Source organism: Hemitrygon akajei, chromosome 3 (genome assembly GCF_048418815.1).
Source record: "Hemitrygon akajei chromosome 3, sHemAka1.3, whole genome shotgun sequence".
NCBI classification, from domain to species: Eukaryota; Metazoa; Chordata; class Chondrichthyes; order Myliobatiformes; family Dasyatidae; genus Hemitrygon; species Hemitrygon akajei.
This window is the reverse complement of record NC_133126.1, coordinates 9,379,423-9,451,511: the sequence shown is the minus strand read 5'-3', so window position 1 is coordinate 9,451,511 and position 72,089 is coordinate 9,379,423. Positions and strand designations below refer to the sequence as shown.

Here is a 72,089-nt window from a genome sequence, read left to right as displayed (position 1 = left end):
ATGAAAGAGGGTAAATTCAAAGGAGATGTGAGGGGCAAGCTTTTTTTACACAGAGAGGTGGGTGTTGGAATGTGCTGCCTGGGCTGGTGGTAGAGGTAGATACACTGGAGTCTTTTAAGAGACGTTTAGATCGGTACACGACTGTGAGGATAATGGAGGGATACGGACATTCAGAAGAGATTAGTTCTGTTAGCCACTTGGTTACTAATTTATTTGGATCGGTGTCCTCTGCTGGGCTATTGTATATTCTACAGAACTGTGTAAAGGTCTGAGGCACATATATATAACTAGGGTGCCTAACTATTTTGTGCAGTGTTGTATTTGTCAATGTGGAGCAGACAGAAAGTTTACAAATATGATGGGAGCAAAGGATATTGGTCCATTTTTGTTGCATGTGGTTTTTTCATATATTTTTTGTGAATGCCTGCAAGAAAATGAATCTCATGGTGACGTGTATGCCCTTTGATAATAAATTTACTTGGAACTTTGACCTTTGAAGTCATTGCATTGTACTGAATGACTGAACATCTCCTACAGGCCTGACAGTTTGGGTTTATTTCCATTGGAACAGAAAAGAATGAGAAAGAACTTGAATGGAGGTGTACAAAGTTAGATAGAGCAGTGTGAGAAACTCTCTGATCTTTAAATAAAATCCATTGTTGGTTCGTTCTAAGGGCTTTCAAATGTATAAAAACAAAGAGATTCTGTAGAGGTGGGAAATCCAGAACAATATACACAAAAAGCTGAAGAAACTTAGCAGGTCAGATAGCATCCATGGAGAGCAATAAACAGTCAGTGCTTTGGGCTGAGACTCTTCATCAGAACTGGAAAGTGGGTGAGAAGGGATTTAGTTGGGAAGGGATTTGGTTGGGAAGGGGAGGAAGAAACTAGAATAAGAAGGTGTGGATGGAAGGAGTGCAAGTTTACAGATGATAAGTGCAACTAAGTCTTCCTTTGAAGAAATGTGTCACATTGCTTCAGAATAATGCTATAAAAGTAGGTTATCTTCCTGCTTTTTGGATAAAGCAATTATTTGCAGAACAGCAACTGCAATTCAAAGGTAATTAATTAGCTGTGAAATGCACTCAAACATCCTTTGACCATAAAAGGAGCAACGATCATTTTATTGCTAGCCTGTTGCCATGATTAAGGTTGCAACCAATTATAAATTAACAGCATATGTAGGAAATAAATATCTAAGTTATCTGTATTTCTTTTGTATGCATATTTCACAATAATTATCAATAATTTCAAGTGAGATGTCAGAATTCATTTCAAAGCTTCTGCATTTTACAAAGCAGCAAGAATTTAATCTCTATTAATTTTTACTTAAATTGTTACCTTATTTGTAAATGAACCATTTCAAATTGACATTCTGTTTAGAACTGCAGGAAGTGGTCATGACCATGTGTTCGGCAGACATAAATCCATCAGTAATGAATTACTTGGTTGAACTACTGTAAGTAATTATAGAGGCAAATGGAAAAGGGATGACAGATGGATGTCTTTCTTGGCGTGTGTTCTTTGATAATCAAAGAATAATGAGAGGAGAAAGCTCTAAGATGGATTTCTCTGACAGAGCTTCATATACCTAGTTAATCATCTAATATGACAAGGGAAAAACATGCATGAAACATCCAACGAAACCTCATAAATAATAGTGCCTCTCTCTGCATCAGTATTTACTGAAGTTAATAACTTACGCCACTTTGTTTAAGAATTCATAAGATTAGAATGCTGGAAACCATAAGCACAAGGAGGTCTGCAATACTGAAAATCAAGAGCAACATATACAAAATACTGGAGTAATTCAGCAGGTCGGACTGCATCAATTGAATTGCATGAACAGCGGATGTTTCCGTTTGAGACCCTTCCTCAGGATTGAAAGGAAAAGGGGAAGATGCCAGAACAGGTGGGGCAAGGGGAAGGAGGACTAGCTAGAAGGGGATAGGGGAAGTCAGGTAGGTTGGAAAGGTAAAGGGCTGGAGAGGAAGGAATCTGATAGGAAAGGAGATTGGACCATAGGAGAACAAGAAGGGAAGGGGCACCAGGAGGAAGTGATAGGCATGTATGAAGAGGTAAGAATGGGGATTAGAAGAAGAGAGGACTGGGGGGGGGGGTAAAGTTTTTACTAGAAAGATAAATCGATATTCATGTCATCTGGTTTGAGGCTATCCAGATGAATATAAGGCAATATAAGGCATTTCTCCTCAACCATAAGGGTGGCCTCATCATGGCACAAGAGCAGGCCATAGAGCAACAAATCCGAACAGGAAAAGGAATCAGAATGCAATTGTTTGGCCATTGAGAAGTTCCGCTTTTGGTGGTTGGAGCAGAGGTACTCAACAAAATGGTTCCCCAGTTTACAATATGTCTCACCAGTGTAAATCAGACCCCATCGAGAGCACCAGACATAACAGGTGACCCCAGCAGATTCACATTTCTACTCTGGGGTCTTTCCCCTTCCTTTCCAGTCCTGATGAAGGGTTGTGGCCTGAAATATCGACTCTTTATTCATTTCCATAGATGCTGCCTGACCTGTTGAGCTCCTCCAGCATTCCGTGTGTGTTGCTTAGAATGCTGGAGTATCTCACAAGCTTTCAACTTACATTTATCTCTCAAATCTCTCAAGCATCCTAAATACTTCAAAAGGGTATTCAAAACTGCAAGGTATCTGGCCACTACACCACCAACAGGATCACTAGAATCTCCCTGTTCTCATTTGTGACATTTACTGGGAGCATTGCATACGAAGGGCCCAAAGCATTGTTGTTGAGGATTCCTACCACTCATTCAACAAACTCTTTGACTCACTACCAGTTAGGACCAGGACTGCCAGACTGGGTAACAGTTTCTTCCCTCAGGCTGTGAGTCTAATGAAAACCCTGCCACCTCTGAGGTCTTGTCACTAGGACAGTGAAATGTTTAATGTGTGCCTGTACTGTGCTTTACTACATGCCCTGTGAATTATATTTTATAAACTTACTTGTGCAATATTTTGTTTTATGTACTGTGTGTGATATATGTTTTGTGGGTGCACCATGGTCTGGAGGAATATTGTTTTGGTTGAGTGTATATATGTACAGTCAGACGACAATAAACTTGAGGGACAACCATGGCTCTCTTTTGTCAAACTCAGAGGATCTACAAGCTTCATAACAGGACCATGAGTCCCCAAGCACATCAGCAAGGGTTTTCATTAGAGAGTCATGGTGTCATGTGCCCAGTGGGCCTGAGCACCTGTATTGGTTATCTGTTGTATCTAGAGTCGTTAAGCACTTGTGCCTTCTGTTTAATCTTGTCAAGTTTGTTTTGACTGGCATGGGTTTTCTGCATACTGCCATTATGTAAAAGAGTCTCCTGATTAGCGCTTATTGCAGGGTCCTTGTGTTTTGAGAATAATTCCTCTAGAGGTGTTTCTCAGTGAAGCCACTGATGTTCGGTTGGAATTGCTGTGAGTAAACTCTTGCTTCTGCCTCTACACCTGTGTTCAGTCATTTGTCAGTGCACACCGTTACACATGGACTCGTATAACGAGTCATATCTGTGGAAATAAGTCCACCCGGTACTTGCAATCAAGCTCCTATCTACACAGACACCATTTTTCAGTACTCAGCCTGTGACCTAATATTCCATACTTTTTAAAGTTCTTAATGAAATAATTCTTACATATTGAGAGAGCACCTGACCCCTCCCATCCCTTCCGGCAGGGTGCTCCACATCTCAACTACCCAATTCCTCCTCAAATCCCCCTGGAAATCTCCTACCTTTTATGTTAAATCTGTGTCCTCTGGTCGTAGATGAGGGATTAGCTGACTGATCAATGCAGACCAAGGGACAGCTGCACTGTATGAGGTGCCCGCTTTGGGTGTGACCTAAAAGGGGTTTTGAGTCCATTCTGGGGCATCTCACTCACCTTTTGGCCTCAGCAGACCCTCAACTCCTCCCTGTGGCTCCAAGTAGTAGATTGCATGTGATAGAAGATACACTCTGGTACATTGCTTTGACAGGAGGCTAAACCAGGTGCAGGTAGCCAGCAGGCCTCATACCCAGTGAAATAGGGACATGTCTGTCCTAGCATGCAAAGTCATGCTGTGTGATGTCATGTTGTGATGCACGTGAAGTCGACAACTGAGCAGATGAGATCAACTGTGAGATCTGACTGCCAGGAAGGTGGTTCTGCAACACTCCCTGGAGAGTGAAGTTCATGAAGATCAACCAAGGAAGACTCCAGTTGTGATGACTCCTCGTAATCACTGGAGCCAGGTTTCCAAAGTTGAGCGAGGGTAACTGCCCCAGTGCAATGGCTTTTCCACTTTCAAAGCTCTCCTGCGCAGGTATCCTACCATTGTCAGATATGATGGGCAACCAACATAGGTTTGTAAATTAATTGGCCACTGTGAAATGCTTTTGTGTGTGCCATCAGCTTTCTGAATGGACATCAAACTCATGAGCACTACCTCACTAATTATTTTTAATTTAATTTTTAAAATATATATATTTCTTACTGCAATTTACAGTTTTTATTATTATGTATTGTTATATACTGCTGCCGCAAAACAACAAGTTTTATAACGTATGCCAGTGATATTGAATGTCATTCTGATTCTGAATGATCAGATCTGGGAGGAGTTGATGTGATTGCCAGAGGAATAGTGTTTATCAGGACACTGGAGCAGGGATCCAATCGCAGACCCAGTACTGTGCACAGAGAGATGTTAATTGAGTCACAGATCCCGAGGTGCGAACAAAGTTCGACGTCGAAGTTCAGGCAGAGATCAAAAACATTCAGAGAACCAGGTGGATGGAGTTTAATGCGGGCAAGTGTGAGGTATTGCAATTCGGAAGGTCAAACCAAAGTAGAACATACAAGGTAAATGGTAGGACATTGAGGAGTGCAGTAGAGCAGAGGGATCTGGGAGTATAGATACATAATTCCCTAAAAGTGGCGTCACAGGTGCATAGGGTCATAAAGAGAGCTTTTGGTACATTGGCCTTTATCAATCAAAGTATTGAGTATAAGAGTTGGAATGTAATGGTGGGGTTGTATAACACATTGGTGAGACCGAATTTGGAGTATTGTGAGCAGTTTTGGCCACCTATTTACAGGAAGGATATTAATAAGGTTGAAAGAGTGCAGAGATGGTTTACAAGGATGTTGCTGGGACTTGAGAAACTGGGTTACAGAGAAAGGTTGAATTGGTTAGGACTTTATTCCCTGGAGCATAGGAGAATGAGGGGTGATTTGATAGAGGTGTATAAAATTATGAAGGGTATAGATAGAGTGAATGCAAGCAGGCTTCTTCCACTGAGGCTAGGGGAGAAAAAAAAACAGAGGTTATAGGTTAAGCGTGAAGGGGGAAAAGTTTAAAAGGGAACATTAGGGGGGGGGCTTCTTCACGTAGAGAGTGGTGGGAGTGTGGAATGAGCTGCCAGATGAAGTGGTGAATGCAGGCTCACTTTTGACATTTAAGAAAAGCTTGGACAGGTATATGGATGAGAGGGGTTTGGAGGGATATGGGCCAGGTGCAGATCAGTGTGACTAGGCAGAAAAATGGTTCGGCACAGCCAAGAAGGGCCAAAAGGCCTGTTTCTGTGCTGTAATGTTCCATGGTTCTATGGTTCATTACCAAATCAAATTACTAAACCCAAAAACCAGAATCGGGAAACAGGCAGAGTCGGTATTCAGATGGACAGAGTACAGAGACGGATGCTGGAAAGGCTCGGGAAAATTCACTGGCACAATCTGGCAACAAATAGGTGAAAACAGGACTGAAATACACTGAATTTAGGGAGAAACACACAAAAAGACAGAGTTCAATTGGAGGTACTGACAGCGTTACTATTGCAGACTAGTGTAAGTGAGTGCTGCCAGACAACAAGGCTAAGGGGTCTCTTTCCACACTCTGTACCTCTAAGATTAGATTTAAGTAGAAATTCATCCATAAATGGTTCAATGCTAAATGTACACTGAATTTTGCTGCTCAAATTTGAACTGAATGAGGATATTTTCATTCATGTACATTAGTTCATTAAGCAAGGCTGAACGTTCATCTCATTAGTAAGTTTCTAATAGAACCGTGAGAATTTTAGTTTGAATTCTGTCTACCTAGGATTAAAAAAAATAGCTATTTTTAACCAGAGGTAATCAAGAACTCCCACCATCCAGGCCATGCTCTCTTTTCACTGCTGTCTTCCGGAAGAAGGTACAGGAACCTAAGAACTCACCCCAGCAGGTTCAGTATAGTTATTAACTCTCAACCATTATGCTTTAAAACCAGAGTGGATAACTTCACTCCCCCAATTCCCACAAATTATTGACACGTTCAAGGACTCCTCATCTCCTGTTTTGATATTTATTGCTTATTTGTTATTATTTTATTTTGCTTGTTCTTTTTATGTGAATACCTGTAGGAAATGAATCTCAGGGTAGCATATGATGACATATATGAACTTTAATAATAAATTAAATTTGAACTTTGAACTTGATTTGTAGAATTGGATAGGATTGGAAGTAAAATTGGATAGGTATATGGATAGGAAAGGAATGGAGGGTTATGGGCTGAGTGTGGGCCAGTGGGACTAGGTGAGTGTAAGCATCAGCACAGACTAGAAGGGCTGAGATGGCCTGTTTCCGTGCTGTAATTGTTATATGGTTATATGATTGAAATTTCACTGACCCATTTCAAATTCATACAAATAAGACTCAGTTGCTAAGGCAATGATCTTGGGATTCATAAGACTATAAAACATTGGAGCAGAATTAGGTCATTCAGCCTATCACATCTGCTCTGACATTCCATCATGAGATCCCACTTGACCCCATACATCTGCCTTCTCACTATATCCTTTGATGCCCTGACCAATCCATCTGTCTCACCAATGAAAAAATATGCAGACATAGCAAGGAAAAGTTGCTTTGAAAATTAAACTTTGCCTTTTTAAATGCTAAAGTGCCATTATAACGATATAACAATTACAGCATGGAAACAGGCCATCTCAGCCCTTCTAGTCCATACCGAATGCTTACTCTCACCTAGTCCAACCGACCTGCACTCAGCCCATAACCCTCCATTCCTTTCCTGTCCATATAACTATCCAATTTTACTTTAAATGACAATATTGAAACTGCCTCTACCACTTCTACTGGAAGCTCGTTCCACACAGCTACCACTCTCTGAGTAAAGAAATTCCCTCTCGTGTTACCCCTAAACTTTTGCCCCTTAACTCTCAACTCATGTCCTCTTGTTTGAATCTCCCCTACTCTCAATGGAAAAAGCCTATCCATGTCAACTCTATCTATCCCCCTCATAATTTTAAATACCTCTATCAAGTCCCCCCTCAACTTTCTACGCTCCAAAGAATAAAGACCTAACTTGTTCAACCTTTCTCTGTAACTTAGGTGCTGAAAACCAGGTAACGTTCTAGTAAATCTCCTCTGTACTCTCTCTATTTTGTTGACATCTTTCCTATAATTCGGTGACCAGAACTGCACACAGTACTCCAAATTTGGCCTTACCAATACCTTATACAATTTTAACATTACTTCCCAACTCCTATACTCAATGCTCTGATTTATAAAAGCCAACATACCAAAAGCTTTCTTCACCACCCTATCCACATGAGATACCACCTTCAGGCTATGCACCATTAATAGTTTCATGAAATGTGACGAGAATTAAACTGAAATACCATCTCAAGTTAAATACATAATATAGTTAAATACAGCCAAAGAAACTCATTTTGGCAGTAAAATAGATTGGTGTAAGTTTTACACTTGTGCCTATTTTATTGAACGATAGATTCACAGGGGAAAAAAACTGAATGTTATCGAACAGAAATCCAAGTGATCCTCACAAGAAACTCATATGCACATGAGAATTATTCATTGTACTGATCTCACATGTTCTTAGTGCACATGAAACAAAAATCCATCCAACTTTTGATATGCAGATGTTGATATTTTCATCTGGTGTATTGAGCCTTTGATCTCTGAGGAGCTGGGAGAATAGGAGACACTTGTATTGTACATCTATCAATGTTTGATTTCCCAGAGTGTAAGGTGCCAGTGATTACAGAGCAAGCTACTGAAATAAGGAGGTGTTAACTCTTCTGACCCATTTTCTTGAGGATGGCTTTGCAGGAGCTAAACAGCTACAATAAGATTCAGAACGACATGATCCTTACTCTTGTTAAACTGTCTTATGTCATGCAAGGTTCAAGATTGTTTAATGTAATTTCCGGTACACAAGTGTAACAGAGAAAGAATTAATTGTTAAAATGGATTTAGTGCTTTTCCAGCATATATGACGAATAAATTCTTCTCGTGCTTCCACTTTTCCATTTTAACTGACATTTTGATGACAAACTCTGCCATTTTTCTCCGGGATGATGCCTAGGTATGTCTATTCAGGTGGTATATGTACCCCTGTTGTCCTTCCCTCCTGGTTGGTTAGTCATCATCTCCTCAGCCAATCGGGTTTTTCCACTGTCCCACCTTGATTTCAATCGAATTCCAGTTCTTACTTAGAGCAAGATCTTCATCTTTGTTAAAAGTCTTTTTCTCTAGTTTTATTTCAATGGCTTCCTTCACCAGCCAAAAGCCATTGCTGCGGCACAATATTTTAATGTCATCAAAGTCAATCCTATTGTCACTGCAAATGCAAAGTTCTGCTACTGCTGATTTTTCCATGTGCTCCTTGATGTGGGTTTCCACCGTGAAGGTGGCAGAGCTTGTCATTGAAACTTGAGTCTGCCCATGTGAGCAGAGTGTATAGCAGTGAGCTCAGCACACAGCCCTGAGTGCCTCCCACGTTTAGTAGAGCAAGACAAGAAATCTATTAAACTTGGAGACAAGGCTCTATAGAGAAGATGCTACTTGAGTTAAACATGAGTTAACGTGAGTTAAAATCAATACCTGTACCTAGCTGGAAGCCTAGGAAAAGTTTATTTAAAATAATTGTTACTCTCAAACCAATGCATCACCAAAAAACATAATAAGATAATAAGATAAAGAACACAATAATTTTTAAAAACACAATGAATATGAATAGCAACAACATATATATACATAGATTGATTGTGTGTCCACAAAGTGATCCTAGTAATAAAGTAGTGGTTAGAGTTAGTGGGTGGGGGTGTTGATCAGCCCTGCTGCTTGGAGAAAGAAGCTGTCTTTCAGTCTGGAGGTCCATATGTGGATGTTACGTAGCCTCCTCCTTGAGGGGAATGGGATACAGTCCATGAGTAGGGTGAGTGGGATTCTTCAAGATATTGCTAGCCTTTTTTTCCTGACACTTTTCTGTACTTATGTCCTTGATGGTGGGTAGGTTGTATTGGTCATGCATTGGGCTGTTTTGTCTACCCATTGTAGAATTTTCCTGTCCACTGCAGTGCAGTTTCCGTACCATGCAGTGATGCAGTTTGTTAGGTTGCTCGCTTCTGCACATCTGTTAAATGACATGGTGAATGTGCAAATTCCAGATCTTTTCAGCTTCCTCATACAGTCAAAGTGTTTGATGAGGTTTCCTGACTGTGTAAGTGTGATCTGGAACTGTGGCAGTTTGTGTTTGATGTGGATTCCCAGAAGACTGAAACTGCTCGCAGTTTCTACTATTGTGCTGCCAATATAAAGAGGGGTGCGAGCTCTCCTGAAGTTGATGGCCATCTCCTTTGTCTTGTTGATATTAAAGAAGAGGTTATTTGCCTGGCACCCGGCCTCAAGCTCTTTCACCTCCTCTCCGTAGGGTGTCTCATCATTGTTGGTGAAGAGCACCACCACTGTTGCGATGTCGACAAAATTGATAATATGATTGCCTGTCTGTCTGGCCATGTGAGCAGAGTGTATAGCAGTGAGCTCAGCACACAGCCCTGGGAGCCTCCCACGTTTAGTAGAGCAAGACAAGAAATCTATTATACTTGGAGACAAGGCTCTATAGAGAAGATGCTACTTAGTTTATAGCTGAGAATGATTAATTGTGGCGGGGTTGACCATGGGTGCAGACACACCCAGCCGTGAGACACCAGGCAAGGCTATTTGATTCCAAACATTTATCTGCATTAAATTCCTTCTGCCATTTTTTAGCCCATTTTTCTAACTGCAAGTTGTGATAGTCCCCCTTGCTGTCCACATCCCCAGTCTTGGTATCATCCATAAACTTTTTGATCCAGTTAACCACATCATCATCCAGATCATTGGTACAGATGACAAAGAACAACAGACCACAACACTGACCCCTGTGGCATTTCACTAGTCACAGGCCTCCTGTCAGAGAGATAACCATCTGTGACTGCTCTCTGGCCTCTCCCACAAAGCCAATGTCTAATCCAATTTACTATCTTGCATTGAATGTTGAGCAAGTAAACCTTCTTGACCACCCTCCCGTGCAGAACCTTGTCAAATGACTTGCTAAAGTCCATGTCGATAACATCCACTTCAGAATGTCTCTCTGGTGCTTCCTGTTCCCCTTTTCCTAACCATGATTCCCCTCTCCTGTCCCATTCCCGCTCTCAAACCACATTAGAGACCCATATCAGAATCAGGTTTATCATCACTCACAAATGTCATGAAATTTGATTTTTTTTGCAGCAGCAGTACAGTGCAATACATAAAATTACTACAGCACTGTGCAAAAGTCTTAGGCACCCTAGCTATGTAAGACTTCTGCACAGGACTGTGCTTTCAAAGATTTACAATTCCAAAGACAGAATGTTTCTAAATGATATTGAGTTTTACCTTTAAGCCATAATTACAAGGAAGTTTTATGCCTCCTATTCTGAGAAAATTATGTTTTTGTTCTGCAACTAAGTACCACTGGTGACATGAACTACAAATAAGGCCAGCTTCAGTCTTTGCATTATCCTTATGACATATTACCCTAAAGGGCTTTTAGTGTGCCTGGTAGAATAATGGTTATTTTACTGGGCTAGTGCTCTGGCGACTTAGACAGATGAGCTCAAAGCCCTTTATGGCCACTGCACGTAATTAAATTTAGTTAAATAAATAAACCTAATATCAGTAATCATTACCATGAACCTATAAGATTGTTGAAAAATAAACTCATTGTAGTTCTTTAACAACCTTTCAGGAAATAAATAGCTTTCATGTGACACATATGGTAGGCATTTAACTGTTCTCTGAAATGGGCTGCGTTACCATTGACCCTCGCATGCCGAGAATGAAACTACAAGGTTTAAAAAGATTGAAAGTTAGGAGAAAACTGCACCTGCTCTGTCTTTGTTCATTACGATCAGTTCCAAATTATTTTCACCAACTTAACAATGTAACTTTCAAATCCAACACAAATGGGATGAGTTATGTAATTTCTTCTTAACATACTGCTGAAAGTGATATGCACCGTTTCCATCATACAGTGTGTATCATTAAATTTGATCAACTGAGCTGTATCTCTGTTTGTATTAAAGCAGTGAGCCAACTGAACTGAGCTGACTGAACAGGCCTGGACTGTTTCGATGACTTTGTGTTTTGATGTTTTGCAATCTGTGTTTTTCGTTTGTATTTTTTTGCCATTAGTACGATTTGTTCTTTCTTTTTTGCAAGGTAGTGTTTTGATGTTTTTCTTTGTTTTATGGCTGTCGGTAGAGAAAGATAAATCTCAGAGTTGTATACTGCATGCATACTTTGATAATAAATGTACTTTAAATCTTTGAACTGTATGGATCCAGTTTGGAAATGAAGCTGCCCTATTGCCGCCTTGTGATCAATAGTACTTAACTATTGAACTGAAATATCATTTAACTGTGCAACGAAATGTAACATTATTTTATCAGCTTTTAATAATATATGGCTGCATTATTAGCTAATATCAGCTGTAATAAGATAATGATAAAGATGCTTTAAAACTTGTACAGTGCTGTACAGAATCCTTGGGCACATATATATACCTAGGGTGCCTAAGAATTTTAAACAGTACTGCAGTAATTTTATGTATTGCACTGTACTGCTGCCACAAAAAAAGCAAATTTCATGACATGTGAGTGACGGTAAACCTAACTCTGATATGGGTCTCTATTGTGGACTGCAAATGGGAAGGGGACAGAGAAAGGGAAATCTTGTTGGGAAAAGGGGAAGGGAGAGGGGAGGGAGTGGGAAGCAACAGGGGGACATTCTGCAATGTCCAATAAACCAATTGTTTGGAATTAGATGACCTTGCCTGGCATCTCAGGGTTGGGTGTGTCTGCACCCGTGCCACCCCTCCTCCCCCGGCACTCTTCCTCTGTCACCTCTGCCCCCCACCCGCCCCGCGGTGCTCCACCCTTACCACTCAGAACATCCTTTGCTCCCGCCAGATGTACAAACCCATTCTCCACTCCACGTTGTCGAATACAGTGCTGTGCAAAAGGCTTAGGAATTCTAGTTATACTATATATTTATCTCATCACCCCTACTGGGACAGAGGCTTACCGGCAGCAGCTGACCAGTGTCCTCTGTCCTGGGCCAGTCTTTCACATTGTCCCCATGTGTACCCATCTGAGCGGCTATTATTCCTCACTGAGGGAGGAGGTGTTTGGAGATTCTGTTGGTGTTTCTGTAGCTCTGGGACTTTATGGGATGGGATTGCTAGCCCCATGCCCAGCCTCCTCCTTTCAGAGCCGGGCTTACAATTGCCCACGGCAGAGTTACTAATACTTATAAATGTGTTGTAAAGATAATACATGGAAGAGAAACAGAGGAAAATGAAAAAAAAATGAAGGAATGAAGGAAAGACATATTGAAATAGAAAGATAAAACAAAGGAAGAGAAAGGGATTTTGATTTGATTTGATCGGGTAGATGTGGAAGTGATGTTTCCTTTGGCTGGTGTGACTAAAACCAGGGTACAGAGTTTCAAAATTCATGTTTGGCAGAAATGGGAAGAAATTCACCACAAGGGTAGCAAGTATTTAGAATTTGGACAGAGAGTGGAGATCAATAGTATTTAGGTTCAAGCCGACTCAAGGAAAATGGGGCTTGTGCAAGACAATGGTGCTGGAGTAAAAAGAACCCTATGATTTTGCCATGCTCCTATGTCTTAGAGTTTATTTTAATGATGGAGCAGGCAAAATAACCTGAATGATCAGCTCCTCCTTCTGCTTCTTTTAAGGAAGCATTATAGAGTGGATGGGTGATGAGGTGGAGCCACATCAATTAAATCAAGTCAAGTTTTTTGTCATTTAACTATATGCATGTATGCTGTCAATCAAGACAACATTTCTCTGGACCAGAGTGTAAAGCACGGTAGTACACACAACACATATATAACTTATGAAAGTAAAGATAAAATCTACAGAAGAATTACACATAAATAAAGTGCATAAATTAAATATTGTAAGGTACTGAACTGATCAATCAGAATCAGAACCAGGTTTATTATCACCAGAATGTGATGTGAAATTTGTTAACATAGCAGCAGCAGTTCAATGCAATACAGAATCTAGCAGAGAAAAATAATAATAATAATAAATATACAAATAAATAATCAACTGGTGACACTTTGAATGCGATGTGGCATGGAGTTCAGAAGCCCAATGGCCTGTGCTCCCATCCAAACCACTCTCGTTATATATCTGAGGATCCTGCCTGATGATAGAAAGTGAAAGAGGATACTGGATGGAGGTGTGGGGTCATTGATAATACTGAGCCCTACGTATGTAGTATTTCTGATATGTCTCTACCAAAGGAGGTGTAAGGTGCTCCTTCCCTCCACTAGCCTGCAGGTCACCCTTGGGCAAAGTGTAGCACCTGCTTAGCCCCCTCAATCAGGGTTACATGAAGCCATGGGAGCAGGTGGTGGATGGTTGTATGAGCAGCTGGTGCATATCACAAGTCCTGGTTATGCGATCACTGATGCCAGGCAGACAATCTCTGAAGTGTATTGTTAATGGTTGGGGCCACCCATCTTGTAAGACACTGCTCAGAAGGTAATGGCAAACCACTTCTGTAGAAAAATATGCCAATGTCATGGAAAGACCATGATCACCCACGTCAAATAACATGGCACATAACGAACAATAGATAGGGAGGATGAAATTGTGCTGGAGGGTATGCAGTGGAGATTCTTGAAGATACTGCCTGGATTGAAAGACTTTAGATAGAGACAGAAATCAGATAATCTGGACTTGTTTTCCATGAAACTAAAGAGGTTGACAGAACTATGAGAGATTATGAGAGAAATAGATAAAGCAGATAGACAAAGTCATTGTTAACTCAACAGCTTAGATCTAAGGTGAGAGGAAGGTGTTTTAAAGTGAATCTCAGAACAATCTTTAACACCAAGTAGTGGGTAGTTGATATCTGAATGTGCTGATGTTTGATGTTCATACCAAGGGGCTGGAGACTACCCATACCTCATATACTGTCTGGGTAGTGTCCTGCCCCTTGGTATGAACATCGAATTTTCCAACATCCGGTAATTCCCTCCCTCTCCCTTCCCCCATCCCACTTTCATTTTGCCTCATCTTCCAGCTGCCTATCACCTCTTTCATGATTCTGCCTTCTTCTACTACCCATAGTGCTTTCCCCTTAGATTCCTTCTTCCCCTCTCCTGCCTATCCCCTCCCTGCTTCCCCTCCCCCACCCCTTGTTCTTTCCTCTGATTGGTTTTCCACCCTCCCTCCCCTTCTTTATGGGGCCCCTGCCCCCTCCCTCTTCAGTCCTGACGAAGGGTCTCGGCCCGAAACGTTGACTGCTCATTTCAACGGATGCTGCCCGACCTGCCGAGTTCAGCCCATTTCTTTACTATTTGGCACTACACTCAGGCTCAGCAGCTGCTATAGAGCCAACCAAAGGTGTTATTGTTTTTTTAGTTAAACATTTTTTTTTACAATCACAAGACACAGCTGGATTTTAAGAACTTGAAGTACTGCAGATCTACCCCATCAGCAAGTTGCTTATTAGTGGACTGAAGAAGCTGGACTTGGTGTTGCTTGCTACTACAGAGAGGCATCTGAACTGGTGCACAAAGGCAGTGTGCATTCTAACAGAGGGTGATTGTCTTAGTCACGTTTCTTGAGGTCACAAGACCCTGTTGACTTTGGTAACGTGGAATACTGCAAGTCCAGTTCGCTGGTTTACTGGTGAATGGTGGGGCTGGATGGCATCGATGCTCCAGTGCTGACTTGGCAGAAGACAAAGCCGTATCGTGTTTGACTGCAGACTGCTGCAACATTAATGGACTCAGGTACTTGGACTATATATTTTCTTTGAGTGACTGTATTTTACTGCTGAACAATATGTGCCTTGTGTTGTGCGTGACTGTTGGTACTGTGTTTTACACCTTGGCCCCAGAGTTAACGCAGTTTCATTTGACTGTATTCACGTATGTTTGAATGACAATCAAAATTGAACTTAAACTTGAAACTCTATAGTGGACGCAGCAGTCAATTTCCTCACAAATATGGTCAAAGTTCACTTCAATAATGACTGAAAACCTCCTTTATTTAAAAGTTGCTCTCACATACATTCATCTGGATCTTAAAATACTCATCCTTGCTTACAACTCTTTCCATGGTATTGCTTTCCCCTATTTCTATAATCCCTCCATCCCCTGAGATATATATGCTTCTCCTTTTCTGGCTCCTTCCTTATCTTTGAATTTAAACTGTCCTAAGTTTTTAAGGTACTAAGCTTTGGAATTTCTCCCAACTGCAAACTTTCTCTTGCTTTATTTCTGCCTTTGAATCAGTCCTTAAGAATCAGTCTCTCTGATGAGTCTTTTGTCATCTACCTTTATGTCTCTCTATATGACTTGGCACCATTTTCTGTTCGATATTGCTCATGTGATACACCTTAGGTGAGTTTTGCCGTATTAAAGCAGCTAAATAAACAGAGTATGTAACTAACACCATGAGACCACAAGATATAGGAGCAGAATTTGATCATTCAGCCCACTGAGTCTGCTCCACCATTCGATTCCGACTGATTTATTTTCCCCTCTCAACCAGTGTTCCCTCTAGCTGCTCAGGTGTGAAGCCATGAAGAAACTGAAATGCTCCCACGCACAAAGCCTTTGTTGCTATGTAGCTGGAATTGACACAGCTAAAAAAGGTTTATGAAACATGAAAGATTTTTTTTGTTGCACTGTATTTCATTATACCACTTTAATTACTAAATAAAATCAAATGTATGCCATTTTTCAATTTTCATTCTAAATATTCATAGTGTCCATGTTACAAAAAAAAACATTTAAAGTGCTGCACAGTTTTCAGGCCGTATAAACTTTTCCTGCTCAATGCAATGTTTGGTCTCAGCAGCAGTAAACAAAATTTAGGAGGGACTTTGCTCTCAAACCTACTCTTCTGCAGGGCTGAAATGGTTGCCACAAGAGGACACAGGTTTAAAATGCTGGGGAGTGGGTACAGAGAAGATGTCAGGGGTAGGTTTTTTACTCAGAGAGTGATGAGTGCGTGGAATGGGCTGCCAGTGAAGGTGGTGGAGGCGGATACGATAGGGTCTTTTAAGAGATCTTTGGATAGGTACATGGAGCTTAGAAAAATAGAGGGCTATGGGTAAGCCTAGTAATTTCTAAGGTAGGGACATGTTTGGCACAAAGCCTGTATTGTGCTGTAGGTTTTCTATGTTTTCTGCCTTCTCCCCACAACCATTGATATCCATATTAATCAAGAAACTATGAATGTCTGTTTTAAGTATACCTATTGAACTTGCTTCCACAGTTGTCTGTGGCAATGAATTCCACAGATTCACCATGCTCTGGCTAAAGAAATTCCTCCTTATCCCTGTTCTAAAGGGATATCCTTCTATACCAAGCTGCGCTAGATTCTCCCACTTTTGGAAACATCCTCACTATGTCTATTCTATCTAGGCCTTTCAATTTTCAGCAGGTGTTAATGGAAATAAGGATCGTGTTTTTGACAGTGGAATTTGGTGACTCACAAGTGATATGGAAAGGTGTGAAAATAGAACTGGGGGTGGAGTTTAATCTGGGCAAGTTTGAGGTATTGCGGTTTGAGAGGTGATTTGAAAGGAGGAACTACCTACTTAATGGTAGATCCCATAAAGGCACTAAGGTGCAGAGCGAAGTTGGGCTTCACTGAACACGGCTCTGCAGTGGAGGAGGTGGTAAAGAAGTCGTATGAAATCCTTGCCTTCAATGGTAGATGTGTTGAGGATAAGAAGTCATATTGCAGTTATAGAAAACCTTAGATAGACTGCACTTAGAGTATTGTTTGTAGTTCTGGTCTCTCTCAAAGCAGCCAGTTTGATGGAATTTAAGAGGCTTTTAATGGACACAATAATGGGAAAGCAATGAAAGGAAATGGCTGATACCTAGGAGGGGCCCATAGTGTATGCCCTCTTGTATTAGCAAATTGGTACCGAGATGGTGGCCTGCTCAGAGCTGTACTGTTCTCTGTTAATTAAATGGACTCCATAGGTCAAATGGCTATAGAAAGACACAAGATGTCTTGCAGATGCTTGGAATCTGGATCAACACACACAAAATGCTGGAGGATTTCAATGGGTCAGGCAGCACCCATGAAGGGAAGTCGACGTTTCAGACAGAGTCCCTTCATCAGGACTAACCAGTTGAGTATTTCCAACCTTTCCTGTGTATCGATCCCTCTGAGGTACAATGGTTTGTAATTTTCAGTTTCTTCAGCATCATGAAAATGGAAGTGTTCATAGACAGCAGTGGCACAGAATGAATACCGATAATGACTCTCTGTAGGTGGGATGTCTTTTTTCAAGTTAAGTTGTTCAAACAACTGTGTATGTATATTCACTGCTATGTCATTTTTATAAAAGTGTTAGTTTAAAACATGTAACCACATGCTTTTTTGTATTCTGACTCTGATTACAACAATATAACTTGTGAAACAATGATGGAAATCTGCACATAATATAGGTTGTAGCTAACTTGTAATATTGTTTTATTATGTTGTCAGTGTGTGGGAATTACGTAACTAATGTTCATACTAAATAAAATAATAGTTATTGCTTTACAGATCTCTTCCCTACTTTCTTCCAGAACACTGAGATAAACACCACATTATCACCTCTCCAAACCTTAGGCTATGGATAAGATCCCTACAAAGGTAAGCAGAAATTAAGCATTGCATTAAAATCCAAGGCTCAAAGTTAGCAACATATTTAAACTTAACAGACAATTAGCCAAATCTCAAGTTCAAATTCAACTTTTATTTTAATTATCATTCAATCAAATGTGAATAGCTAATCAAAACAATATTCCTCCGGGGCCAAAGTGCAAAACACATTACCAACAGCACATAGCACAAATAGCATATATAGTTATGATTTCAGAAAATTACACAGTCACAAAGGTAAAAATATATAGCCCAAGCCCCTAAGTGGCATGGCTGTAGATTATCCTGGTCCAGCTTGTTCTTCCATTGAGTGATCACTAGAGGGCAGCACGGTCAAAGTCACAGATCACATATTTTCCCCATTCTGAAGCTGGGTCTGAACAAATGAACCTCTTGACTATGTCTGCATGATTTTGTGTATTGAGTTGCTGCCATATGATTGGCTGATTGGATACTTGCATGAGTGAGCAGGTGCAGAGCTGTACCTAATATATTGGCCATTGAGTGTATAAATCAAAGCAACACACACAAAATGCTAGAGAACTCAGCAGGCCGGACAGCATCTATGGACCCTCCTAATGAAGGGTCTTGGCCCAAGATATTGACTGTTTACTCTTTCCCTGGCCTGCTGAGTTCCGCCAGCATTTTGTGAGTGTTGCTTTGGATTTCCAGCATCTGTATTTTTCTCATGAGTGTATAACTCCACTGAGAGCATAGGGTCACACAATTTGCACTCAGTTTCCTCTGGGACCACCGTAGTATGCAATATAAGCTGTCAATTACTGAATTGACTGTCCTGGCAGATTCTGCTCAGCATCTGTTAAGTCTACTTCTATTGCAAGTCACAATTGAACCTGACATTTTATCTGCACCATTAGAATCAATGAGCTCAGAAAATCTTGGTTGAAATGTTGTATTCCAATGTTTTGAAACTCATGATGTTTTATTTTTCCCCCAGAGATATAGGAAAAATAGAGGGCTATGGGTAACCCTAGGTAATTTCTAAAGTAAATACATGTTCGGCATAGCATTGTGGGCCGAAGGGCCTGTATTGTGCTGTAGGCTTTCTATGTTTCTATGTTTTTCTAAAGAAAACCATGGGACCCGGTCAAAGAAAAACATGAAACCACTAATAGCACAAACTGCAAAAAGGAGCGAGGAAAAACACAGAATACAAAACACAAAGTTTAGGGATTGTCTTTGTGGGAGAAACCAGGAGTGGTAGTAAAAGGGTTGCTTCTCTGACTAGAGGCCTGTGTCTTGTGGTGTGCCACCCTCATCGGTGCTGGGTGCTTTGTTGTTTGTCATTTATATCAATGATCTGGATGATAGTGTGGTTAACTGGAGCAGCAAGTTTGCAAATGACTCCAAGATGGGGGTATAGTGAGGAAGGCAACCATGGCTTGCAGAGACATTTGCATCAGCTGGAAACATTGCCTATTGAAGACCTATTTCTGTTTTTATTCCAGTGGAGAACCACTGCTTTGTAAAGGTTCAACATAACTTCCTGGCTTTGATCTCTGTTTTAATCCTTCCAAAATAGGCATCAAAATGACCGAATTGCATCGTCTATCTGTACCTTTCTCTATTAAGCCATTCTAACTGGCTGTGTCACTGTCTGGTATGGAGGGGCCACTGTATAGAATTGAAAAAAACATTAAGAAAGTTGTAAACTTGCCAGCACCATCATTGACACAAGCCTCCCCAGCATTTAGGACATCTGCAAAAGGCAGAATCCATCACTAAGAACCCCATCACCCAGGACATTCCCTCTTTGCTATGCTGCCATCCGGAAGGTGGTACAAGAGCATGAAGACACGCACTCAACGTTTCAGGAACAGCTTCTATGCTTATGCCTACAGATTTCTGAATGGACAATGAGCCCATGAACACTACCTCAGTATTTCCTCCCCCTCTCTTTTTGCATGATATATTTAATTTTATTCTCTTTTTTACATGTACTTCGCATTGTAATTGATAGTTTGCCTTATTAAGTACAGTACCATGCAAAGTTCTTAGGCACATATGGGTGCCTAAGACTTCTGCACTTTGCTGTAGTAATTTTATGTATTGCACTGTACAGCTACCATAAAAAATCAAATTTCATGACATATGTGAGTGATAATAAACCTGATTCTGATGTGGGTCTCTGTTGTGGACTGAGAGTGGGAAGGGGGCAGGGAGAGGGGAATCATGGTTGGAGAAAAGGGGAAGCAAGAGGAGAGGGGGTGGGAAGCACCAGAGAGAGATTTTGTAATAATCATCAATCAATTATTTGGAATGAAATGACCTTGCCTGGTATTTCAGGCCTGGGTGTGTCTGCACCCATGCCACTCACCCACCCCCACCTGCCCTTAGCACTCCTTCTCTGCCACCCGTCCCAGAACCCTTCTGCAGTGCTCCATCCTTGCCATTCCCAACATCCTTTACTCCCGGCAGTTTACAAGCTCACTGTCCGTTCCACACTGACAAACACAGTATTGTGTAAAAGTCTTAGGCGGTCTAGGTATTTCTATGCGCCTAAGACTTTTGCACAATGTAGTACAATATACTACTGCTGCAAAATAACAAATCTCACAAAGTGAGCCAGTGATATTAAACCTGATTCTGATTTTTATATCTCCCTTAATGAAACACAGAAAAGCAGCTTAACCATAAAAAAATTCTGAAAGGATAATATGATAACACAAGGCACAGACAGGAATCCTACAAGAAAAAAAACTAATTTTTAATGACCCCACCCTCATAACTCCCCACATCAAAAAAAATCTGACTGATATTACATTGTGCTGGTCTGCTTGAAGGTGGAGACCCTGTCCACATATTCTTATATGGCTAACAATACCATGATTATGCTAATTTATTGATGGTAGCATGAAATACTTTCCTCAGGCTTAAAACAAAATCACAATTTCTTTTAGCTGTATGCCACCAGTGAAAGATGATGAAATGACATTTGAAGAGACACGTCACCTCACCATTTTTGTTCCCTCATTTGACAACCTAAGCACCTGCTCTCCTTTTCTGCTTTTCAAAACACATCTTTTCAATAAACTGTCTATTCTTGTGTCATAGGCAGCCATCGATCCCAGGAGTGAGGGCATTACAACAAAGGTACTTCACCACCATTTTCTCAATGTATCTACAGATGGGTTTTTATTGCCCATGTGGAGACCTTGAGAAGATGGCAGTGAGACGCTTTTAAAAGTGCTACTGTTCTTTTACCTGAAGTCATCCTTACTGGGCTATTCAAAAGGAAGTTCCAGAATTTAGATACAGCAACAATGAATGACAATGAAATCTGGATTGTGTGAAGCCTGGAGTGGAATATGCAAGCAGTGACTTTGCATGTGGAACTAACTTGCCATTCTTAGTGGTCAAGGTCTAAAATTTAGAAGACGATTTCAGAGTAGCTCAACTGACTAACAACAATCTCTTTCATAAATGGTACTCTCCATAGCCACTGCCAATGGAGAAAATAAATGTATAGGATTCAGTTGCCTATCAAACAAATTACTGGATCATGGGGTGGAGATAGATCTCTACCAAAGGAGGTGCAAGGCTCTCCTTCCGTCCACTAGCCTACAGATCATCCTTGGGCAAGATGTAGCTCCTGTTCAGATGGAGACATAAAGATTTTTACTCCTCATGTATGTGAAGGATGTAAGAAATAAAGTCAATTCAATTCAATTCAGGTCATGTGAAGCCACAGGAGCAGGTGGTGGATGGTCTTATGAGCAGCTGGTGGCAGATCACAAGTCCTGGTTATGTGACCACTGACACAGAGCCGGATTAACCTAGTAGCAAAAGTAGCATATGCTACGGGCCCTGCATTTTCGAGGGCCCCGCACAAAATGCTTACAAGCTGCAGTCTGGTGAAATCGGCATCTCTCATTGTATTCTCACGACGATCTGGCAACGCTGTTGTTTTCATGTCGGGGGAGCTGCATGCTGCATGGTGTGTGTGTGCAGGCTTGTGTTGTCGTGGTGACCTTTGTGCTATCTCCCACGCTCCCAAGCCGCTGCAGCGTGCGCTGTTATGCTGCTGGAGGATGCGCCGCTGCGGTGAGCCTGCGACAAGGGATGAGCGACTCAACAGTTTTATGTGACCCAGTTCATGATTCCTCATTTTTTCCCTGATTTTAGGTAGTCTGAACCAGCTCAGGAACATACAAGATCGGATTAGAGATGAGAGGGGTTTGGAGGGATATGGCCCAGGCGCAGGTCAGTGGGACTAGGCAGAAAAATGGTTCGGCACAGCCAAGAAGGGCCAAAAGGCCTGTTTCTGTGCTGTAATGTTCTATGGTTCTAGACTGTGAGTTTCGTGTCGCTAAACGTGTCAGTTCCCACCTTGTGAAAGAAATGGACACTGAACAGAAGTATTGGCACAACATCCTAGAGCAAATAATTGAAGTTGTAAAGTTTTTAGCAGAACGAGGCCTTTCATTTCATGGTAGTGATGAAACTGTTGGCTCTCCTCATAATGGAAATTACTTGGTGTTGTTAGAATTACTGGCCAAGTTTGACCCTTTTCTGGCAGAGCATATAAATGCTCACCAAACCAAGGAAGGGGACAGGAATCATACCTATCTAAAACAACATGTGAGGAATTCATCAATCTGATTGGATCCAGCATACTGGATCACATTATCGGTGAAGTGAGGAAATACAAGTATTATTCTGTTTCATTGGGTTCTACTCCAGATATATCTAATGTGGACCAGCTGACTTTCACTGTGCGCTATGTTTTGCCGTCTGGACCAGTTGAAAGGTTTGTGAAGTTTTTGGATACGGAAGGTCATAGTGCCGAACAGCTTGCTCAAAGTTTACTCGACATTTTAAAGGAAAATGACATTGATATAAAAGACTGCCGTGGTCAAAGTTATGACAATGCCAACAACGTGAGTGGCAAGTATAGTGGCTTACAAGCACAAATTAAAGAGCTGAATGAGTTTGTGGATTACATTCCATGTTTTGCACATTCACTAAATTTGGTTGGAAAATGTGCTGCTGAATGTTGTCAAGAAGCATTAATTTTATTTCAATTTGTAGGAAGCCTGTACACATTTTCTTCTGCTTCTACTTATCGGTGGGATCTCCTTTCTGCTGCATTATCTGATGGTGGTGCTCATTTGCCCATTGTGAAAAGAACGTCAGATACCAGGTGCTCAGCTCATGCAGATGCAACATAAACACTTTTACACAGCTTTTCTGCAATAAAACAAGTCTTGGATGACATTTCAAATAACAGTGATCAGAAGGCAAAGTGTTGACAACAGGCTCGTGGACTACATTCATCCATGATGAAGTTGGAAACAGGAATAATGGTCATGTTGTAGGATCAAGTATTACAGCGTTTTCAAATGACCAGTGCTTCTTTGCAATCTTCTGGCCAAGACTTGAACACAGCTTGTGCGCTCTATGAATCCTTGCATGGATATTTTCAAGCTATGTGGTCTACTTTTTCAGACATTGAGCAATAAGCCAAGGATCTGACTAAGTGTGAAGATTATCAACAGCAAACTCGAAGAAAACACAAGCAAAATTGCGCATATGATGATTTCAGTGGTTCCAGCACTCTGGATCCACTTGTTGAATCTCAAACGCCTTCTCAGAAGTTTAAAAGCCGAACATTTCTTGCCATTATTGACAGCTTGCTTTCTGCCCTGTCAAAAAGGCAGAAAGCTTATCTAAAGGCGAATGGTGTTTTTGGATTCCTTCATCAGTTACAGTTGTTTACACCTGAAGAGATCGTAAAGAGGTCATCAAATCTTATTAAATCATATCTGGAAGATCTGGAAGAAAGTCTTAGTGAAGAATTTGTGCAGTTTACTGAACTGTTGAAAGCTGATCTTGCTTCTCATGTTGGTGCCAAACAAGACCTTGCAGAGTTATAGTTGTACCGTTTGATAACTGACAATTCTTTGGCGTCATGTTTTCCAAATGTAGAAAATGCCTTGCACATCTATTTGTCACTCATGGTTACTAACTGCAGTGGAGAATGCTCATTTTCAAAACTGAAAGGGATTAAAAATGAACTAAAGAGCACCATGAGTCAAAATAAATTGAACAATCTCACTCTAATGAGCACTGAACATGAACTTCAGCATGAAATAGACATTTCCAATACCATCAACAAATTTGCTTATGCTAAGTCTAGAAAATGTAACTTTTAAATTGTAGTTTTGTTACTTTTGACATTTGAAATTGATACCTACATTCAAGTAATACTATTACTGAAGTGTCAAGACATTTATCGTATTATCTGGCTGTACAGCAAATGAAAAAATTAAATTACTTTACTATGCAAGTAAATAATTTATGTTTTAATACTTATGTACATTTTTTAAATTTAGGGCCCCTTTATAACATATGCTACAAGCCCTGCACTAGCTTGATCCAGCCCTGCTCTGACATCAGGCAGACAATCTCTGAAGAGTATCAATGATGGCCGGGGCCACCCATCTTGTAAAGACACTGCCCAAAAGGTAGCAATGGGAAACCACTTCTGTAGAAACATTTGTCAAGTATAATCATGGTCTGGAAAGACCATAATCACCCACATCATATGACACAGCACATAACTAATGAATGAACTGGATAGAATCGGATATGTTGAAGATTCGTGGTGCCTACATCAAGGAAAGTGAAATGTATTCCTTCAAGCTTCTAATAGAGAGGGAACCGCTGTGAATGAACATAGGAACAGAAACAGGCAATTCACCCACCATTCAATAAGAACATACCTGGCCTTTATGACAAATATATTTGCTCGCTATTTGTCTGCGTTCCTCCATATCCTATTGAAACAAAGATATCTATTAATCCACTGTCTAGCTTGGCAGCATCAATGAAAATGACCAAACATTTGGTACTTCATGCCAAGACTCTTCATCATGTCCTAATGAATGGTCTTAACCTGAAACGTCGACTGTTTATTCATTTCCGTAGCTACTGCCCGACCTGCTGAGTTCCACCAGCATTTTGGGTGTGTTGCTATGGATTTCCAGCATCTGCAGAATATTTCTGTTAATCTACCATCTGCAGCCTTCACAGATTTCGACAGCCATTTGTGTCCAGAACAAATGTTTCATGATTTCACCCACAAGTAATCAAGCTAGAGTTTTAGGATTTTCACTGCTGTTTCCATCACGAGGGAAATGAGTTTCTTTGATTTTCCTCTGTCAAATCCTTTCGTGATAGAACACGCAACATAAAACAGTACAGCACAGAAACACACAACAATTTGGCTCACAAAGTTCTGCCAAATCAATTACATTAGTAATCAAATGGCTTGTAGCAGTCAATTTGAACAAACCAATTGCCTCTACTAGCAAACGGCATGGAATATTATCCTTGTATGGCACACCCTCTGATCACTCTAGTAATGATGGCCCACAGAATTGAAGAAATGTACTTGATACTTTATTGGCGACTAGCAATACATTCAGTCTTGACGCAAAGCTAAATAAGCTGTCAACAAAAGATATGACATCCAGCTCCAAACTGCCCAGAACAAAGCATGGACACGGAACTAATTCCCTTTACTTTTAATACTCACACACACAGCTCCAATCTGCTAAATAAATTAGCTGACAACACTACACTAATTGGTCTAATCTCAAATAATAATAAGATAGCCTGCATCACCCTGACACAGCTGTGTCAAGAAAACAGCCTCTCCCTCAATATTGCAAAAACAAAGGAACTGGTTGTGGGCTACAGATGGAATAGAAACAGGCTAACCCCTATTGACATCAATGGATCAGAGGTTCAGAGGGTGAACAGCTTTAAATTCCTGGCATAAACATCACCAAAGATCTCATGTGATCTGTACATACAGGCTTGGTGGTGAAAAAGGCACCCTCTTTCACCTCATGTGCACATATAGCACCTCTTTCACCTCAGACAGTTGAAGAAGTTTGGCATGGGCCCCCATATCTTAAGAACTCCCTATAAGGACACAATTAAGAGCATCCTGACTGGCTGCATCACTACCTGGTATGGGACTGTACTTCCCTCAATCGCAGGACTCTACAGAGAGTGGTGTGGACAGCCCAGCGCATCTATAGATGTGAACTTCCCACTATTCAGAACATTTACAAAGACAGATGTGTAAAAAGGGCCCGAAGGATCACTGGGGACCCGAATCACACCAACCACAAACTGTTCCACCTGCTACCTTCTGGGGAATGGTACCACAGCATAAAAGCCAGGACCAACAGGCTCCAGGACAGCTTCTTCCACCAGGCCATCAGACTGCGTAACTCATGCTGACACAACTGTATTTCTAAGTTATATTGACTATCCTGTTGTACATACTATTTATTATAAATTGCACATTTAGACAGAGAAATAACATAAATAATTTTACTCCTCTGTCATACCTACACAATGTCCAAATCCGTCAAATTTCCTCATATTCACATAGCTATCTAACACTCATAAAAGTCCCTATTGTTTCTGTCTCTAACACAACCCAAGCAGTATATTCCAGGCATCCAACAAGCTCCAAGATGCTGGAGGAACTCAGCAGGTCAGGCAGCATTTATGGAAGAGACTATAGTCAACATTTCAGACTGAGCAGGACTGGAGAAAAAATAGATTTTAAAGGTGGGGAGATAGAAGCGAGAAACACAAGGTGATAGGTGAAATGGGGAGGGGTGAAGTAAAGAGCTGGGAAGTTGATTGGTGAAAGAGATAATGGGGCTGGAGAAGGGGGAATCTAATATGAGAGGATAGAAAGCCATGGAAGAAAGAAAAGGAGGGAAGTGCATCAGAGCGAGGCAATGGGCAGGCAAGGAAATAAGGTGAAAGAGGGAAAGGGGACTGGGGAATGATGAAGGAGGGTGTGGAGGCATTACTGGAAATTCGAGAAATTGATGTTCATGTGTTATGGATTCAAACAACAATAAATATATGAGTTAGGCAGGGGTTTTTTATAACAAATAACATGTTTATTAAACACTGAAAATAAACCCCCCAAAAGTAAACAAATCACTAACGTAACCGGAAATCAGCTGCTGTGCGGCAGCTTATACAGTTCTTAAAGCAAGGAAGCTTAAACAGTTCTTAAAGCGATGTTGCAAAAACAGTTCTTCAAAGTAGTATTGCAAAAGTTCAAAATGCTTACAGTCCATTTAAGGGAGAGACTTTTTAAGACGATTTAAATTCTCTTTCACGTCGTGTTGCTTCGGTTCCCAAATCAAACTTTTCCCACAAAGAATTTACGTAGATGGACAAATGGAACGGCTTAAAGGCATTGACCTTTCCTTTACAGAACTGTTCCCAATCCTTTCTGCTATTTCACAGGGATTAATATGAGAACAGTCAATGAATTCCTTCCGAATAAGGATCAAACAAGGTTGAACCTGTTTCACCGTCGAAATCAATTCTCCTCGATCTTTTAACTCCCGAACTCTGATCTTCACTCTTCACTGATTCTCAACTAGCAGTATTATACAGAAACTGCTGGCAATGACCTTTTAAACTTTAGGCATTAGATAAAACTTCATCTTTCAACTAAACTGCGTCATAACATTAAATCACGCAGTGGCATGAAGTCAACTTGGCAAATCCAGCCACGAACTGCCCCTCCTCACAGGGAGGGGTCCTCCTTTTATACCCTGTAAAAAAAACCTGTCACATGACCTCTACTGGCGGGAAAATGACGTCACTCCACCATCACAAGACCATCACCTCAAGTCCAGTATAGCTTCAACTCCAGTCACGGGACATACCACTGTCACGTCCACGGGTACGTAACACATGCCATTAGGTTGGAGGCTACCCAAATGGAATACAAGGTGTTGTTCTCCATCCTAAGTGTGGCTGCATCACGGCTGTAGTGGAGGTCATATATAGACATATCAGAATGGGAATGGGAAGGGGAAGTGGAATTAAAATGGGTGCTACTGGGAGATCCCGCTTCTTCTGGAGGACAGAGCGTAGGTGCTTGGCAAAGCGGTGTCCCAATCTACGTCACCTCTCACCAATACACAGGAGATTTACAGCATCTATAGATCTTCTCTTGTTTGTGACCCAACACTCTCCTGTCAATTTAAAGATCTCAACCAGATTCATCTCAGCCTTTTAAGTTAAAAAAAATAACCAGTTCAGTTTTTAAACCTTGAGTTGGTAAATCTACATCACACCTTTTCAAAGGCCAATGTACATTAGCTAAAACTACACTAGGTAACATTGGAAACTCCTTGACTTCACTGAACTTCAAATTCTCATGTTCCCTAATCCCCTCAATTGATATAAATCCCTCTGTAATTAATTAACTGAAGTCAAGTGATTTCCAGTGAAAAAACAAAAAGTTGTTAGTCATTGTAATTAAATAGTAAAACTGAGGTTGGAGAACAGAAACAAGATAAGCAGTGGTGTTTTCTGTAAATAAACAGGATTGCAGTTTGATTGCTTACCAGATAAGATTAATTCAGTAGTCAACATGATTAATTGATATAATTAGTTTACAAAAGCAAGTCAGCAATGTTAACTGATTTTATGATTTACAGGGCAACACAGGCAACAGAATCAATGGAATGATGATCATCTTGGCCTTCATGGTCGTTATTTGTAGGTTTTAACCACCTATAGAAGAACACAGAACAGAGGCAGGCCCTTTGTCCCATAATTTTGGTAGCAAACACAAAGTTAAATTAAACTAATTCTCTTTCTTCCATATTCCTTATATTGCATCTGGGTAGCCTCCAACCTGATAGCATGAACATCGATTTCTGGAACTTGCAGTAATCGCACCCCCCCCCCTTCACTATTTCCCATTCTTGCTTCCCTCTCTCACCTTCTCTTCTTACCTACCCATCACCTCCTTCTGGTGTTTCTCCCCCTTCCCTTTCTTTCACGGTCTTCTGTCAGAACCCCCCTTCTGTTTCATCGATCAACTTCCCAGTTCTTTACTTCACCCCATACCCCTCTCCCGGTTTCACTTTGTATTTTTTCCTCAGCTTAAGCCATCTTCTTAGTCCGACTCCTTCCCCCTTCCTTTCCAGTCATGATGAAGGTTCTTGGTAATTATTCTACCGATTTATTAAGTATGCCTACAAGAAAATATATCTCCAGGGACATATATATACTTTGATAATAAATTCATCTGAACTTTGAACTTCTACCTGAGGCCAAGTAAATTGACACATTTAAAGTGGAGTTTGGTAAGTTTTTGGTCCTTGACTAGTCAGGGCTTCAAATGTTGTGCTGGAAGGCGGAAGAATGAGAATAAGGGGGATAATAAATCAGCCATGATGGAGCAATGGTGAAGACTCGATGGGCTGAATGGCCTAATTCTGCTCCTATGACCTGTGGTCTTATAAACCTTCATTCCATGCATGTTCCAGTTTCCGTCTAACTGTCAGCGAAAAATGTCATTATCACATCTGCTTCCAGTATTTCCCCAAGCAACCTGTCCTAGGTACTTGCCACACCCTGAGAGAAAAATATTGTCCCACCCCACACATCTCCTTTAAACTCTTCCCCCTCTCACTTTAAGTACATATCTCAGGAGTGCAAATAAGGGATATTAACATCCAGTCCTACATAACATACCATAACTGGTCATTTTTAGCTTGGGTAAATGACTCTGACTGTCTACTCTATGCCTCTCATTGATGTGTATTTAATATTTCAGTCATATTTGAGCAATATTGTAAATATAATTATTATTTATTTGTTTAAATGTGTCATTATGTGTTGTAGGTAAAAATAAGTGAATTACATACATCATCATGCTACCTCGTGATATGTGTGTGCCATGCTGAAAGTAAGAACTCACATTCCTGGCTCCTTAGTTTTCCTTTCAATGAGATAATGTTCAGGAGTTACACTTGTAATCTTAGAAACTTCTATCAGAGGTTCCCAACCTGGAGTCCACAGACACCTTGCTTAATCGTATTGGGTGGCATGGTAACATAGTGCTTAGCACAATCCTTTACACTTCAATTCCTACCAGTGCCTGCAAGGAGTTGGTATGTTCTCCCCCTGGCCACACAAGTTTCTACCTAGTGCTGCAGTTTCCTCCCACAGTCCAGAGATGTACCGTTTGGTAGGTTAATTGGTCATTGTAAATTGTTCTGTGATTAGACTGGGATTAAATCGGGGGGGGGGGGGGGGTCGCTGGACGGCACAACTCGAAGGATTGGAAGGGTCTGTTCCACGTTGTATGTCAATAAATAAATAAGGTTGGGAGCCCTGGTAATAGGTCCTTCTTCAGCCTGTGACACTCCAGTGAAAACTGAAATCTCATCGATTCACTGCTGCAACACTGAGGAGAGGCGAGTGGAGCTGAGGCAGGCAAGGTGGAAACCAGGGCTGAGAGCGAGGAAACACCTGAGGCTTGATTAATTTAGCTGTTGAGCCAAATTGGAAAGGTTGGGTATGGGCTGAATCAAGGTGGCAGGACTCAATTTGTGTTTTTTTTTTCTGTACAATGTATGTTTGACAGTCTTTTTTTTTAGTTGGTTCTATTTGGTTTCTTTGTTTTGTGACTGCCAGAAAGGAGACAAATCTCAAGATTGTATAAAATATACATACTTTAATAATAAAGGTACTTTGAATCTTGAGCAAGAGGAGAATGTGTTCTAGTTCCACTTCTGAGTCTTGAGCAACAAATACAGAGAGGCATTGCGGTGGTTACAAAAGAAACTGGACTACATTTGGTGTATTCTTCATGTAAGCATACACAACAAATGTCGCATACGTTTTTTTGAATAGAGCCAAGGATGTCTACCTCAATTTATTGCACTATTCCCATATTAGACTGAGAGTTCTTACGATCTTAGACACTTGTGGAATAAATCGCTGAAAGCAGCCAGTCCAATCTTCAGTCCAAGTGGTGTCTGACACAGTTTTTTGTGTGAATCAGGATTAATTAAACACTTGTGAAGCACATTATCACAATGAAATGTGACAGGGCAAACTCATTTTGTTCATAAAACCTCAAAGACAGCAACTGCTTAAGCCTTGCATCAAAGGTTCATTTTCTTCATTACAACAGTGACCATATTTCAAAAGTACTTCACTGGCTGCAAAGCAATTTGGGATGTCCTGAGGCCATGAACGGCAAAAATAAAAGCAAATGTAAAGCAATGTATTTTTAAAGAATTCTTTTCTGTATTTATTGTGTCCTGCAGCACTGAAGGCGAATATTCAGTCAATTGACCGACATGTTATCCCATGAGTCTTGTTCCCCATGCATTTCTTCTGGAATTATTTCCTTTCAAATACTAACGTAATTCACTTTGAAGGGGACTAATTGAATCTCTTTTCACCATCCTGACAAGCGGTGAGTTCCTAATGACAACCAAGCTGGGAAAAGGAACGTTTCCCTTCCATTTCCCTTGTGTCCTTACTCTGAACTTCAAAACCTCACTTGTCTATTTATTTGGAGATGCAGCATGGACAGGTCCATCTGGCCAAAAAGCCGCACCACCAGCAACCCACCTATCGAATTGTAGTCTAATCACATGACAATTTACAATGAGCATCTAAGCTACTAATCGGTAAGTTTTTGAAATGTGGGAGGAAACCAGAACACCCACATAGTCACAGGGAGGAATACACAAAGTCCTTACGGGCAGCATCAAAATTGAATTAGAATTATAGAAACTTAGAAAACCTACAGCCCAGTACAGGCCCTTTGGCCCATGATATTGTGCCAAACATGTCCTTACTTTAGAAATTACCTAAGGTTACCCAGCGCCCTCTATTTTTCTAAGTTCCATGTTCCTATCCAGGAGTCTCTGAAAAGACCCTATTCTGTCTGCCTCTTTCGCCGGCAGCCCATTCCACACACTCAGCATGCTCTGTGTAAAAAAACTTGCCCCTGTCATCTCTTCTGTACCTACTTCCAAGCACCTTAAAACTTTGCCCTCTTGTGTTAGCCATTTCAGCCCTGGGAAAAAAGCCTCTGACTATCCACACGAACAATGCCTCTCATCAGCTTGTACAGCTCTATCAGGTCACCTCTCATCCTCCGCTGCTCCAAGGAGAAAAGGTCAAGTTCACTCAACCTATTCTCATAAGGCATGTTCCCCAATCCAGGCAACATTCTTGTAAATCTCCTCTGCACCCTTTCTATGGTTTCCACATCCTTCCTGTAGTGATGTGACCAGAACTGAGCACAGTACTCCAAGTGGGGTCTGACCAGGGTCCTAAATAGCTGCAACATTTCCTCTCAGCTCTTGAACTCAATCCCATGGTTGATGAAGGTCAATGCACTGTATGCCTTCTTAACCACAGAGTCAACTTGCGTAGCAGCTTTGAGTGTTCTATGGACTTGGACCCCAAGAACCCTCTGATCCTCCACACCGCCAAGAGTCTTACCATTAATGCTATATTCTGTCATCATATTTGACCTACCAAAATGAACCACCTCACACTTATTTTGGTTGAACTCCATCTGCCACTTCTCAGCCCAGTTTTGTATCCTATCGATGTCCCACTGAAACCCCTGACAGCCCTCCACAACACTCCCAATCTTTGTGTCATCAGCAAATTTACTAACCCATCCCTCCACTTCCTTAGCCAGGTCATTTATAAAAATCAAGAGGAGAAGGAGTCCCAGAACAGATCTTTGAGGCACACCACTGGTGACCAACCTCCATGCAGAATATGACCTGTCTAAAACCACTCTTTACCTTGTGTGGGCAAGCCAATTCTGGATCCACAAATCAATGTCCCCTTGGATCCCATCCCATTTTCTCAATAAGCCTTGCATGGGGTACCTTATCAAATGCCTTGTTGAAATTCATATACACTACATCTACTTCTCTACCTTCATCAATGTGCTTAGTCAAACCCTCAAGAAATTCAATCAGGCTCGTAACGCATGACCTGCCTTTGACAAAGCCATGCTGACTGTTCCTAATCATATTATGCCTCTCCAAATGTTCATAAATCCTGTCTCTCAGGATCTTTTCCATCAACTTACCAACCACTGAAGTAAGACTCACTGGTCTATAATTTCCTGGGCTATCTCTACTCCCTTTATTGAATAAGGGAACAACATCTGCAACCTCCAATCCTCCGGAACCTCTCTCGCACCCATTGATGATGCAAAGATCATCGCTAGAGGCTCAGCAATCTCCTTCCTCATCTCCCACAGTAGCCTGGGGTACATCTAGTCCGGTCGCTGAGATTTATCCAACTTGATGCTTTCCAAAAGTTCTAGCACATCCATTTTCTTAATGTCTATATGCCCAAGCTTTTTAGACTGCTGTAAGTCATCCCTACAGTCACCAAGATCCTTTTTCGTATTTTATACTGAAGCAAAGTACTCATTAAGTACTTCTGCTATCTCCTCCGGTTCCATACACACTTTTCCACTGTTTCACTTGATTGGTCCTATTCTCTCATGTCTTATCCTCTTGCTCTTCACATACTTGTGGAATGTCTTGGGGTTTTCCTTAATCCTGTCCACCAAGGTCTTCTCATGGTCCTTTCTGGCTCTCTTAATTTCATTCTTAAACTCCTTCCTGCTAACCTTATAATCTTCTAGATCTCTATCATTACCTAGTTTTTTGAACCTTTCATAAGCTCTTCTTTTCTTCTTGACTAGATTTACAACAGCCTTTGTACTCCACGGTTCCTGTTCCCTCCCATCCTTTCCCTGTCCCATTGGAACGTACCTATGCAGAACGCCACGCAAATATCCCCTGAATATTTGCCACATTTCTGCCGTGCATGTCCCTGAGAACATCTGTTCCCAATTTATACTTCCAAGTTCCTGCCTGATAGCTTCATATTTCCCCTTACTCCAATTAAACACTTTCCTAACTTGTCTGTTCCTATCCCTTTCAAATGCTATGGTAAAGGAGATAGAATTGTGATCACTATCTCCAAAATGCTCTCCCACTGAGAGACCTGACACCTGACCAGGTTCATTTCCCAATACCAGATCAAGTACAGCCTCTGTAGGCTATCTACATATTGTGTCAGGGAACCTTCCTGAACAAACCTAACAAACTTCACCCCATCTAAACCCCTTGCTCTAGGGAGATGCCAATCAATATTTGGGGGATTAAAATCTCCCACCATGAGAACCCTGTTATTATTACAACTTTGCAGAATCTGTCTCCCTATCTGCTCCTCAATGTCCCTGTTACTATTGGGTGGTCTACAGAGTTTTGTTGTTTCTGTTTCTAACATCCACCCACAGAGACTCAGTAGACAATCTCTCCATGACTTTTTCATTTTCTGCAGCTGTGACACTATCTCTGATCAGCAGTGCCACGCCCCCACCTCTTTTGTCTCCCTTCCTGTCCTTTCTGAAATATCTAAAGCCCGGCATTCGAAGTAACCATTCCCAAGCCTGAGCCATCCAAGTCTCTGTAATGGCCACAACATCATAGCTCCAAGTACTGATCCATGCTCTAAGCTCATCTGCTTTGTACATGAGCTTCTTGCATTAAAATAGACACATCTCAAACCATCGGTCTGAGCGCATCCCTTCTCTATTACCTGCCTATCCTCCCTTTCGCACTATCTCCAAGTTTTCTTTTGTTGTGAGCTAACCGCCTCTTCCTCTGTCTCTTCAGTCCAGTTCCCACCTCCAGCAGTTCTAGTTTGAACTCTCCCCAATAGCCTTAGCACACCTCCCTGCCAGGATATTGGTCCTCCTCAGATTCAAGTGCAACTCGTCTTTATTGTACAAGTCACGCCTGCCCCAAAAGAATTCCCAATGATCCAGAAATCTGAATCCCTGCCCCTACGCCAATCCATCAGCCACACATTTATCTTCCACCTCACTCTATTCCAATACTCACTGTCACGTGGCACAGGCAGTAATCTGGTGTTTACTACCTTTGAGGTCCTGCTTCTCAGCATCCTTCCTAACTCCCTGTAGTCTGTTTTCAGGATCTCCTCCCTTTTCCTACCTATGTTGTTGGTACCAATATGTACCATGACCTCTGGCTGTTCTTCCCATCCAAGTCTGCTCCAACTATGGCCATTCATTGGCTCATTCCCCACTCCCCAGCCCAGACCCCGCCGCCTCAGTTTGGTCTGTACACGCCACATCACAACTGACCTGAACTTTTGAGACATCAGTTAACATTACAAAAAAATGCTAGGTTGTACAAGCAGTTTGAAAGCTCACCTACAACAGCCAAGTTATAGGCTATTGCTTTCACAGATTGTTTTCCAGAAAAAGCATGATCAATGAAGTATTTAGTAGCTTTCATTGTTTCATTCGCCACCAGCAAGTAGTCACCGAGATCACAAACACCATTTTAAACTGTCTTTTTGTGCCTCAAGAAGATAGCATCCATGAAACACCCTCAGCATAGGAGGTACACCCTCTTTGTATTACTACCATCAGGAACAATGTACAGGAGCCTGAAGACCCGCATTCAACAAGCCAGAAACACCCCCTTCCCTTCCACCCTCAATCCATGAACCCATGAACAATATCCCTTTATTTCTTTTGTTGCACTTTGATTTACTTGGTAATTTATAATAATTATAGTGCAATATAGTAATTGTCTTTGCACTATACTTCTGCTGATAAACAACAAACATTCAATGGCCACTTTATTAGAAACACCTGTACACCTGTTTGTTAATGCAAATATCTAATCAGACAATCATGTGGCAGCAACTCCAATGCATAAAAGTATGCAGATGTGGTTGAGGTTCACTCGTTGTTCAAACCAAACATCGGAATGGGAAACAAATGTGTTCTAAGACCATGGAATGATTGTTGGCGCCAGATGGGGTGCTTTGAGTATCTCATAAACTGCTGATCTTCTGAGATTTTCACGCACAGCAGTCTCTGGAGCCTATAGAACAAAACATTATAAAACAAAAAAAAAACATTATGTGAGTGGTTATTCATTGGGCAAAAATGCCTTGTTAATGAGAGATGTCTGAGGAGACTGGCCAGACTATTTCACACTGACAGGAAGGCAACAGTGACTCAAGTAACCATACACTACAATAATGGTGTGCATGAGATCATATCTGAATGCACAATGCATCAAATCCTGAAGTGGATGGGCTAGAGCAGCAGAAAACCCTGAACATACAGTTGTTAGTAGCCACTTTATTAGGGACAGGAGGTATGCTGGCCCAGATCAGAAGCGAGATCTGACTTTGCTCACTTTTCATGATCTTCACTCCTCTCTTCAAGGTGCCACAGCCTTTCTCGGTTCCATCATTGGGTCAATTTAAAAGCTGGCCCAGATAGACTGAATAGACAGGGTGTCGGCCGGGATGAGAGCTGATTTTGCTTGTACTCCACACTGGTCATCTCCATGGCACTCAGGCTATGAAGACTACCCTGTTTGCCGTGCTCTGTGCCCACTAATATGATGAACTGATTGGTGAGGCTTTTGGCCAACTCGGGGCTGCTCTGGGGTTTAGTTCTGACAACTCAATTCTGGTTCAGAATGCTGTTGTTCACTTCGGTAGTTTGCATGACTTGTAATTTTCTCTTTCTCTTGCACAGCCAGTGTTGGTCTTACATTTTTATTCTTCTATTCTCTTTTTTCCTTAATTGGGTTCTTTTGGGGTTCTTGCTTTGTGAGCAAGTAAATTTCAATGTTGTACAATTTATACATTCTTTGATAATAAATGTAGTTGGATCTTGAATCCTGAATCTAATAAAGTGACCACTGAATGTAAGTCTGTGACAATAAACCTGATTCTGAGCTCTGATTCAGAAACCATACTATTCAATGATTATTTTACCCATTGTAGGATGTTAACACCAGCCCACCACTTTGGTGAAGGATATCTTCAACTGCAGCTTCAGCAGTGTTTTCCTCAAATTCATTCCAACCACCGTCCCTTTGTGTTGCTTACTTCTGTTGTGACTGCAAATAAGTCGCAGGAGACCAGAGATTGATGGATGAAAAAGGTCTTGATTCATCATGGCAAGCAGTCATCATCTTGAAGACTCTCAGTGAAATCTTTCAAAACACAAAGTGCATCAAGCTTCATGAAAAAAGTAACAGCAGGTGATTCAACATAAATTTGGCAACTACAAGGACATAATTTATTCCAGTATTTCAAGTCTGGCATGTGATTGCACTGATTTATACATTAATATATACAGATTTCTTTATTGTAATTTATATATTTTTATTATTATGCATTGCACTACTTCCACAAAACAACAAATTTCTTGCTGTTTGTCAACGATATCAAAGCTTTTTCTGATTCTGCTTATCACTCTTTCTCATTTTTTAATTTCTAATCTGCAAATTTATACAGGTTTAAAATTAATACCATAGATTTAGTCACTTCATTTTAGTCTCTTTTATATATTCCATGTTTCCACATCTGACATGCCTTTATTCAGCTCTTCTTGTCGTCTTTCCAACTTTTGTGTATGTTGATTGATTCAAGAGGCATTGACAAGTGACGGTAAAGGCATCTACACCTGATCACTCAACACAATCTCTTTAGTCAAGAAAACATAGCAGTGTATCCACTTGATTGGGGTGAGTGATTCTGCCCCACACTCCCAAACACTAAAATTCCAGCTGATTTTTACAAGAACAGATTTGAGTGTCCTGACTGGCAACATCACTGTCTGGTATGGGAATTGCAAAGCATCTGACTGCAAGACCATACAAAGGATTGTGAGGATGCTGAGATGATCATCGGGGTCTCTCTTAGAGTCATAGAGTCATAGAAAAGCAGAGCACATAGACAAGCCCTTTGGACTATCTAGTAGGCAGTTTAAACTTCCATTGACCTGCACCAAAGCCACAGCCCTCTACACCCCTACCATGCACATGCCTATCCAAATTTCTCTTAAACATTGAAATCGAGCTTGCCTGCACCACTTCACTTGTGCTGGCAACTCGTTCGCATTCTCTCGACCCTCTGAGTGAAGATATTTCCCCTCATGCTCCCTTAAACTTTTCACCTTTAACCCTTAAGTCATGACCTCTGGTTGTAGTCCTACCCAACATCTGTGGAAAAAGCCTGTTTGAATTTACCATCTCTATACCCCTCATAATTTTGTATACCTCTTATCAAATCTCTTCTCAATCATTTATGTTCCAAGGAATATAGTCCGTACCTAATCTTTCCATGTAACTGCGATTCTCCAGATCAGCAACATCCTTGTAAATATTCTCCTCCCATCCATGATATTTATCCAGAGCACAGCATGCACGGGACCTTAACACTGCCAATGATCCCTTCCATCTGTCCAACAGTCAGGTGGTACTGTAGCATTAGGACAAGGATGGTTTGGCTGGGAAACAGCTTCTTCCCCAAGTCAAAAGACAGCTGAACTCACTGCTACCACCTAGGTTGCATCACATATGAATGCTCAGTAGCGCTATACTGTTTATCTTTTAAACATGTGTTAGAAATGCTCCTTACTACTTGTATATTTATTTATGGTAATATTACTTTATATGTTGTGTATGAGTTATATGTAGTATTCGTTAACCTCAAGAGCTGTGAGCTAATGTATTCAAAAAAGAGAGTGGAGATAGCCCAGGAAATTATAGACCAGTGAGTCTTACCTCAGTGGTTGGTAAGTTGATGGAGAAGATCATGAGAGGCAGAATTTATGAACATTTGGAGAGGTATAATATGATTAGGAGTAGTCAGCATGGCTTTGTCAAGGGCAGGTTGTGCCTTACGAGTCTGATTGAACTTTTTGAGAATATGACTAAACACGTTGATGAAAGAAGGGCTGTAGATGTAGTGTATATGGATTTCAGCAAGGCATTTGATAAGGTACCCCATGCAAGATTTATTGAGAAAGTAAAGAGGTATGGCATCCAAGGGGACATTGCTTTTTGGATCCAGAACTGGCTTGCCCACAGAAGGCAAAGAGTGGTTGTAGACGGGTCATATTCTGCATGGAGGTCGGTCACCAGTGGGGTGCCTCGGGGATCTGTTCTGGGACCTTTACTCTTCGTGATTTTTATAAATGACCTGGATGAGGAAGTGGAGGGATGGGTTAGTAAGTTTGCTGATGACACAAAGATTGGAGGTGTTATCGATAGTGTGGAGGGATGTCAGAGGTTGCTGCGGGACATTGATAGGATGCAAAACTAGGCTGAGAAGTGGCAGATGGAGTTCAACCCTGATAACTGTGAAGTGGTTCATTTTGGTAGGTCAAATATGATGGCAGAATATAGTATTAATGGTAAGAATCTTGGCAGTGTGAAGGATCAGAAGGATCTTGGGGTCTGATTCCATTTGACGCTCAAAGCAGCTCCGCAGGTTGACTCTGTGGTTAAGAAGGCATACGGTGCATTGGCCTGCATCAACCATGGGATTGAGTTTAGGAGTTGAGAGGTAATGTTGTAGCTATATAGGATCCTGGTCAGACCCCACTTGGAGTACTGTGCTCAGTTCTGGTCGCCTCACTACAGGAAGAATGTGAAAGCCATAGAAAGGGTGCAGAGGAGATTTACAAGAATGTTGCCTGGATTGGGGAGCATGCCTTATAAGAATAGGTTGAGTGAACTCAGCCTTTTGTCCTTGGAGCGACGGAGCATGAGAGGTGACTCGATAGAGGTGTATAAGATGATGAGAGGCAATGATTGTGTGGATAGTCAGAGGCTTTTTCTCAGGGCTGAAATGGTTGCCACAAGAGGACACAGGTTTAAGGTGCTGGGGAGCAGGTACAGAGGAGATGTCAGGGGTAAGATTTAACCAGAGAGTGGTGAGTGCATGAAATGGGCTGCCGGCAACGGTGGTGGAGGTGGATACAATAGGGTCTTTTAAGAAACTTTTAGATCGGTACATGGAGCTTAGTAAAATTGAGGGCTATAGGTAAGCCTAGTAAGTTCTAAGGTAGGGACATGTTCGGCACAAATTTGTGGGCCAAAGGGCCTGTATTGTGCTGTAGGTTTTCTATGTTTCTATGTTACAGCTATATAAGACCTTAGCTAGACCCGTCTTTGAGTACTGTGTTCAGTTCTGGTCACGTTATTGCAAGGAGGATGTTGATACTATAGAGAGAATGCAGAGAAGATTTACAAGTACGTTGCCTGGATTGGGGAACATGCACTGTGAGAATAGATTGAGTGAACTCGGCCTTTTCTCCTTGGAACGATAGATGATAAGAGGTGACCTGATAGAGGTGCATAAGATGATGAGAGGCATTGATTGTGTGGATAGACACAGGCTTTTTCCCAGGGCTGAAATGGCTAACATGATAGAGCACAGTTTTAAGCTGCTTGGAAGTAGGGACAAAGGGGATGTCAGAGGTAGGTTTTTCACAGACAGTAGTGGGTGTGTGGAATGCACTGCCAGTGAAGATGGTAGAGGCAGATACAATAGGGTATTTTAAGAGCTTCTTAGATAGGTACATGGAGCTTAGAAAAATAGAGGGGTCTGTAGTAGGGAAATTCTAGGCAGCTTCTAGAGTAGGTCATGGTCGGCATATTATTGTGGGCCAAAGGGCCTGTAAACTGCTGTAGATTTTCTATATTCTATGTTCAATGTTCTTAGTCCATAGGGAGCATTACCACATGACCAGATTTTGGGTAGATGGAGCTTGTCAGCTTGGGAAGGCATTCCACCTTAGAGAGGGAAAACTGATTTTAAACCTCCACTGCCTTGCGGCCATACCCACTCATGGGAATGGCTTCAGGAGTAAATCCTGAGGGCAAATCCGGAGCTGGAGTCCCTAAGGCAGTCCGACATTGTCTTCAACCTCATTCTGGTAACTTCTGTGATGACTCTGGTGTCAAGCTGTATCAGCCTTTGCCCTTCCCTTGGACAACATCAGCAGCATGGAGAGGGGAGACTTGCTGCATGGGCAACAGCCGGTCTTCCATACAACCTTGCCCAGGCCTGTGCCCTGGAGAAGACTTTCCAGGTGCAGATCCATGGTCTCACGAGACTAATGGATGCCATGCATGTTCTTAGTCCAGAGGAACATTGTTTCGTTTGGCTGTATACATGTATGTGGTCGAATGATATTAAACTTGAACTTGTACAAATAAACTGTACCATATGAATTTGTAAAGGAATATGAGCCAGTTAATATTATTTCTATATTTAAAACAGCTTAAGTGCTTGCAGTGGTGTTCATCTTCAAGTGTCAAGGAGAATCTCTAGTGGAGTTTTACTCTGAGACCTCTAGCATCACAGAAGCCAGTCTTCATATCTTGTGAAATATGTTGTTTTGTGGCAGCAGTACATTGTCAAGTCAAGTCACTTTTTATTGTCATTTCAACCATGACTGCTGGTATAGTGCACAGTAAAAATGAGGCAATTGTTTTCAGGACCATGGTGCTACGTGACACAGTACAAAAACTAGACTGAACTAAGTAAAAAACAACACAGAAAAAAAATCTACACTAGACTACGGACCTACCCAGGACTGCATAAAGTGCACAAAACAGTGCAGGCATTACAATAAATAATAAACAAGACAATAGGGCAGTAAGATGTCAGTCCAGGCTCTGGGTATTGAGGAAACAGGAGGAAATCTGCAGATGCTGGAAATTCAAACAACACACACAAAATGCTGGTGGAACACAACAGCATTTTTTGTGTGTTGTCTGGGTATTGAGGAGTCTGATAGCTTGGGGGAAGAAATTGCTACATAGTCTGCTTCGGTGCCTTTTCCCAGACGGCAAGAGGGAGAAGAGTTTATATGAGTTTGTATTGCAACAAATAATAATAAAAACTATAAATTACATAACTATATATTAGAACATTAAAGAAGAACATTAAGCTAAATTAAATAATGCAAAAAAAGAGGAAAAAGTACTGAAGTAGTACATGGGTTCATTGTCCATTCAGAAATCTAATGATGGAAGGGAAGAAGATGCTCCTGATATGTTGAGTGTGTGGCTTCAAGCTCCTGTACCTCCTCCCAGATGGTACCCATTGTCCTGGGTGATGCGAGTCCTTAATAATGGATGCTGCCTTTGTGAGGCATCATCTTTTGAAGGTGGCTTGGATGCTGGGGGCGCTAGTGCCCTTGATGGAATTGGCTGAGTTTGCAACATTCTGTCTCTTTCTGCTCCTGTGCTGTGGCCCCTCCATACCAGACAGTGATTCAACCAGTGAAGTAGCCATGATAGAGAAATACACAGATAGACTTGATGCAATTTTATCATTTTGATATCCATTTTAGAAGGACTGATATTGATGTCCAATTTGGAAGGATTACAACAGAGTTCAAAACCAGGAAGTTAGGTTGAATCTTTACAAAATGGAGGTTCTCCATTCCATTGCAATCAAACCAGAAAAGCAACTCACAATCACCTGGTGCCCTAAAGTTTGAGCAATACATGTCACCAATGATGAATAGATCCTTTAATTGATTAAAAAAAAGGAAGATGGAATGAGCACCTAAAACAACTGACCATATAACCTAAACTTGTTGGTAAGCCAGAGGATATATTAGCTTAAGGATAAACTGGAAAAAAAAATCTCGTAATTGGAAATATACTGAATGAAATCTGGCGCTGATTTCAAACGAGAAGGTAATGCAGTACTTGATTAAGCGTAATGAATTATTCAGAAAAAATGGTGAAAGGTAATGCAATAGATGTTGTCTTTGGGTGATGTAAGTGTCTGTTTGGAAATATCATCTGGATTTAAGCTTATGGTCATGTTGTGTACAAGCAGCAGAAGATGCAGCCAGTTGGCTGTAGCACCAGAGTGGTTATTAGTCATAGTTACACAAAGGTAAGTGTTGGGACCATTTTTGTTTGTAATTTCTTTTAAAAAATTTGGACCTAATAATCAGAAGAACAATTGTTAATCTTTGGAGTGCACCAAACAAAGGAGTGTAATTAATGCCAGAGGGTTTTGTGATAAAATACCAGCAAATATTAATGTGCAGAATTGTCATTGATTTGGTAAATTAATCAGAATCAGGTTTAATATCATTGACATATGTCATGAAATTTGTTGTTATGGGGCAGCAGTACATAATACAAATTACAAAAATTAAATATTAATTAACATACACACATATATACATGTTAAATTATATATATATATATGTTAAGTTAAATAAGTAGTGCAAAAGGAGAAAAAAAGAAGAGAAAGTAGTGAGTAGTGTTCATGGGTTCAATGTCCATTTAGACATATGATGGCAGAGGGGAAGAAGCTGTTACGGATTCGTTGAGCATTTGTCTTCAGACCCTGTAACTGATTATAGAAATTTCAATTCATTTGAAATTTGATTTATTAATTTTAATATAATCAAATTTTTGAAAATACCCAAATAGCTAGAGAGGCAAACTTGGTTTGAGCTACTGATATATTAAAAAAACTGAAAAAACTGAAACTATAATTTTGGAGAGGCTGAGAAAAGGAAACCACATTATATTTAATTTTGTAAGGTTGGAAATGTGAAGACAGGGCCTCATATCATGCATGTAGTGACTATACTTACATTACTGTGTGTAATGATAGTCTCCACATTGTAAAAATATCCACAAGTAGAGATGAAGGGCCAAGAGAGGACTTACATAAGAATACAAGAAATGGAATGCACTGCTAGTGATGGTGGTAGAGACGAATACAATAGGGTCTTTTAAGAGATGCTTAGATACGTACATGGAGCTTAGAAAAATAGAAGGCTATGTATTAGGGAAATTCTAGGCAGTTTCTAGAGTAGGTTAAGTGGTCGACACAACATTGTGGGTCGAAGGGCCTGTAATGTGTTGTAGATTTCTGTGTTCTATAAAAAAAATAGAAGCAGGCAGCATAGCTGGTCTTGTATCTGAATGTTTCTCTGTAAAGATGATGTTTGATCTATCAGGGAAGCCTGAACAGACTAGGACTCTTTTCCAGTGAAAAACAAAGACGCAGAGACATGAGCTGGCATTGATTTAAATTAGTGAAGCAGACTAGGCAAGATAAACAGAGCAAAGAAATTTTTATTTAAATATGGGCCCTCATAAATAAGGGGAGACACACATGAGTCATGGACAGATATTTGCGAGCTCTGGAAATGGTGAGCTGTTTCAAGTTCCTGCCTGTCAATATCTCTGAAGATCTATCCTAGACCAAATATGTTGATGCAATTACAGAGAAGGCACAACAGTGGTTATTTTTCCTTAGAAGTTTGAGGAGATTTGGTATGTCACCATGCAAATTTCTACAGATGGACTGTGGAGAGCATTCTAACTGGCTGCATCTTCATCTGGTGCAGAGGGCCCACTGCACAGAATAGAAAAACGCTGCAGAGGCTTGCAGACTTAACCAGTTCCATCATGTGTACGAGCCTCCCCAGCATAGAGTACATCTTCGAAAGGTGATACTTCAATAAAGTGACATCCACCATTAAGAACCCCCATCATCAGGATGTGCTCTCTACTCATAACTACCATCACAGAAGAGGTACAGCAACCTAATGACAGGCATTCAATAATTTAGAAACTGTTTCTTTCCCTTTGCCTTCTGACTTCTGAACAGACAATGAAACAAACCATGAAGGCTACCTCCCTATTTCTGCTCTGTTCCTCAACAGCTTAGTTCTTTTATTTTTAAATATATATTCCTTACAGTAATTTATAGTATTTTTATGGATTGTGCTGTTCTTCTGCCACAAAACAAAAAAAAATTCAATATGTCAGTGATATTAAACTTGATTCTGAGTTGCTAGTAAATCATTAGTAAATGATTCCTTAAGGTTATCATAGCCAAGGTGGGTGTGGGGACAAGTTCCAAATGCCTATTAAATGCTCTCAATGGAGTGCATCTCAAATAGCCTCGAAAAACAAAGACCAGATCCTGGCCTTCACGTGTGATGTAGCTACTAAGCCCGGTGGAAATGTTTCTACTGACAGGAAAAGGGAGAAAGGCAAGTTACTGATGCCTTAAAACCATTTGCTTCAGGCAGATAGACTCATCAGCCGTGGTTGGCTGTCGATCTTGGAGAAGGAAATTTCTGTTCTAAAACCTCAGCTGACTTGTGGCTACACCCACTCATGGGAAAGGCTTTAGGAGTAAACCCTAAGGGAAAAATCCAAAACTGAAGTCCCTAACCAGTCCTACATTGAGTTCAATGCTGACTGGCAACTCCTGCGATGCTGCTGGTGCTAAACTATGTTGATCTCTGCCATTCCGTTGGATTCATCAGCTGGATGGAGAGGGGAGCTTGCTATATGGGCAAAGGCCTGCTCTTCATATCCTTGCACTGTTGCTTGTATATGACTAGACAGCTATGATGCAACATCCATGGTCGGCCCCAACCAACAGAGAGACGCAATCTTCCATCTTCATGTTATGGAAGGAATACAAAGCATCAATGTGGTCACAATAAGAGCATGCAACCTCTACACAGAGAGCACTAAAGATCAGGACTGGAGCTCTCAGGTAGTCAAAGTGCAAGGCCACTATCTATTTTTATTCTTAACGCTGACTGGCAACTCCTGTGATGTCATTGCCATCAAACGATATCAGTCTCTGCTGTTCCTTTGTATTCATCAGCTGCTTGGAGAGGGGGAGCCCACTGCATTGACACCAGCTTCCTCTCCATATTGTACTGCTCTGGCTTGTGGATGAGGGCTGGGACGCAGCATCCGTGGTTGACCACAACCAAGAGGGTCTCATCTCAGCAAATCAAGTACAAAATACACCTCTATCAGATCACCTCTCATCCTCCATCACTCCAAGGAGAAAAGGCCAAGTTCACTCAATCTATTCTCATAAGGCATGCTCCCCAATCCAGGCAACATCCTTGTAGATCTCCTCTGCACCCTTCCTAGAGTTTCCACATCCTTCCTGTGGTGGGGTGACCAGAAATGAGTGCAGTATTCCAAGTAGGGTCTGAGTAGGGTCCTATATAGCCGTAACAGTACCTCACAGTTCTTAAATGCAGTCCCATGGTTGATGAAGACCAATGTACTGTTTGGCTTCTTAACCACAGAGTCAACCTGCACAGCAGCTTTGAGTGTCCTATGGACTAGGGCCCCAAGATCCTTCTGATTCTCCACACGCCAAGAGTCTTACCATTAATTCTACACTCTGCCATCATATTTGACCTACCAAAATGAACCACCTCACACTTATCAGGGTTGAACTCCATCTGTCACTTCTCAGCCCAGTTTTGCATCCTATTGATGTCCCACTGTAACCTCTGACAACCCTCCACACTATCCACAACACCCCCAACCTTTGTGTCATCAGCAAATTTACTAACCCATCCCTCCACTTCCTCATCCATATCATTTATGAAAATCACAAAGAGAAGCAGTCCCAGTGCAGATCCCTGAGGTACACCACTGGTGACCGACCTCCATGCAGAATATGACCCATCTACAACCACTCTTTGCCTTCTGTGAGCAAGCCAATTCTGGATCCACAAAGCAATGTCCCCTTGGATCCCATGCCTCCTTATTTTCTCAATAAGCCTTGCACGGGATACTTTATCAAATGCCTTGCTGAAATCCATATACACTACATCTACTGCACTTCTTTCATCAATGAGTTTAGTCACATCCTCAAAAAAATTCAGTTAGGCTCGTAAGGCACGACTTGCCTTTGACAAACCCATGCTGACTATTCCTAATCATATTATGCCTCTCCAAATGTTCATAAGTCCTGCCTCCCAGGATCTTTTCCATCAACTTACCAACCACTGAAGTAAGACTCAGTGCTCTATTATTTCCTGGGCTATCTTTACTCCCTTTCTTGAATAAGGGAATAACATCCACAACCCTCCAATCCCCCGGAACTTCTCCCGTCCCCATTGACGATGCAATGATCATTGCCAGTGGCTGAGCAATCTCCTCCCTCACCTCCCACAGTAGCCTGGGTATATCTCGTCCAGTCCTGGTGACTTATCCAACTAGATACTTTCCAAAAGCTCCAGCACATCCTTTTTCTTAACATCTATATACTCAAGCTTTTCAGTCTGCTGTAAATCATCCCTACAATCGCCAAGATCCTTTTCCATAGTGAATACTGTTGTGACGGAAAATAACTGGTTCCTTGAGTCTCAACAGTAGAGGCCTGGACACACACAGTTTTAATAATAAGGAATTTATTTACAAGGGGAAGTCGGGTCAACACAAGCAACTACAATACACAGGAAGCGGTGTGGGGACAGGGTACGGTTACACAAACAAAGAACAAGGGAAAAGCACTACGACAGCTATCCCCCTTGACCTTGGATAGCTGTGGCTCCCTTACCAGGACCAACGATAGACCTTCTCAAACATAAATCAATGCACTTACCTTCAATGAGGTGGTCTGTAAGAGAGAGAGAGCCAGGCACATGTCTCACCTTTTATAGCATGGGACTGGGCGAGATAATCCAATTAAGGTGACCAATAATTTAGGTGTGCATTGATTAGTTGGGAGGGACCAAATGTTGATTGGCATGTAGTGTGTCCTCCGACCAGCCGTGTCTGTCACGTGGCCAAATGTTGATTGGCATGTGGTGTGTCCTCCGACACGTCTGTCACGTGGCCGGTATCTCTGGATACAAATATTGAAGTAAAGTATTCATTAAGTATCTCTGCTATCTCCTTCGGTTCCATACATACTTTTCCACTGTCACATTGGATTGGTCCTATTCTCTCATGTCTTACCCTCTTATCTAGAGAGATATAATAATGTAGGACTTATGACAAAATTAATATGTTTAATTCAAAAAATAGAATAGCACATCAGATGTAAAAGCTGATTGAATGAAGAGAGTTGAATGGAAATTCAAGTGGATGATAAGTGTTTGCTTAGACTGGGCAGACCAGATGGGTTGTTACAGAGTTGGAGGCTCAGCTGAAGTAATTCAATCACTTGATATGGAGAAACTCATAGAGATTAGATGAAGAGAGGCAAAATGTGTGTTAAAGTTGGACTTGATAGCCTGAAAGGTTTCCACAAGTAAACATAAATCCACTTCATAATCCAGATTGATCTACACTAATTAGCATGCATCAGAAAAAAATATGTTTTGGATTTCCATTCGCAATTCTACAGAACTGTTAGCAGCACATACAACACAAACTAGCAAACTTCAGAAAGTCTGTTGACGCTGGAAAGCAGTTTTGGGCTCTTTAACTAAGAAAGGATGTTGAAAAGAGTTCAAAGGAAGTTCACGAAAATGGTTCTGAGATGAAATAGCTTGTCATATGAGGAGCGTTTGATGGCTCTGGGCCTCTACTCACTGGAATTCTGAAAAACCTCATTGAAATCTATCGAATGTTGAAAAGCCTCGACAGAATGGATGTAGAGAGGATGTTTCCTATGGTGGGAGAGTCTGAGACCAAAGGACACAGCCTTAGAATAGAGGGGTGTCCTTTTAGAATGGAGATGAAGGGAAATTTCTTTAGCTAGCGAGTGGAATTCATTGCCACAAGTGGCTGTTGAGACCAAGTCATTGGGTATATTTAAGGCAGAGATTAAAAGATACTTGATTAGTCAGGGTACGAATGGATATGAGGAGAAGGCAGGAGATTGGAGCTGGGTGGGAAAATGGATTATCTATGATGAAATGGAGGAGAAGATTCGATGGGCCAAATGGCCTAGTTCTGCTCTTATATCTTATTGTCCTATGGTTCAATCCAAATCAACACACTCAAAATGCTGGAGGAACTCAATAGGTCAGGCAGCATATATGGAAATGAATAAACAGTCGACATTTTGAGCCAAGACCCTTCTTCAGGACTGGAAATGAAGGGGGAGGACACCAGAATAAAAAGACGGGTGGAGGGGTATGAGGATAGCTGGAAGATGAGGGGTAAAGGCAGGAGGATGGGAAAGGTAAATGACTGGAAAAGCAGGAATCTGATAGGATAGGAGAGTGGACCATAGGAGAAAGGGAAGGAGGAGGGGACCCAGGGGAAGTAATGGGCAGGTAAGAAGAGGTGAAAGACCAGAGTGGGGAATAGAAGAAGAGGGGCAGGGATGGAAAAAATACCAGAAGGAGAAATCGATATTCATGCCATGAGGTTGAAGGTTACCTGAACAGAGAGAAGATGTTGCTCCTCCAACCTGAGTGATCCTCATCTTGACACAAAACATAAAATATTTTGAATGAATGAATAACTGAAATCTTTACATAGTGGGAATCAAATGAGATGAATTATATATTCTTCGGGAGTGAGAAACCCTTCTATTTTTTCAGCTTCAATAATCTCTTTATTTTCTGACATGGCTCAACACTTCCTTAATTCTGTTTTGAGAGAAGAGCTGTGGGAAGAAGTAAAGTATCCATTTCCTCATCTTCAAGGATTTGGAATTCTCCAACAGGTACTCAATAATGTGGAGGATATTAAAAGCCAATTTAATGTTTCATTATTCTATGATCATTGTGAGCTACTGCCCTGATATAACTCCCTCTGCAGTTCAATATCATATGTCTTTTAGAAAAATATTTTAGAAATCGCTTTTTGCCACAAAGGTTTGTGCATTATTATCTTTCAATAATTTCTATCTCAGAATATGCATTGGAATAAATATCTTCAAGTAATCTATTCACTTACAAGGATTTGTAAAGTGTGCCTAACACTAGATTATGCAAAAAGATTTTATCATAATTACCCAAGAGGGATCCTCCAAGAGTCAGCAAGATGAAGCAAAATCCCAATTAACTTTAGGAAAGTCCTACAAAAAGTAGTGAATACAGTCCAGTCCATCACCAGTAAAGGTCTCCCACCCATTGATTACATCTACATGAAACGCTGTTGCAGGAAAGCAGCATCCACCATCAGGGGCCCCATCACCCATCACCCAGGACATACTTTCTTCTCACTGCTGCCATCAGGAAGAAGGTATAGGGGTTCTGGGACCCTGTGCACCAGGTTCAGGAGCAGTTACTATTCGTCAACCATCAGGCTCTTGAAACAAAAGGGATAATTTTGCCCTACTTGCCCAATTATTGAAATGTTCGTATAACCAATGGACTTACTTTCAAAGACTCTTCACCTCATGTTCTCAATATTTATTACTTATTTATTATCATCTTTTTTTTTGTATTTGCACTGTTTGTTGTCTTCTGCACTCTGGATGAATGCCCAAATTGGGTGATCTTTTATCGATTCTGTTATGGTTATTATTCTATAGATTTATTGAGTATGCCCACAAGAAAATGAATCTCAGGGTTGCATATGGTGATGTATGGGTACTTTGATAACAAATTTACTTGGAACTTTGAACTTTAGATAATTAGCTAAAAATGCAAAGGTTTCACCAGTTTTTTTTTGTGATTCTGCTTGATTACATTGCAAAGGTTTCCTACATTTTAAACTCACTGTATGTCAAATGTTTCATTGATTTTAAAGACCTGTTGGTTTCCTTTGATCATGAACAATATAGGTTAAGTACATGTCTTCATTTTACATAATACTTCCTTGATTTAATAGAACAGTTATGTATGAAAGGATTACAGCTTTATCAGTTTGAAACTTGACATTACATCACATTTGGAAAGTCCAATAATCAATAATGACTTTGTTTAAGGTGATTGGGCCTCTATAGGTCAGTAAGGCCATCAATGTTGTATCTCTATCTGTCTAGATACACATATCTGCACAGTACAATATGGAGAAGCATGCTGTTACCAATGCAGCAGGCTCCCTCTCTCCATGAACCTAAAGGAATGATGGAGACCAATACAGTTTGGCACTGGCAGCATCACAGGAGTTGCCAGTCAGTGTTGAACACAACAAAAGACTGCCTTAGGGACTCCTGCTCTGGATTTTTCCATTGGCATTTATTCCTGAAGCCTTTTCCATGAGTATGTACAGCTGCAAGGCAGCAAAGGTTCAGATCAGAGTTTTCCTTTTCCTAGGTAAGCTGCTAACCACGGCTGATGAACCCTATCTGCCCAAAGCAGCTGCTTTTAAGCTGCCACAAACACACCTTTTCCTCTTCTCCTCTTAGTAGAAATAGTTTTGCTAGGCTTACTAGTGAAGTCACATGTGAAGACCAGGAGTGGACTTATTTGTCAGAGGCTATTTGAGATGCACATCACTGGGGGCATTTAATAAGTTGGGGGGGGGGCTTGTCACCAATATCACTCACCCCTCCCCACCCACCAGCTATAACAGACTTAAGGAACCATTGATTAAGGTAGTCATTCACACTTAGGATGAACAAGAAGTAATACAATGAGTTTTAAGATAATTGTGCTCCTGTTTAGCTTTCAGTCATTTACTTCTTCCATTTTATTTGGCCTTTAGATTCTTAATCTGCCAATATATTAAATTAAACATCAATAAGCTTGACAGTTTTGTTTTAGAATCACTCCCAAAGGTTCAAGCTGTGGTGAACTACATATACCTGTCTGGACACCCCCCCCCCCCCCCCCCCCCCCCCCGCTGACTGCTCCTGTGGTTCCTCTCACAGACCGTGGCTCCTCCTGTAGACCCCGGTATAGAGGCGATTGGAGGCACAGCCCCTTCCTCAGTCTCCAGGATGTTGCGTGGTGGTCATTTGCTGCTTGTTCTTTCTTCCAGCCAATAAAAGCCTATATCTCACCTCACGTCTCCGAAAGTTATTGATGGTGCATCACAAGCACTGGAGTCTTAATGTCTGCTATGCTCTAACTTCTAGTATTTTCTCCCCCCCTCCTCCTTCTCTCCTCTCTTATTCCCAATTTTGGCTCCCCGCTTACCTCTTCTACCTTCCCATCTATCATCATCCTCTGGTGATTCTCCTTTTCCCCTTTCTCTCATGCTCCACTCTCCTCTCCGATCAGATTCCTTCTTTTCCAACCCTTTACCTTTCCACCCAGCTATTATCTCCCAGCTTCTCACTTTGTTCCCCCTCCCCCACCCACCTACCTGAACTGAATTGAATTAACCTTATTTCTTACATCCTTCACATACATGAGGAATAAAAATCTTTATGTTATGTCTCCGTCTAAACGTGCAATGTGCAATCTTAGTAATTTATAACAAACAGAACAGTCAATGTAACATAGAGTACACTCAAATCAGCCTGAGATCATTAGTCTGATGGCCTGGTGGAAGAAGCTGTCCTGGAGCATGTTGGTCCTGGGTTTTATGCTGTGGTACCATTTCCTGGATGGTAGCAGATGGAATTGATTGTGGTTGGGTGACTCAGGTCCCCAATGATCGTATGGGCCCTTTTTACACACCTGATCTTATAAATGTCCTGTATCATGGGAAGTTTACAACCACAGATGTGCTGGGCTGTCTGCACCACTCTCTGCAGAGTCCTGCCATTAAGGAAGGTACAGTTCCCATACCAGGCAGTGATGCAGCCAGTCAGGATGCTCTCAAATGTGCCCCTGTAGAAAGTCCTTAGGATTTGGAGCTCCATACCAAACTTATTCAACTGTCTGAGGTGAAAGAGGTGCTGTTGTGCCTTTTTCACCTCACAGCTGGTGTGTACAAACTACGTGAGGTTCTCGGTGATGTGCATGCCGAGGAACCCAAAGCTGTTCACCCTCTCAACCCCAGATCCATTGATGTCAATGGTAGTAGCCCATCTCCATTCCTCCTGTAGTCCACAACCAGCTCCTTTGTTTTTGCAACATTGAGGGAGAGGTTGTTTTCTTGACACCGCTGTGTCAGAGAGATGACTCATTCCCTGTAGGCCATCTCGTTATTGTTTGAGATAAGGCAATCAATGTCGTCGGCAAACTTAATTAGCAAATTAGAGATGTAGGTTGTGATCCAGTCAGGGGTATACAGGGAGTAAAGGAGGGGACTCAGTACGCAGCCCTGAGGGGCTCCTGTATTTGAGAGTCAGAGGGTTGGAGGTGAGGAAGCCCACACTTACAACTTGCTGGCGATCTGACAGGAAGTCCAGGATCCAGCTGCGCAAGGCAGGGTCAAGGCCGAGGTCTCTGAGCTTCTTGTCGAGCCTGGATGGAACTATGGCGTTAAATGCTGTACTGTAGACATTTCACCTAAGCATCCCTCTTCTCCAGATGTGTAAGGACGGTTTGTAGAGCTGTGGCTATTACATCATCTGTTGATCGGTTGTGTCGGTAGGTGAATTGTAGGGGGTTCAGTTTGGGTGGTAGCAAGCTGCAGATGTAATCCTTGACCAGTCTCTCAAAACATTCGCTTATTATTGAGGTGAGTGCGACAGGACGCCAGTCATTCAGGCACGTTACCTTGGTCTTTTTTGGTACAGGGACAATGGTGGATAATTTGAAGAAGGAAGGCATTCTACACTGGGAGAGAGAGATTAAAAATGTCAGTAAACATACCTGCCAATTGTGCTGCGCACATTCTGGGTACTCGCCCCAGGATGCTGTCCGGTCCCCCAGCCTTGTGACTGTCCACTTGTTGGAAACATCTGTGTACCTCAGCCTCAGAGATGACCAGATTGCCGGTTGTAGTGGTGGCTTTACTCAGAGGTTCAGAGTTAACGACATCAAACCGAGTATAAAAGCGATTGAGCTCATCTGGGAGAGAGGCCGTGATGTTGGCAGCACCACAACGTTTGGGTTTGAAGTCTGCGATGGTATGCAGCCCTCACCACAAGTCATGTGAGCTATTCGTTGTGAATCTTGACTCAATCTTGTCCCTATATTGTTGTTTCGTAGCCTTGATAGCTTTACGCAGATCTTGAGCTCTAGTTGATTGCCAGCAATGTAAACTCAACATCGCACTGTAAGTGCTGCTCGCACAGAACTATTGACCAAGGGTTTCTGGTTCAGGAAGGCCCTGACCAACTTCTGGGGAACAAATCATCAATGCACTACCGGATGAAGCACGTGACTCCATCAATGAACGTGGAGTCATCCTCATCACAAAAGACATTCCAGTCGACGTCATCAAAGCAGTCCTGCAGCATGAAGGCCAATTGGTCGGACCAGCAGGGGATGGTTTTGACTATCGCCACCTCTTGTTTCAGCTTCTGCCTGTACATTGGCAAGAGCAGGATCGAAGAGTGATCTGATTTTCCAAAAGCTGGGCGAAGGAGAGCTTTGTAAGCATTGCAGAAGGGAGTGTAACAGTGGTCAAGTGTGTTATCGCCACGAGTGCTCGCCTGGATGTAGTGACAAAACTTCGGAAAGACTTACGTCAGCAATGCTCAATTTAAGTCAAATCATCTGGCTTCACCCATCTCCTGCTAGCTTGTACTTCATCTCTTTCACTCATTTACTTCCCCTTTTTGACCAATTTTAATAAAGGGTCTTGCCCAAATCCTTGTTTCTTTATTCAATTCCATAGATGCTGCCTGACTGTGAAGTTTCTCCAGCATTTAGTGTGTTACTACAGTTCACACATTATTCTTTTCTGTTTACTAATCACAGTCAAATAGTACATTTGTTCTACTAAAGTAAAGAAACAATCACAGATTAATCATTAGTTTCAAATGCTAAATTTCAACATGAAAGATTAATAAAAGGTGTTATTCTAATTAAATGATTACACAGCATTTGCAGCTGTAAATTTAATATATTCACATCTTACATGTGAATTACTGTAATGTTCATGTAATATTTAATTTTGTAAGATCAACTGGTAAAGAACTGGATTTACTACACCCAGAAATATTTCTAGAATTTCAGTGGATTGAACAGTGAAAACTCAACAAGGAATTTATTTCTGCTTTTAAAGCTTTTCTTCAGGTTTCCCCTCTTCAAGTCACCAAGAGATTAGTATTATTGGCTGAGTGAAAGAGGGAAGAGATGATAATTGTGCGCTGACTCACCTAGCTCTTAAGTATAAGAACAGGAGGCAGAGAGCCCCAGGAGATAATGTGCCTGAAATCTTCTTGTAACATGGCAGGAGGAACATAAATCAGAATTTAGAATAACACATACAAAATGCTGGAGGAACTCAGTAGACCTGGCAGCATCTAAGGAAAGGAATAAACAGTCATCATTCAGGGATGAGACCCTTCATCATGACCGGAAAGGAAGGGGGAAGAAGCCAGAATAAGAAGGCTGAGGAGGAGAAGGACTGCTTGCTAGAGACATGAAACTAAGTGAGTGGAGCAGGAAGGATGAAGTGAAAAGCTGGGAGGTGATGGAAGGAAAAGGAAAAGGGGAGAAGATAGAATCTGATAGGAGAGGAAAGTGGACCATGGGAGGAAGAGAGGCATGAGGGACAGGTGATAGGCAGATGAGAAGAAGAAAAAAGATAAGAGGGGAGCCAAAGTGGGGAATTAAAGAGGAAGGAAGGGTGAGGAGAACATTTACTGGAAGTGGAGTAATAGATATTCATGCTATCAGGTTGGAGGCTACCCAGACAGAAAATAAGGTGCTTTAATTCAGGTTTAAGAATGTTGCAGGAACACTTTTAATTTTCTTTTATGGAACATGGGCATCACTAATATGACCAGGTTTTAATGACATTCTTCAATTGCTCTTGAACAAATATTGGTGGTTCATGTTGTTAACTATTGCATTGTCTGTGGCGAAGGGAATTCCGATGTCTTGAAGAGTTATACCTGCAATTAGAAATTCAATTGAGTGATTTCATGATCTGGCCTGAAGATCAGCAGTGGAAAGGGTGAGCGGTTTCATGTTTCTGGGTGTCAACATCTCTGAAGATCTATCCTGGGCCCAACATATTGTTGCAATTACAAAGAAGGCACGACTGCAGATTTATTTCATTAAGAGTTTGAGGAGACTTGGCATGTCACCTAAGATCTTCACAGATCTCCAAAGATGGATCATGGAGAGCATTCTAACTGGTTGCAACACTGACTGGTATGGTGGATTCACTGCACAAGATCATAAAAAGCTGCTGTAAACTCAGCCAGCTCCATCAAGGACAACAAATCCATGAACACTACCTCAATGCTCTCTCTTTGCACAACTTAATTTGTAACAATATATTTCTTTTTGTAATTAATAATTTTATTATGATGTATTGCAATGTACTGCTGCCACAAAACAACAAATTTTATGACATATGCCAGTGATATTAAACATGATTTTGATTCAGATTCTGAGGTGTTCTGTGTAATAGTAAAAGAACATAGTAGGAAGTGTGGCCGTCCCAGGGACATTTGGGCCATCATCACAGGATCAAAACCAAAAAAAACATGTTCTGGTATTCAGCTAATCAGGTGGGTTGAGGGCATGGGGGAGATATTGTGAGAGTATGAGAGTTACTGAGAGTGAGAGTGAGAGAGAGAGTGTGAGAAAGAGAGAGAAAGAAAGAAAGAAAATGAGGTTTAGTATCACGGGGATATGTTGTGAAATTTGTTTTCTTTGTTGCACCAGTGTATTGCAATACAAAATAATAGAAACATTTGTGAATTACTGTAAGTATATGCAGTGTGTGTCTGTGTGCATGTATATATAAATTATAACTATATATATATACACATACATATAATAGTTCAATTAAGTAAGTAGTGCAACATTTTTAAAAAAGTAGTGAAGTAATGTTCTTAGTTTCATTGTCTATTCAGAATAGGATGTCAAAGGGATGAACCTGTTCCTGAAAGTTGAGTGTGTGTTCTTTGTCCTTTGGTCTCTTGTACCTCTTCCTTGATGGTAGCAATGAGGGATAGATATTAAGGGTTAGGGAGAGGGACACGAGAAAGGAGAAGAGGGAGAGTGGGGAAACAACCTTATGCTAGAGCAACATTCCTTTCCATGCCAGGGCTCCATGTTAGTACATTTGACAACTAGGATAGAAAATTCAGGTGTTGGACCAGGACTCAAAACTGAAAGCTCACTCTCCTTTATGCCTGTGTGCTTGAAATGACATTAAGCAATCTTGAATCTTGAACTGCTTGACGCAATCCATTTGTGTGTCAAGCACTTTCTAGCATCCTGAAGTTGTGCTAAATGCTTAGTGTTAAGATATAAAGAACACTTCTGGCTAAAGAAATTCCTCCACAGCTGTGCTCTAAACGGACATCCCTTGTCCCAGGCTGTGACCTCTGGTTCCAGACTCACCTGCAAAAGGAAACATCCTCCCTACATTCACTCCATTCAAAGGCCAGTCAATATTTGTTAGGTTTCACTGAGGTCCTCCCTCATTCTTCTAAATTTCAGTGAGTATAGGCCCAGAGTCATCAAACGGAACTCATATGTTAACCCCCTCATTCTTGGAATCATTGTCATGAACCTCCTCCGGGCTCTGTCCAATTCAGCTCATCTGTTCTTAGATGAAGAGTCCAAAACCACTCACAATACTCTAAGTGCAGTCTGACCAATGCCTTTTAAAGCCTCAGCATTACATCTTTGTTCTTACAGTATATTCTAGTCCTCTTGAAATGAATGCTAACATTGCATTTACCTTCCTTATTACTGACTCAACCTGCAAGTTATTCTTTAGGGAATCCTGCACAAGGACTCCCAAATTCCTTTGCACTCTGATTTTTGTATTTTTCCCCATTTACAACATAGTTATTCTAACAAAGTGCACAACCATGCACCTCCCCACATTATGTTCCATCTGCCACTTATTTGCTCTTTCTCCCAATCTGTCTAAGTCCTTCTGCAGATTCCCTGCTTCCTCAACACCTATCACCCTCCACTTGTCTTTGTAGTGTCCATAAACCTGGCCACAATACAATCAATTCCATCATCCAAATCATTGACATATAACACAAAAAGAAATGGTCCCAACACAGATCCCTGTGGAACACCACTAGTCACTGGCCAGCAATCAGAAAAGACTCCCTTTATTCCCTCTCTTTGCCACCTACCAGTCAGCCAAAATTCTATCCATGCTAGTATCTTTCCTGTAATACCATGGGATCTTATCTTGTTAAGCAGCCTCATGTGTGGCATCTTGTCAATCTGGAAGTCCAAGTAATCCACATCCACTAACTCATCTTTGTCTATCCTGCTTGTTCTTCCCTGAAATATTTCCAACAGATTGCTCATGCAAGATTTTCCCTTAAGGAAACCATGCAGACTTTGGCCATTTTATATTATGGTCACTTCTTTCAAAGGTTTCCTTGGCTTTAATCTATTTCATTACACAACAACCAATCGAGAATACCCTTTTCTCAAGTGGACTCAACCACAAGCTGCTCTAAATACGGAGCTCATTGGCATTCAACAAATTCACTCCCTTGGGATCTAGCACCAACCTGATTTTCCCAATCTACCTGCATATTGAAATCACCCATGACTATAGTACCAATGCCTTGTATAAATGCTTTTCTATCTTGTTGTCTTCTGTAGTTCATATCCTGACTACTGTTCAGAGACCTATATATAACTCCCATCAGGGTCTTTTTACCCTTGCAGTTCCCTAATTCTACCAAAAAGGATTCTACATCATCTGATCCAATGTCACCTCTTTCTAAGGATTCTATATCAAATTTTACCAAAGAACCACCCACCCCCTCTGCCTACCTGCCTGTCCTTTTGTTAAAATGTGCATTCTTTGACATTAAGCCCCTATTATGATCTTCTCTCCTCATGACTCAGTAATGCCCACACATCATATATGGCAATTTCTAATTGTACTACATCATCTACCTTATTTTGTACACTGTGTGCACTCAAATATAACACCTTCAGTCCTGTATTCTTCACCCATTTTGATTTTCCCCTCATGTAACACTTGAATCATCCCACTGACTGCAATTTTGCCCTATTATATGCTCGTCTTTTCCCACAGTTTCACTGCACCCTGAATCTACTTGTATACCAACTGCCCTATCCTTTGCCCAATCACTGTAGTTCCTATCCCCCTGCCAAATTACTTTAAAATTTCCCCAACAGCTCTAGTAAACTGTCTACAAGGTTTTTGGTCTCCCTCGGGTCCAGGTGTAACCCTTCCTTTTTGTACAGTTCATACCTTCCCAAGAAGAGATCCCTATGATCCAGAAATCTGATATCCCATTCCCTGTACCCATTTCTCAGCCTTGCATTCATCTGCCAAATCATCCTATTCTTACCCTCACCGGTGCATAGCTCAGGCAGCAAATCAGAGATTACTACCCTAGAAGTTCTGCTTTTCAGCTGTCTACCTAACTCACTATATTCACTCTTCAGGACTTCTTCCCCTTTCCCACCTATGTTGTTGGTACCAACATGTGCCATGACTTCTGGCTGATCACTTTTAGAACGCTGTGGACCTGATCCATGACATCCCTGACCCTTACATTTTGGAGGCAAAATAGCATCTGGGCATCTTTTTCATAGCACAGAATCTCTTGTCTGCTCCCCTATCCGTTGCTACTGCACCCCTCTTCTCCCCACCTTCCCCTCAGAGCCATGGAGCCAGACTCAGTGTCAGAGACCTGCACGCTGTCACTTCTCCCTGGTAGGTCCTTCCCCCCTACCCAACAGTATTTAAAGTGGTATATTTATTATTGTGGGAAACAGTCACATGGGCACTGGCTGCCTATTCCCTTTCCCTCTCCTGACAGTCACCCAGTTACACACCTCTTGACAATTAAACGTGACTACTTCCTTGTAGCTCCTGTCTATCACCTCCTCAGTTTCCCATATGAACCAAAGGCAGCTGAGCTTCGGTTTCTTATCACGGTCTCTCAGGAGCTGCAGCTTGGTATACTTCGTGCAGATGTAGTTATCAGGGAGACAGGAGGTCTCCCAAGGTTCTCACATCTCACACAATGGACATACCACTAACCCTGCACCCATTCTCAGTTCTCAGTTCACTATGCATGTACTAACAAAAAAAACTTACTAGAAATTAATCTGCGCCTGTGGTTGCCCAAACTTAAGCCTGTTGAGCCAAAGCAGGACACATTAACACTGCCCCATTCCAACAATGGCTGCTCCATCAAAGATGAATAAACAACTTCAGGTGATCAGCTTATATTGCATCAGTGTTAGCTGATCAATTTTTTTTATCTTTACAAATTAATCTGCAAACCAACACCTTTCATTCAGTGAAGTACTTGAAATATCATCCTGATCTTTAAGCAGATAAAAAAATATTATTATGCTACATGAAGACTAGAAAATAATCTTCTCTATCAGGAGAGAATAAACTACCTACCCTTGATATTCTGTGGAATTGTCATCACCAAATCATTACGATCAATACAACCATAGCATAAATTTTCATGAAAGCTAATCAGACCAGCTATTTTGACTATAAGAGAAAATGAGAGACCGTAGATTCTTGCAATAATAATTTCTGACTCTCCAAAACATTTTCAACATTCTCAAGAAACAGGGCTGAAGTCTGATCAAATATGGTGCACTTAGCGGGATTTAGTTTAACTTCAATGATATCAAAAAACTCAACAACTTCCATAGAAAAAATGTGTCTATCAGTCTTCTTAATTGGCATCCTATATGCCATCTTAAATATTTAATTTCTCTATCACTGGGACATAATGGCAGCAATACGCATTTTCTCAACATGCACTGGGGTGACTCACCAATGCTTCTTCTATGGTACTAGGGTCCTCTTAATGATGGTAAGGACAAAGACAACAGGGAGAACATCACACTCTCCTCTTATTCACATGCCAGCCCGCCTTGGAAATACATTGTTACTCCTGGAACTGCTCTTTCAGCTAAGGATTATAATGGGTTTCGAAGTGCATCATTACTATTTTACCAAGAACAATTAAAAATGGGCATTAAGTGCTGTTCCTGTCAGTAATTACTCATTCTGTAAATGCAATAGCTTTAACATTCAATAATTCATTACGTCTCAGGCATTAAAAAAATTGGAAGGAATTATGTGAAGCATTAACATCAATCTTTTCTTCACTGAAGCTTAATTTTTAGATGATTAAAGCACATCACTATTAGTCAAAATTAGACTGCTGCATACAATAAAATGTAAGTTTCAATATGCACCCAAATTAACAATGTTATTACCATGACTCTCACGGATGCTAACTCTTCTCATAACATAGTCTGGCAGCATAGCAAACATATTTTATTATGTTTCAATTAAAGAAAACTGAATTATGAAACATTTCAAGCAAAAAAAAATGTCTGTCAGTGATTTTATTGACCTGTTTCATCCAGGATATTTTCAGGGATCGAGGCCTCAAAAAGGCAGCATTTATCGTAATGGAGAGCACAACGGTTTACAGTGCAGGTGACCTGGGTTCCATTCCTGCCACTGTTGTAAAGGGTGCAGATGTTCTCCCCATGACTATGTGAGCTTCCTCCAGGTGCTCCAGTTTCCTCTCACAGACCGAAGACATACCAATTAGTAGGGTAATGGTCATTGTAAATTGGCCCATGATTAGACTACGGTTAAATCAGGGGCCAGGGTTTGCTGAGCAGTGTGGCTCAAAGGGTTGGAAGAGCCCATTCTGCCCTGCATTTCAATAAATAAATAGACTTTCTGTAATTCACCATTTTTAATATTATACATTGCATTGTATCACTACTGCATAACAACATATTTCATGGCATATGCCAGTGATATAAAACCGGATTGTGATTCACCTACAAAGTGACAAGCAGGTTGTCTGCATTATTAAGTTTTCTGACTCTTCACTGACTCACTCCACTTTGCATAGCAGAACTGCCATACAATTTACTAACTTTAAATAAAAACAGAAAATATTGTAAATATTCAGCAGGACAAATAGCATGTGTGGAGGGAGAAGCTACTAATTGCCCATATTTTGCTGAAAAATGAAACTGATTTTGAATGGCACTCCTGGCATTTTGCCATTTAAGTAGCGATAAGTGTTTGACTCTGGCACACTCATTGTCATGTGCAATAATGCTAAAACTATTGATCGAGTGAGAAAGGCAAATTTGCAATTCTCACTGTTACAGGACACCACATAGAAATCAGCATTTTGCATTGGAATTGGCCTACCAATCTTGAGAAAGGTTAGATAAGTGCAGCATCTGTGACTATGTTAATTCAACGGGGAACTATTAGACCTGAGGAAGAAGAAACATAAATTGTTTTGATTTAATTATTGATTTTTTTTTACTTTAACGATGTTAATGTTTTCATTTTTGTGTTTATTCCATTTAAAAATAGCCTCTTGTATATTTCTAGTGCCATTTAATATTACCAGAGTTCAAAGTACAGTAAGTCTATTATTAAAGTGCATTATGTCACCGGATACAGTACTGAGATTCATTTTCTTGCAAATATGCTCAATAAATACATAGAATGGTAACCATAACAGAATCAATGAGAAACCACACTACCAAATACTAAAAGAAAGAAATAATGAAAATAAATAAATAAACAATAAATATCAAGAGCCTGAAATGAAGAAACTTTGAAAGTGAGTCCATAGTTGTGGAACATTTCAATATTGGGGCAAATGAAGTTGAGTGAAGTTATCCCCTTTGGTTCACTGATAATTGAAAGGTAATAACTGTTCCTGATCATGGAGGTGTGAGTTCTGAGTCTCCTGTACCTTCTTCCTGATGCCAGCAGCAAGAAGAGATCATTCCTGAGTGGTGGAGTCACTGATGATGGATGCTGCTTTTCTGCGACAGTGTTTCATGTAGATGTGTTCAATGATGAGAGGGTTTTACCCATGATGGACTGCGGTGTACCGATTACACTTTATAGGACTTTCCATTCATGGCCATTGCTGATTCCCTACTATCTTGTAAAGCAGCCAGTCGATATACTCTCCACTACAGAAATTTGTTGACATCTATAGAAATTTGTTGAGATTTTAGATCGCCTGCTGAAACTTCGCCAGTTCCTAAGGAATTAGAGATACTGCTGTGCTTTCTTCATTACTACAGTTACATTCTGAGCTCAGGACAGGTCCTCTGACATAGACCTACTAAGGAATTTGAAGTTTCTGATCATCTCCAGCTCTGATCCTTCGATGAGGACTGGTTCATGGACCCTTAATTACCTTCTTCTGGAGTCAAAAATCAGCTCCTTGATCTCACTGGCATTGAACAAGAGACTGTTGTTATGGCATCACTCGGCCAGATTTTCAACCTCCCTCCTAGATTCTGATTTATCACCACCTTTGATTCGGTATTATCAGCAAATTTGAATATGGCATTGGAGTTGTGATTAGCCACACAATCATAAGCTTGCAAAGCTCAAGGCAAGGGCTGCAAAAGGTTTCAGGGAATGTTGGTGATGGGGCCTTCTTGCTCTCATCACTGGAGATACTGGTGTAGCCTAGGGCCAATGGAATCCAGGGGATTCAAGATTAAAGATTTAAAATTGTTTAATGTCATTTCCAGCATATGAATGTGAAGAAAAATGAAATAATTGTTACTCAGGATCCAAAGCAGTACAAAAAATGCTGTAAGATAAAGAACACAATAAATACGAATACATAAGATAGCTTGTATACTTACAGTGAATTGATTATATCTACAGTATATATGTAGAGGAGTGTCTGCACATAAGTTGGCTCTGACATGAAATGATAAATAGTGGTGGCTGGGAGTGTGGTGGGGTGGGTGAGCAGGTGGAGGTGTTGATCAGCCTCGCTGCTTGGGGAAAGTAATTGTTTTTGAGTCTGGTGGTCCTGTTGTAGATGCTGCGCAGCCTCCTCCCTAATGGGAGTGAACAATCAGTCCATGAGCTGGAGGGTGGGATCCTTCATGATATTATTGGCGCATTTCTGGCACCTTTCTGAATTTTTGCCCTTGATGGTGGTAGGCTGATGCCAGTTTTGACTATCCACTGCATATCCTTCCTGTCAACCGCAGTGCAGTTTCCTTGCCATGAAGTGATGCAGCATGTTCGGATGCTCTCTTCTGCACATCACTGGAATGACATGAGTATAGGCATACAAAGTCCAGCTCACTTCAGCCTCCTCAAAAAGGTGTTGGTGAGTTTTCTTGACTGGGTAGAATGTGTTCTGAGACCGTGCGAGGTTGTGCGAGATATGTACTCCTGGGAGTTTGAACTAGTTGTAGTTTCCACTGGTGTTCTTTATAAAGAGAGTTGTGATGGTGTGGGTTCTCCTGAAGTAGAGAACCATCTTCTTTGCCTTGTTGACATTGAGGAATAGGTTATTTGGCTGGCACCAGGAACTTTTCCACCTCCGCTCTGTAAATCATCTCACTGAGCCCCACCACTGTCATGTCATCAGCAAACTTGACAATGTGGTTGCCTGGGTGCATGGTTGTGTACTCCTGTGTGAGTGGAGAGTACAGCAATGGGCTCAGCACACAGCCCTGACGGCACCAGTGTTGAGGATCACGGGGAGGGGGGAATAGTAGTGCACCCTGAATATCTGAGGTCTGTTGGTTAGCAAGTCCAATGCCTAGTTGTACAGCAGTCTATTTAAACCAGGAATAGGGTTTTTTCCACTTTCAGCAAGTAATGTGGGACATGAGTGTTGAATACTCCGGATCTGGAAGAAGGGACTGAGTGGAATGTATCTAAGTTTCCTGATGATACTAAATTGAGTGGAAAAGCAAATTGTTCAGAAGGAGAGTCTGCCGAGAGATATAGATAAGTTAAGTGAGTGGGTAAGGGTCTGGCAGATGGAATACAATGTTGGTAAATGTGAGGTCATCCACTTTGGAAGGGACAATGGAAGTGCAGATTATTATTTATATGGCAAAAAAAATTGCAACGTGCTGCTGAGCAGAGGGACTTGGGAGTGCTCATGCATGAATTGCAAAATGTTTGTTTTTGCAGGTGCAGCAGGCTATCAAAAAGGCAAATGGGATGCTGCCCTTGCTAGAGGGATTGAATTTAAGAGCAGGGAGGTTATGCTGCAACTGTATAGGGTACTGGTGAGTTCGTACATGGAGAAACACGTACAATTCTGGTCTCCTTACTTGAGGAAGGGTATACTGGCTTTGGAGGCAGTGCAGAGGAGGTTCACCAGGTTGATTCCAGGGATGAGGAGGATAGACTATGAGGAGAGATTGAGTCACCTGGGACTGTACTTGCTGGAATTCAGAAGAATGAGAGATCTTATATAAATGTATAAAATTATGAAAGGAGTAGATAAGATAGAGGCAAGAAAGTTGTTTCCACTGATAGGTAAGACTAGAACTAGGAGACATAGTCTCAAGATTTGGGGGAGTAGATTTATGATGGAGATGAGGAGGAAATGCTTTACCTAGAGCAGGGGTTCCCAATCTGGGGTGCCCACACCCCCAGGGGGTGCGAGATGGAATTTCAGGGGGTGCGACAAAGAGTGGCTTGTGTCCTTGAGTGACGAGTCACGAGTCATCACTCAGCCAGCTGCCAGTGTGCCTTGAGAAGTGGTAGTAGCGTTTGTCCCAAGCACACTCCAGTCTCCCGCTGCCCGAATCAGTGTTGAGGATTCTCATCAGTGTTACCTGGTAGTTACACCTCAGAGTTGAGTAGTCTCATCAATGTTAGCTAGAAGGTTGGAAGGGCCAGATGGGCTACTCCTGCTCCTATTTCTAATGTTCTTATGCCAAACTGAAATACAGAAACAGCATTCTGACATAAGTGTCCTTGTTTTCTAGGTGTGTCAGGGCCAGGTGCATGATAGATGCTAAGGAATCGGTTATATAGTTGTTCTGTCGGTAAGCATATTGGTGAGTATCCAATGTGACAGGAATGGGTTGTGCATATGTGCCATTGCCAGCCATTCAAAGCACTTCATTATAATTGGTTTCGGTGCCATTGGATGGTAGTTTTGAAGTTCTGAAGCTGTAGAGTTCTTTGAAGCATGCGGGGACAGCAAACTGGATGAGTGAAGTGTTGAAGATGTGAGCGAATGGTGAGCACACGTCCTGAGTACTCGGCCTCAGATGTTTTCCTGGCCCAGCTGCCTTAAAGGGAGTTGACTTTCTGCAGAGTCCTTCTCACGTCCACTACTGTTACAGACTGTGGCTGCTCACCTGAGAAGGGGTAGCATTTGTGGCCACTGTTGGTAGCATGCTACGAAACATGAAAGACTACCTTTATTTGTCACATGTATATAACCATATAACCATATAACAATCACAGCATGGAAACAGGCCATTCCGGCCCTCCTGGTCCATGCTGAACTCTTAATCTCACCTAGTCCCACGTACCCGCACTCAGCCCATAACCCTCCACTCCTTTCCTGTCCATATACCTATCCAATTTTACCTTAAATGACACAACTGAACTGGCCTCTACTACTTCTACAGGAAGCTCATTCCACACAGCTATCACTCTCTGAGTAAAGAAATACCCCCTCATGTTTCCCTTAAACTTTTGCCCTCTAACTCTCAAATCATGTCCTCTCGTTTGAATCTCCCCTACTCTCAATGGAAACAGCCTATTCACGTCAACTCTATCTATCCCTCTCAAAATTTTAAATTCCTCGATCAAATCCCCCCTCAACCTTCTACACTCCAATGAATAGAGACCTAACTTGTTCAACCTTTCTCTGTAACTTAAGTGCTGAAACCCAGGTAGCATCCTAGTAAATTGTCTCTGCACTCTCTCTAATTTATTGATATCTTTCCTATAATTCGGTGACCAGAACTGTACACAATATTCCAAATTTGGCCTTACCAATGCCTTGTACAATTTTAACATTACATCCCAACTTCTGTACTCAATGCTCTGATTTATAAAGGCCAGCGTTCCAAAAGCCTTCTTCACCACCCTATCTACATGAGACTCCACCTTCAGGGAACTATGCACTGTTATTCCTAGATCTCTCTGTTCCACTGCATTCCTCAATGCCCTACCATTTACCCTGTATGTTCTATTTGGATTATTCCTGCCAAAATGTAGAACCTCACACTTCTCAGCATTAAACTCCATCTGCCAACGTTCAGCCCATTCTTCTAACCGGCATAAATCTCCCTGCAAGCTTTGAAAACCCACCTCATTATCCACAACACCTCCTACCTTAGTATCATCGGCATACTTACTAATCCAATTTACCACCCCATCATCCAGATCATTTATGTATATTACAAACAACATTGGGCCCAAAACAGATCCCTGAGGCACCCCGCTAGTCACTGGCCTCCATCCCGATAAACAATTATCCACCACTACTCTCTGGCATCTCCCATCTAGCCACTGTTGAATCCATTTTATTACTCCAGCATTAATACCTAACGACTGAACCTTCTTAACTAACCTTCCATGTGGAACTTTGTCAAAGGCCTTGCTGAAGTCCACATAGACTACATCCACTGCCTTACCCTCGTCAACATTCCTCGTAACTTCTTCAAAAAATTCAATAAGGTTTGTCAAACATGACCTTCCACGCACAAATCCATGCGGGCTACTCCTAATCAGATCCTGTCTATCCAGATAATTATAAGTACTATCTCTAAGAATACTTTCCATTAATTTACCCACCACTGATGTCAAACTGACAGGTCTATAATTGCCAGGCTTACTTCTAGAACCCTTTTTAAACAATGGAACCACATGAGCAATACGCCAATCCTCCGGCACAATCCCCGTTTCTAATGACATCTGAAAGATCTCCGTCAGAGCTCCTGCTATCTCTACACAAACTTCCCTCAAGGTCCTGGGGAATATCCAGTCAGGACCTGGAGATTTATCCACTTTTAAATTTCTTAAAAGCGCCAGTACTTCCACCTCTTTAATTGTCATAGGTTCCATAACTTCCTTACTTGTTTCCCACACCTTACCCAATTCAATATCCTTCTCCTTAGTGAATACCGAAGAGAAGAAATCGTTCAAAATCTCTCCCATCTCCCTCGGCTCCACACATAGCTGACCACCCTGATTCTCTAAGGGACCAATTTTATCCCTCACTATCCTCTTGCTTTTAATATAACTGTAGAAACCTTTCGGATTTACTTCCACCTTATTTGCCAAACCAAACTCGTATCTTCTTTTAGCTTTTCTAATCTCTTTCTTAAGATTCCTTTTACATTCTTTATATTCCTCGAGCAATTCCTTTACTCCATGCTGCCTATATCTATTGTAGACATCCCTCTTTCTCTGAACCAAGTTTCTAATATCCCTTGAAAACCATGGCGCTTTCAAACCTTTAACCTTTCCTTTCAACCTAACAGGAACATAAAGATTCTGTACCCTCATAATTTCACCCTTAAATGACCTCCATTTCTCTATTACATCCTTCCCATAAAACAACTTGACCCAATCCACTCTCTCTAAGTCCCTGCGCATCTCCTCAAAGTTAGCCTTTCTCCAATCAAAAATCTCAACTCTAGGTCCAGTCCTGTCCTTCTCCATAATTATATTGATGCTAATGCTATTGTGATCACTGGACCCGAAGTGCTCCCCAACACATACATCTGTCAGCTGACCTATTGCATTCCCTAACAAGAGATCCAACACTGCCCCATCTCTAGTCGGTACTTCTATATATTGTTGCAAAAAACTATCCTGCACACATTTCACAAACTCTAAACCATCCAGCCCTATTACAGAATGAGCTTCCCAATCTATGTGTGGAAAATTAAAATCTCCCACAATCACCACCTTGTGTTTACTACAAATATCTGCTATCTCCTTACACATTTGCTCTTCCAACTCACGCTCCCCATTAGGTGGCCTATAATACACTCCTATCAGTGTTACTACACCTTTCCCATTCCTCAATTCCACCCAAATAGCCTCCCTAGAGGAGCTCTGTAATCTATCCTTCCAAAGCACCGCCATAAGATTTTCTCGGACAAGCAATGCAACACCTCCTCCTCTGGCCCCTCCTACTCTATCACACCTGAAGCAACTAAATCCAGGAATATTTAGTTGCCAATCACACCCTTCCTGCAACCATGTTTCACTAATAGCTACAACATCATAATTCCAGGTATCAATCCAAGACATGCAGAGAAATGCTTTGTTTGTGTCGACGACCGGCATAGTCTGAGAACGTGCTGGGGGCATCCAGCAAGCATTGCTTCTGGCACCAACAAAGCATGCCCACGACTTACTAACCTGCAGTAGGAAACCGGAGCAGCCAGAGGAAACCCACGTGGTCACAGTGTGAATATACATACATACATAATGTTTGAGGGAATGAGTCTTTAAGGTGGTCGATACGCTGTCAATCAGATCAGCTGATGGTTCATTTCTTCCTGTGGAATTGGATAAAACAGCAGATCAAGCACAGGCAGGACATGATGGCAGCTTGGGAGTGTCTAGTTGATCATGAGAGTTCTTCAGGGCATTTAAGGAGAGAATGGATTTTAATATTCTTGATTATACTGAAAATATTCAACCACTTAATCAGTTCTGTTGGGTTTGTCCTGCTTTTCTATTTATGCATATTACTAACAAGAACTATTTTCAATTACTAATCTGATAGCCCCACATAAAACCAAATGTATTATATTGATATAAATAGAGCAGGAATTGAGAGATTCTTCACTCAGTGGCTCTCCACACAGCTTTAGACCACCTGGACAACACAAACACCTGTCAGGATGCTGTTCATCGACTATAGCTCAGCATTTAATACCATCATTCCCACAATCCTGATTGAGAAGTTGCAGAACCTGGGCCTCTGTACCTCCCTCTGCAATTGGATCCTCAACATTCTAACTGGAAAACCACAATCTGTGTGGATTGGTGATAACATCTCCTCCTCGCTTACAATCAACACTGGTGCACCTCAGGGGTGTGTGCTTAGGCCACTGCTCTACTCTCTATATGCACATGACTATATGGCTAGTCATAGCTCAAATGCCATCTATAAATTTGCTGATGATACAACCATTGTTGGTAGAATCTCAGGTGATGACAAGAGGATGTACAGGAGTGAGATATGCCAACTAGTGGAGTGGAGCCATAGCAACAACCTGGCATTCAATGTCAGTAAGACAAAAGAGTTGATTGTGGACTTCAGGAAGGGTAAGACGAAGGAACACATACTAATCCTCATAGAGTGGAGAGAGTGAGCAGTTTTAAGTTCCTGGGTGTCAAGATCTCTGAGGATCTAACCTGGTCCCAACATATTGATGTAGTTATAAAGAAGGCAAGACAGCAGCTATACTTCATCAGGAGTTTGAAGAGATTTGGCATGTCAACAAATACACTCAAAAATTTCTATAGTTGTACCGTGGAGATCATTCTGACAGGCTGCATCACTGTCTGGTATGGAGGGGCTACTGCACAGGACCAAAAGAAGCTGCTGAAGGTTGTAAATCTAGTCAGCTCCATCTTGGGTACTAGCTTACAAAGGACCCAGGATGTCTTCAGGTAGTGGTCATTATTAAGGACCTCCAGCATCCAGGGTATGCCCTTTTCTCATTGTTACCATCAGGTAGGAGATACAGAAGCCTGACGGTATACACTCAGCGATTCAGGAACAGCTTCTTCCCCTCTGCCATCTGATTCCTAAATGGACTTTGAAACTTTGCACACTGCCTCACTTTTTTTTTAATATACAGTATTCCTGTTTTTGCACGTTTTTAATATATTAAATATACATATACTGTAATTGATTTACTTACTTATTATTATTATTATTTTTTTTTTTATATTTTCTCTTCTATATCATGTATTGCATTGAACTGCTGCTACTAAGTTAACAAATCTCACGTTACATGCCGGTGATAATAAACCTGATTCTGATTCTGAAGCTGAAGGTTATAAGTTTTATATAAGGAACTGAAATGAGAGAAAACAAGTTCAACTTCAAGTTTAACTTATTGTCATTCAACTGTACACATGTATATCACCAAATTAAACAACGTTCCTGCAGACCAAGGTGCACAACACAATACATAAAATTCCACACACAGCACATGAAGTAATATTACCATTCATAATTTAAAAACTAATAAAGTGCATTTACAATACAAGTTAAAAAGTAAACAGCATATTGTTGCTGGCACTTCTTCAGTAGTCCCATTGCCTGGGGAAAGAAGCTGTTTCCTTGTATGAAGCTGCAGTACCCCCTGTCTGATAGTAAGGGGTCAAAAAGATTGTAGGACGGATGGGAGGAATCATTGACAATGCTAAGGGCCCTGCGTATGCAACACTCCTGATAAATATCTCTGATGGATGGAAGAGAGACCCTGATGATCCTCCCAACCATCCTCGCAACCCTTTGTAGGGTCTTGCAGTCAAATGCTTTGCGATTTCACTACCAGACAGCGACGCAGCTGGTCAGGGCATCAACGACGTTCCTGTAAAATTCAGTTACAATGAGGGCAGGAGTGGGGAGTGTCACTCACCTTAATCTCCTCAGGAAGTGGAGAAGCTGCTCCAAATACTCAGAGACTGTTTTATTGCATTGAATGATTTATCTAGACATTGCAACGTTGATGAATTATTAATCTGTGTGCTGTGAGATGTATTTGTGTGTAGTTTAATTGGCAAATGCATTCGTTTAAAACTGTTAATCAAACAGAGACCTACATTTGACCTAGCTTGCACAATTTCAAATTTACTGGAAGTGGATGTGAAAAATGCCAGGGCACTTCATTCATCATCAGGCAAGAGAATGCCAGCAGCCGCTGTCCCTTTTAGACTCAGACTGTCAATTATTGTCTGTCACATTCCTTCATAAAAAGTCTGTACTTAAAGGCCTCGTTCTGAGCAGTCAGTGCTCAATTGTAGAAGGTCCATTTCTTGTCCTACTGTTTGTGATTTTGCCTTTGGATTTCATTTGTTTTGTTTTGTTTGTTTCAAAATGGAATCTGAGTTAATTCTAGACCTTACTCTGCACTTGGGCTCACTGCCATCCATGGCTGTCTCATTATAGTTGCTATAATGTACAATAAGTGATATATAACTAATAAATAGTGAAAAAAGAAAGCCAAACAGTGAGCTAGTGCTTGGGGTTCAGGGAGGTGATGGTGGAGGGGAAGATATTGTGGTGAACTACATATACTTGTCTGGACACGCCCTCCCCCCCCCCCCCACTGACTGCTCCTGTGGCTCCTCCCACAGACCCCGGTATAAAGACGATTGGAGGCACAGCCCCGGCCTCAATCTCCAGGATGTTGTGTGGTGGTCACTTGCTGCTTGTTCTTTCTTCCATCCATTAAAAGCCCATATCTCGCCTCACGTCTCTGAGAGTTATTGATGGTGCATCAGATATACTTCCTAAAAAAATGTCAATTGTATGTCCTCAGGGTCCTGTACTTCCTCCCTGATAGTAATAATGAGAAGAGGACATGTCCTTATTGGTGGTAAACCTTAATGATGGATGCCAGTATAAAATCAGGTTTATTATCACTGGTACAGGTTGTGAAACTGTTCATTTAGCAGCAGTAGTACAAAGCAATATATGATAATATAGGAAGAAAATAAATAAATAAATTACTGTAAATATATATACTGTATATGTATGTATATGTGTGTATATATATATATATTAAATAGATTAAAATTAGTACAAAATCAGAATTAATATATATTTTTTAAGAAGTATGGTATTGTT

The 72,089-nt window shown here is 41.3% G+C and overlaps 1 long non-coding RNA gene across 1 annotated transcript; it reads right to left on the bottom strand.

The window, feature by feature from the left end:
* Positions 1-47,299: 47,299 nt before the first annotated feature.
* Positions 47,300-60,364, bottom strand: LOC140723136 (uncharacterized). The gene is made up of 3 exons (XR_012097819.1): positions 60,240-60,364; positions 48,938-48,983; positions 47,300-47,450 (listed from the first exon to the last, which is right to left on the bottom strand). It is a non-coding gene; the product is annotated as an uncharacterized lncRNA (long non-coding RNA).
* Positions 60,365-72,089: the final 11,725 nt, after the last annotated feature.